This window comes from Dama dama, chromosome 12 (genome assembly GCF_033118175.1).
Source record: "Dama dama isolate Ldn47 chromosome 12, ASM3311817v1, whole genome shotgun sequence".
Lineage (NCBI taxonomy): Eukaryota > Metazoa > Chordata > Mammalia > Artiodactyla > Cervidae > Dama > Dama dama.
The window spans coordinates 65,839,976-65,898,130 of NC_083692.1; the positions used below are offsets into that span (position 1 = coordinate 65,839,976).

The 58,155-nt window shown below is 48.4% G+C and overlaps 2 protein-coding genes and 1 non-coding gene across 4 annotated transcripts; all 3 read right to left on the reverse strand.

Annotated features, from left to right (window-relative positions):
- Positions 1-17,136: 17,136 nt before the first annotated feature.
- Positions 17,137-28,991, reverse strand: IVD (isovaleryl-CoA dehydrogenase). 2 transcript variants are annotated; one of them, XM_061157582.1, is made up of 12 exons: positions 28,794-28,991; positions 27,157-27,246; positions 26,864-26,915; positions 25,381-25,550; positions 24,850-24,943; positions 23,712-23,848; positions 22,306-22,402; positions 21,189-21,282; positions 20,602-20,683; positions 19,876-19,980; positions 19,698-19,770; positions 17,137-19,034 (listed from the first exon to the last, which is right to left on the reverse strand). In XM_061157582.1, the coding sequence occupies exons 1-12, from the start codon at positions 28,944-28,946 to the stop codon at positions 18,901-18,903; spliced, it is 1,281 nt and encodes a 426-aa protein (XP_061013565.1). In that variant the 5' UTR covers positions 28,947-28,991; the 3' UTR covers positions 17,137-18,900. The 2 variants fall into 2 exon arrangements, with proteins under 2 accessions (XP_061013565.1, XP_061013566.1); XM_061157583.1 differs by lacking the exon at positions 19,698-19,770.
- Positions 28,992-45,669: 16,678 nt separating this feature from the next.
- On the reverse strand, positions 45,670-45,776 carry LOC133067478 (U6 spliceosomal RNA). The gene has a single exon (XR_009695270.1). It is a non-coding gene; the product is annotated as a U6 spliceosomal RNA (small nuclear RNA).
- Positions 45,777-48,742: 2,966 nt separating this feature from the next.
- KNSTRN (kinetochore localized astrin (SPAG5) binding protein) lies at positions 48,743-57,756 on the reverse strand. The gene is made up of 9 exons (XM_061157584.1): positions 57,548-57,756; positions 57,290-57,384; positions 54,105-54,234; positions 53,250-53,294; positions 52,304-52,409; positions 52,040-52,133; positions 51,030-51,085; positions 50,199-50,273; positions 48,743-49,503 (listed from the first exon to the last, which is right to left on the reverse strand). The coding sequence occupies exons 1-9, from the start codon at positions 57,754-57,756 to the stop codon at positions 49,372-49,374; spliced, it is 942 nt and encodes a 313-aa protein (XP_061013567.1). The 3' UTR covers positions 48,743-49,371.
- Positions 57,757-58,155: the final 399 nt, after the last annotated feature.

Below are 58,155 nucleotides of genomic sequence, written 5' to 3' on the forward strand. Positions count from 1 at the left end.
AACCAATCAGCAGCGCGCCCCTCTGCCAGCTCCGCCAATCAGCCGCCCCGCCCTGCGCTGGCCCCGCCAGCCAATCCGGCCCTCGGCTCCCCCTCCCGGTCTCCAACCAATCAGAACCGTGGGTCGGTCGTCCCAACGCAGGGGGCAGCACGAGGCGGCCGGGGGAGGCGGTGCGGGGAGTGGTGGGGCCTGGGGGGAGGGGTACGGTGCCAAGGGTGGTGGAGGAAGGTGGTTTTCTTTGCCGGCTTCTTGGATTTTCTCATCTCCGGAACATGAGCCAGTATCCCATGGTGACCCGACCCTGGAGCCCCAATCCCCTAGCTGATACCCCCCACCCCGAAATCTAATCTCACCCCCGCCCTGGCCGTCACCTCTCTACATCCCTCGTCCCCCTTCTCCTCTCCAACACCCTCTGGAGAAAACTGCGGGCCGAGGACCACCCCCACGCTCGCCAGCGGCTGCTGCCCCCAGGGCAAAGCTTCGGGAAGACCAGCTGAAAATCAAGCGAGGACAACCCCCCTTTCCTGCAGAAAGGGCCCCAGACTCCAACGAAAGGGCCCCGACTGCTGAGAAGCCCCTCCCGCCCTTGCCTCATCTTTCCGACTTCCCTGCCTGCCACGTCTCCTTTCCTTTCAAGCAAGGTCGGTCCTGGCTTGGTAACCCCTCACCCGCATCTCTTTTTCCTCTTTCTCCCCTTCACCTACCACCCCCCACTCCTAATTCACCCTCAGAAGCAGAGTGTGGAACCCTCATCCATTTGCAGCCGACAGCAGAGCCTGGTCTGTGAGTCCTTGACACCCACACACCCTCTTCCACCACCGCGGGGAACATCCGAGCTCTCCGGGGGAGGGAGGTGGGGGCGGGCAGCCTGACAGCCCAGGCTGGACTCCCTCCCTCGCGTCCCCAAGCGAGGATGGGACCAAGTGTGGACACTTACCTGGCTTCCCCTTCGTCACCGAATGCTGTGGCTCCGTCTCACACCCACAGACGTGCCTTTCCAAGCCCGAGCACGCTCCGCGGGGTCAGCGGGGTGGGTGGGCACAGCAGGCTGAGGTCACACGGAGGTGTGGGAGTCCCTGGGAGGTGCGGGAAGGGGCTGTGTCTTGGGCACCTTGTAGTGCCAAAGCCAGCAAAGGGCTTCACTTCAGCAAGCACTGGATGCGCACATAGTAGGTTCTTGAGAAATGCTGAGTCCACCCTAGAACAAAGCCTCATTCCCAATTCAGGCGGGGGAGGGGAGCTTTGGGAGGTGAAAGGAGGCGCAGCAAAAAGGGTAGTATCGAGTCAACAGAGGCTGGGAGTAGCCCAGGGAGAGACTGGGTGGAGGAACACCTCTGACAGAGAGAAGGACCCCAGTGCTGGGGCTCCTAGGCAAGAGAAGAAACCCAGCCTTGGCGTGTTTCTCCTCCTGCACCACACACTATGCCTAGCTTTCCTAGACCTTGAGACTCAGCTCTCTATGAAGATCAGGGCGGCCAGCCCCTATGGCTGGGAAATAGAACTCTAAAGACGGTTCGTTGTCTGCCTGTAGAGCTGTCAATGGGGCCCAGACTGTCTTTGCTGTGTTGGGGACAAGTTTAAAGGAGAAGGCCACTGAACAGGGTGTGAATGGAAGCTGAAAGCTAAGACAGTAGCACAACCTCTTCTCAAAGGGCCAGGTCCTTCTCAGACAACCGTCCCCTACTTCTCCTACCTCACACCCTTATGGAAAGCAATGTCTCTAAACCTATAAAAGTAGAACATCCCCTCTCTGAGCCTCCCAGGACAAAGATTCCTAGCGGTCCCCCCATTACCATCAGGCCAGCCCTACCCCCACATCACAAAATACATCCTCCCCCTTTCACAGTCTGTCCCTTAGGATGACACTCCCCCCACCCCTCATCAGAGCCCGATGGTAGAGGGTAACAGCAGAAGTGACCGCTGGAGCTAAGCCACGCCATTCTAGCAGCCTAGAGCCAAGGCAGAAGAGGGGAAGGGACCCCCGTCAGCAATTCAGCCTATGGTGACCTTGGCTTCATGCCCACTAATTGGCAGAGATCGAGGCCAAGAGGTTCAGAAAAATGTACCTAGTCACAGGGAAGGAGACCCAAGTGGCACGAAGCCCGAGCTCGGCCTAAGAAGTAGTTGCAGGGTGAAGATGGAGGACTGGACTTTCCCCCAGCATCTAGGAGTAAAGATCTAATGGCCCTGGGCTGGGGGAGTGGGGAAAGAGTTGTCTTTATTTGGGGCCCTGGTAGGAGGAATAAAAGGGACCACTGATTGGAGAGGAGGCAGAGTGGTCATGAGAGCCCATTCCAGCCTGCCCAGCCTGCCCAGCAGCTGGAGGAATTCTACTCTCAGAGCCTCCCCCATGTGGGTGGCTGTCTCCTTTGCCCCAGGAGGCTCTGAATGAGCTATGGTTTGGAGACAGGCTGGCAAAAGGCACTTGATGTTCTTCCTATGCCAGTCCCCCAATCTACCTCTGTTCTGCATCCCCTTTGTCAGCGCTGGTCAACAAGCCAGCCAAAAGGCCAGGGGCTGCACACCATGCCTGTTCCCCAAGGGAACTTTTGGTCTTCCTTCTTCACCCCACTTCCAGGGACCTCTTCACCTAGGCTTCCTTCCTTTCCAGTCCCAGGTGTGGAAGGGCTCCACCTCTTCCTCTAAACCTTTCCTGAATGAATGCTGCCCCCACCCCATTCCACCAAGGCTGTGCCTAGGCCAGGGGGACCCCTAACCTTTCCTCACCCTGGCACACCCAGCAGCCCAGGGGGTCCCCCACTGAAAAGGATTTGCTGCTTCATCTGGAGAGAGGACTGGATTCATCAGGTCTCTGGAGCCTGGAGCCTGGAGGCAGGGACTCTCCCTGCCCCTTCAGACCCATCACGAAGGGTTAACTGCCTCAGAACGGGAGAGCAGTGAGAGGGAGATGCGGAGAGGGAAAACATCCAGGGCTGAGAGAAAACACGCTGCACACCCCTCCCCCACCACGTACGACCAGACTGACAGCCGGGACAGACTGGCTGCTCCGTCATCTCTAGTCCAGCCGCCAGGCACCTCCCCCACTGCCCGCCGCAGTCCATGCAGACCGCCTGCCCTCGGTTCCAACCACCTGGCACCGGGCAAGGCACCCCACCGGGGCAGCGCAGTCTTTGCAGTGGTGGTGGTAACCACTTTCCCCCTCCATTCCACGCCCTGGTCCCATCTTTCCTGAGAGTGGGGCAGCAGCTCCCTTGCATCCCCCGCCCAAGAACGCCTGAACTCTTAGGAGTCAGGATCACTAACTGAGCTACCTAGTCCTTCAGCCCCATTGGACAAACTGGAGGTCAAGGTGCCTTAGGGCAGGGATACCAGCACACCATTTAAAAGCGGCCGCAGCACTTGCCCCCCTCCCCCATCTTGGGGGGGGGGGGTGTTGAGAAATAAAGGAAGCTGGACTTTTATAGTCCTTTTTATCTGACCCACTCCCTCTTAAAGGGATCGAAACCCCCTCCTTAAAGGGATCTCCAGAAATTATTTGCCCCCAGGCAAATCCACGTGCTGCCGTCTGTTTGGTCTTTACCTGCTGGGGCCCCTTCCCCTAGGGATAGGGGAGACTGTAGTGCTCTCCCTGTGACTCTGAGCTGGAGGGGCAAAGCCTCCCCAGCGCCGCCAAAGAGCCAGGTGTTGAGTGCCTAGCTAGGAAGAGGACCTCTGTCTCCTCTAATGGCACCCACTGCCACAGGATGAGGGGAAGGTCAAGGTGAGGCAGCGGCCCGTGTGGGCCAGTCTCTGCACAAGGAGCAAGGGGCGGGGGGTAGGGGGTGCTTCCTGCACCAGACCTTGGGGAACACGTCCATGGTGCGGTGTCCAAAACCCCCCTGTCCAGTGCTAGTCTCCAGATTGCTGGCCAGGGGAAGTCTTTGCAGGCTGCCCTCCCGCCCCCGAAAAAAAGCTGTTTCTTCATTCTCCTTCCTTCTCACAACTCCCGACTCCCACCCTCTTTAGGGCCCCAGTCCTTCCCCTTGGGGTGCCCTCTCTGCCCCTTATCGAAATTGCCTCCACCAAAGCCCCAACAGTTGCAGATCAAACCCCATTTCAGGTTCTTTCCTGTTCTTGTCGCCGAGTCCCAAGGGTTCGTGTCACCCCCGTGCGCCCTCCAACCCCCCTCCCAGCCAAGGGGGTGGGGGATGGGCAGATCGCGGCTCTTCGGAGCCCAGCCGTGCGGCATCCTCTCCCCGCCCTGCTTACTCGGCACCTAGTCCCACCCGGCCCTTGGGGTTCGAGAAGGGTGGATGTGAAGGGGGGAGGGGGTTCCGAGGGCACTCCAGACCGAGAGGGAGAGTCGGAAGCAGGCTCCCAATGTAGCCACCCTTCTGCCCCTCCTCCCTTCGCCCGCGGAGGGTCTAGGCTGCCGCCTGGGGGCTTCCCGGGCTCCTAGGACCCGCCTAGGCCCCCACCCGTGCCACTCCCGGGAGGAGAGGCTCCCCCAAGGACCGGAGCTGCGAGCCCTCCCCCCCGCACCTCCCGCAGCTGCTGCAGCCTCCGGCTGAGGTCAGGCTCCACCTCCTTTCTCCGGAGGGAGAGCGCGAGGGTTGTTTGTTGTTGGGGTGTGAGAGGGAGAAGGTTCGAGATCACCTGGCCCAGTGGGCACCGGCCCCGGGAGCGGGAGAGGGAGCGGGGCTGGGTGGGCTGGGTTCTGCGGGCGCAGACTGCAGAGGGTCAAGGACTCACCTCACCCACCCCCACCCCGCCGGTTCTGCAAAAGCGGCCCCATCCGTCGTTCTAGTTCTTCCATCTAGCCACCCACTCGCCCTCGCCTCCGCCCAGCCGTCCACCCCTTGAGGGATTCTCGAGGGGCCAGAATGCGCCCACCCAAAGGGCTAGCCCTTGGGTTACCACGAGGAGCTAGACCGATTTTTTTTTTTAATTTTTCTGCTCTCCAGAAGCTTCCAGTCGGGGGCTGAGATGTGTTCGCGGTAGAAGGACAAGTAGACAGAAAACAGCTTGACAGACAATTTCTTGACTGGAACACGCAGTGACTGCTGAGGAAGCCAAAGGAGGGGTGCCAAGGTCTCCCCTGGTGTGCAGCTGGGGTGAGGTGCGAGAACGTTCGAGAAGGGGCTAAGCCGTGAGCAACGTCTTAATGAAGGAGCAGGCATTCTCCACGCAGACCTGCCTTCTGTAGGGGCAAAGTTAAGGACGCCCCGGGCAGGGGTTCTGGCTTGAGCAAAGGCGCAGAGCTGTGAAGTAAGGGGTGAGTCGGAAGTTGAGGCCAGAGAAGCGGCAAGAGCCATGCGGGTTTGTAAGCCCTGCCAGTGGGCTTCCTCCCAAAGCATCGCGCACCGGAGGCTTTTAAAGGGAAGGAAGGTCCTGGTCAGATCTGGGTATGCCAGAGATCTGGGGTAGCAGAGCGGGGTGGGGGTGGGAGTGGGGGTGGTGGGATGTTGCCTCTCTGTGCACCACCCCCCCCCCCCCCCCCCCAGCGCTGGCTTCTCAGAGGGATGTTTTATCTCGGATCTCCCCGCTCCCTTCCAGAAGCACTGGGAGGAAAAGGTCTGCCCTTGGGGAAGAGTCCTCTCTCAACGCGGCTCCCACCGCCCAGCACGGGTTCTACCGTCGTTCCCCACTCCCGAAAGGGATGGGGAGTGTCCAATGCCTCCATCTCCTCCCTCACCCCTTCAAAGCAGTCCTGTCATTTCCTGGAGCAGCGGCAGGAGAGAAGCCGGCAAGCAGGAGGCTTTACCCTCCTGCTTGCCACTAGGGACTGGAACTCTCAGGCAGTGGACATTGATGATAAAAACCCTATTGAGCTGGTTTCATCCTCATCCCAATCCCAGGAGACAGGCATGATCACTGGCACCATTTCACAGATTAGAAAATGGAGGCTTAGAGCAGTTAATGCCTGTCTCAGGTGGCACAGGTGAGACTTATACCCCAGTTTGCCCTACTTTCAGGTCAGGGTTGGATCCCCTGGCAGCAGACCACAGCACTGCTTTCTGTGAGTCTGGACAGCCATGCTGGGCTGTGTGCCCCTTTGGACCAAGACCATTGCTGGTATTGCCAGATAGAGTAGGACAGGGTGGGAGGTATCAGTGAAGCTTCATACTATCGCCCTGCACTTTCTAGCCAGCCTTTCCCCATGACATCTGGAACCAAACTCTACAGGGCTTTTCTTTGGAGTCTCCAGAAAAGTTTGTTCCTAGACCTCCTCGGGCTCTCTGCCTCCGGAATCCTTATCCTCAGAGTCTCAAGCCTGACTTCCTGGGAGTATCTTCTGAAGCTCAGGTGAAGTTCTCCCAAAGCTTAAGAACACCTTACTCCTTAATATCCGGGACTCCCAGTGGCCCCACATTGCCTCCTGCTATGCCTTCCTGACCATATGCCTCTTTGCCTGAGTCTCAGTGTTGATACTGTAAGCCCCTGGAAGGCAGGACTGTGGCTTTGACTTCCTCTTTATGGTATCCTGTGTGGCTTGCACACCCATGGATTCAAAGAAGGATGGCATTATAGGTCCCTCAGAACCTAGCTCCAGTACAGCCCTTCTCCTCTCCCCTTGAACAGATCCACTCAGGGGCTCCAATTTGGCAACCTTTGGGCAGATTTTAGCAGGCAGGAAAGTTCCTTTTGACAAGCCTTTTCTTTCTCACAAGCCTTTTAAAAAAGATTAAAATTAGGAATCAATGCTGAAATGTTTGGAGATTTCAAATAAAAATACAGATTTACAGTTCCTCTTGGAAAATCAGAAGATCTGGCTACCTTTGGCCCCTATTTCCACTTGCAACAATAGGCTGGTGCCAATTAGCAAATGCCATCTTTACAGGGCAGGTGTGCTCCAGTGTGCCATGATTCCACCTTGCCCTCTTCTGGCATTTCTGTGTGGCTGATCCTTGAAAGTCTTCAGGTTGTGATCCTTGCATTGTGACTACAGAGACATAGGTGGGTGTCATGGTCCAGGCCTTTGGAGTGTCTGCCTTCCTGGGCCCTGCTGGGAAAGCCTCATTACAAACCGAAAGCCTGTTTCTCATAATACCTTTATTGTTGTTTACTGAGCACACTCTAAGACCCATGGACCCAGGCTGCAGATGAAAAGATAATTTCAATGTGGTCCAGAGTGTGTGGACTCCTCTGGTGACTACTTTGGAGAACATGGTGTCAGTTCAGTTTAGCCACTCAGTCGTGTCTGACTCTTTGCAACCCCATGAATTGCAGCATGCCAGGCCTCCCTGTCCATCACCAACTCCCGGAGTCTACTCAAACTCACGTCCATCGAGTTGGTGATGCCATCCAGCCATCTCATCCTCTGTCGTCCCCTTCTCCTGCCCCCAATCCCTCCCAGCATCAGGGTCTTTTCAAATGAGTCAACTCTTCGCATCAGGTGGCCAAAGTATTGGAGTTTCAGCGTCAGCATCAGTCCTTCCAATGAACACCCAGGACTTATCTCCTTTAGGATGGACTGGTTGGATCTCCTTGCAGTCCAAGGGACTCTCAAGAGTCTTCTCCAACACCACAGTTCAAAAGCATCAATTCTTCTGTGCTCAGCTTTCTTTATAGTCCAACTCTCACATCCATACATGACCGCTGGAAAAACCATAGCCTTGACTAGACGGACCTTTGTTGGCAAAGTGATATCTCTGCTTTTTAGTATGCTATCTAGGTTGGTCATAACTTTCTTTCCAAGGAGTAAGCGTCTTTTCATTTCATGGCTGCAATCACCATCTGCAGTGATTTTGGAGCCCAGAAAAATAAAGTCTGCCACTGTTTCCACTGTTTCCCTGTCTATTTCAAGAGTACATCATGAGAACATGGTGTAATGCTTGGCAAATATTAGGTGCCTAATAATGTTTGATGAGTTAGATAGTAAATGGCAACTGAGTAAATTAATGGAAAGGTTACAAAAAACATGAAATATCTGTGACGATCTGGGTGTGGGTCACTTGGGACCTCAGCTTCCTCGGGGTCACCGCTATCAGATCAGGACACTCATCCACTCAGATGTCAAATGGGAGTTTAAGAGGACCCCACTTATGAGGAACCGGAAGACCGTGAACTGGAAATCCAGGGGTGTACCCACTGTGATTCCTTGAACTCAGACCTGCAGACTCCTGGGACCATGAGAAAACACAGATCTGGAATGGACCATGTCCTCCAAAGCCAGGAGACTTACTGAAGGCGTGGGTAGACACTCTGCATGCATTTCTTTCTTTAACCTTTTTGATTAATATTATTCTCAAATTTACAAATGAATAAGGACACTGTGACCTGAAGAGTCTAAGGAACAGCTCAAGAGCACACAGACTTGGAGTGGTTCCAATCCTTTGCTTTTTTAAATATGGCACGTAGCATAAAGGGTTAACAGAGGTCTCACCCTTTGTGGGTCTAAAACCTTTGCTCTTTCCACATTTCACATAGTGTAGTGATTAAAGTATACAGACTTTTTTAGCCAGACTCCTTGAGTTGGAGTCCTGACTCTATAGTTTTTTAAAACATGAGAAGTGCTTAGAACAGTGCCTGACCCTCAGTGAATCCCCTCAAAGCACTAGCAGTTATGAATCGACTTCATCATTTCCCCATCCTGCCATGCTAGCCATCTGCCCCGTTTCTGTATTGGTATTGGAATGCAGTCCTGCAACCCCTGTTGGCCCCCCTGCCCACCCCCAGCCTCAGCCCCCTCACCGGTCCCACATGGGGAGCTCCTACTACATGGTGCCCATGGCTGTATTCTGTCCGCCCAACTGCAGCGTGTCCCACTCTGGCCTCAGGTGGCTGGGTGCCTCTCTGCTGCATCTGGGGGAGGAGCAAGCTGCTTTCCCCAGGGCTTTCCCACTTCACCCTCCCAACACCAGAGCAGTTTCCATGATTACAGCCATCTTCCTCTGCATTTGGAAAGATTTTCCATGGCATTGCTGATCACATCCCCCAAGTCTCCTTCTCCTATAGGCTCCTAGCCATAGCCATGGACCCCTCCCCGCCAGTCTTCTGAAACCTAGAGCAGAGGCAGAATCACTGGTGGCTAATTGCCATCTTCCTTTAACCTCAGTGAACGCACGGGAGCCCAGGATCAGCTCCTCCCAGCAGAGCCACCTCCTGGAGAGGTCCCCAAACTAAAGTCTGGGCCACAAGGGCAGTGCTGACCAACCACAGCACCACTGATACTTGGCATCAGTGGACCTGGAGCGTGATGGCAATTATATCGCGTCTGACTTGGACTGCTCCCCTCCACCCAGCAAAGAAGAGTCCCTCTGAAACTGAAGAATCCAGCTGAGGTACATGACCCAAGCAAGACTGAGCCAGACAGTAAATAGCAAGGCAGGTGACAGACTCAGGCATGAGGTTTGACAAGCACTTCCCCTGACTTGGGAATATTATCCTAATTTTTAAACATCTTATGAGGGGATTTGCAAAAATCATGATTGCTTATGTGGGCAACTCTTCTTTACTGAAATGCATATGGGGAAGTCAGCAACTTTCCTTTTCATTTGTTTCTCTCTGTTGGAGGGTGTTCTATAGTGATAGATAACATTTTCGGAGAGATTCCATGAGCTAAGTTCTTTATATACTCTCTTCCAATCTTCAGCCAGTCTTATGAAACGGGAAGGTATCATTCCCATTTTACTGATGAAGAAACTGAGGCAGAGAGGTTTGATAGCTTGCCCAGAGTCACACAGTTAATAAGTAGCAGAGTCAGGAGTCAAATCCCAGCCTTGTCACTTTTAATTGTTCCTTCATCTCTTGTTCCTCAAAGAGCTTTTCCAAACAATTCCTTATTCTTGTGTTTTCCAAATGTCTGTTAGCAACTAGTTTGAATTTTACACATGAAGCTGCTGTGAGCAACATTCATCTAACTATTAGACTGGGAGGCAAATATTGTGAGTGTATTATCATATTTCTTTATAAAAGGAATATTCCTTTTGCAAAGCCTTATCAAAAATACCCTTTCCTTGCCCTCTGCACTCATTTTGACACTGAAATAATGTAGTCTTTTAAGGACATCAGATACACCTTAACCAGCTTCCAACTACAGGCAAACCCAGCACTCTCTCAGTGTTTCAGGAACCTGCGAGTCATCATTGGCACCTCCCTCTCCCTCCTCAGCCACCATCCATATCTAATCCATCACCACAACCTGATTGTCATTTACCTCCACTCCTTGCACCTCCTCCCCACCCCAGCGACAGCAGCCATGGCATCTGCTCAGACCAACCCCATCCCCCCACCCAATCCCGCAGCCTGTTCTCCACGCAGCAGCTGGAGGGATCTTTCCAAACAGATCACATCGCCTCCTTTTCCTGCTTAAACCCTTCTATGGTTCCTGCTAGCTGTCAGGATAAAATCTGAATCTGGAACAGAAAAGTGAGGCTGCTCCAGCTGGGAAGCACTCATCCCTACTCCCATACCTCTTCCAACTGCACCCCTGAACCGGCAATGCTCCCTCCCCCGCAAGCCTTGCTGGGCCAACTGAGGGTAAGGCCTGGGGTGAAGACCATGCCTGCACTGGGTCTTACTGTTTCCCCACAGCTTGGCAGGGTACCTGCACACACTAGTTCTCAGGAGCAGTTACCGAATGATGAATGAATAAATGAATGACTGGCAGAAAAAGCAAGCCTTTGCCTGTGCTGCAGCAGCAGCTCTGCAGTCTGCCTGCTTTGCCAGGTCACAGTGCTGGACTTTGATATCAGCTTAGAAAACTCTCTCCTGTAGCCACACTGTGTGCCGGGCCCTGCTGCTGGCCTTACACTCTCTCCTCCCAGCCCGGTTTCCTGTATGCAGGAGTAATTGTGATGCTACCTTGGCCTCTAAGTTTCCAACGTATGTGGGTTTTGTGATTTGTGTATATTCTTCCTATAAAATTTTCTGATGATTAATTCAGTGCTCGGATTATAATACCTATGGGCTCCACAGCGAAGACTCTTTGAAATCTGGAGACAAAAACGTTACGGTGCCGGCTTTGGCAGTCCAGATGGCTTCGCAGAGAAGTTAGAATCTGTGGCCCCAGAATCCTGCTCTTTTAGCTGCTACTGAAAAGATTAGAGAACTCAGTTCAAGGCAAATCTTTGGGATTCCCCTGCCCTCTTCTGCCCCTCCCCCTGCAAGTCTGCTCTGGATATTTTAGTTAAATGTTACTTCATTTAAATGAGCTTGGTGGAGGTTGACAGGAAGAGAGGTGGTCCCCTCCTGCAGTCCCCCCAAGGAAGGCATTCATGATGCAAGTATTTAATGGTGGGTACCTCTGTTAAACCAGGCTGCTGGGGATTCAGCAGCAAACCAGATACGTAATATTTGGATGAGCAGTGCTTATGCTGGGTCTTAAGGAATGGATAACAGTAGAACTGATTGGGCGGACTTCCTGGTGGTCGAGTGGTTAAGAGTCCACCTGCCAGTCTGGGGGACACAGGTTTGACCCCTGGACTGGGACTACACTACGTGCTGTAAGCAACTAAACCAGTGTGCTGTAACTACTGAAGCCAGTGTGCCTAGAGCCTATGCTTTGCAATGAGAGATGCCACTGCAATGAGAAACCTGAGCAATGCAGCTAGGGAATAGCACCTGCTCGCCGTAACTGGAGAAAGCCCACAAGCAACAACGGAGAGTGCTGCCAAAAATAATAATAGTAAAAAAATAAAATATACTTTGAAAAAGAACTAATTGGGGTGATTAAGTGCTTATCAGTGTTTTCATATCTATCTCCCCAAGTAGACTGTAAACTCCTTTGGCCCCATAACTGTTCCTTGCCTTTGAATCCTGGCACCCCTAAATGAAGGTTGTTTTTCATTGACCTGGAGATTGGTGGGAATGGAGAGGTGGGTCACTCAAGTGTTCTGAGCCTGGGGTGCCAGGCTGAGGGGCAGGATGAGACTGGATAAGCTGGTCCATCCACCAACAGATGCTGGGACTGGATGGTGGACCCCAGGAAACCCTTGAAAGACTCTGAGGTGCAGAGTGGTGGAGTTTCCATGAGGCTGCAGGGAAATGAGTTGACTGACTTTTCCCGGTGATTGGGGCAGGCTGGGAGTGGTGGGAAGGGGCAGATCAGAGAATCTAGTGGAGAAGAAAAATGGCTGAGTCACTTGGGGCTCCCATCCTCAGAGCAGAGGGGAACGTGGAAGTTTAAGGAATGCAGAATATGGGATACTTTTTTTTAAAATATTTATTTATTTGGCTATGCCTAGTTGTAGTGCCAGCACATGGGATCTTTAGAGTTGTAGCGTGCAGACTCTTGGTTTGTGGGATCTAGTTCCCCGACCAGGGATTGAACTCAGGCCCTCTGCCTTGCGAGCACAGAGTCTTAGTCACTGAACTAGCAGGAAAGTCCCAAATATGGGATACTCTGAGGCACCTCCAGGGCATCTTCAGGGCTCAGGAGTCCAGGATATGTCTCTAGTCTGCTTGGAAGTTTGGATGATCAGGTGGGGAGGGCCAAAAAAATTGCAGCATGAAACTCTGAAAGGACCCTAGGAATCAGTGAATGGGGCTTAGGGGTATGTGTGGCAGGATTTCAAGCACCTGGGCATCCTGCATAGGAGAAGACAAGAGAGGTCCCAGTTGCTTTCCAGTGAGGACTTCATCTTTCTTCTCTCTGGAGCCAGGCAGCCTCCCAGGAAAGGAGGGTGTGCAGGCAGGTGGACCTTGCAGGACCTAACACAAGGTGTACTGTGCCCAGAGGCACCCAGGAGGTGGGGGCAGGGAGAGGTAGTGAGAGGGGCCAGCTCTTGCTGGATCTACATATCTAGGTGGTGATTCTTTACCTGAAACTGTTAACTGCTAGCTCTGGACCTTGGAAGTAGTCTCAGCATTGGAGAGCAGATCCCCACTCTCCCTGGCCCGTGCAGTCATACAAAATTCACATCACTGCAGTCTTCATGAACAACCTTGCAATGGTCCCAACCCCACCCTTCCACTCTGGGCCAACAGCAGGAGTCTGGAAAGAAAGGGCTGGGTAGGCTGCAGGCGAGTTAGGAAGGATGTAAGGTCTCACATCCGTAGCCTCTTCTGATTTCAGATTCCTCCTCCCCTGATTTTAGATCTTAATTCATTTTACAATACATTTAAGTAAAACATTTCACTTTAGCAAGTAAAAGGACCTACCGTATACCCAACTTTGCCCAACTTGGCAGTATCAGGCAAGGTACACAGGTATGGACAGAAACTTTGCTACTCTGTTCCCATAAATAGAACCAGCATTTGGGGTGGGTCCTGGGTTGCCCTGAAAATACTCAGCTTTGCAGAGGCTGCCTCCTGAAACCCAGGCAGATGCACCCCAGGGACTCTCAAAGCAGACCAGGCAGGTGGCCCCCATTGCAGGGCTTATCTCCCTTGGGCAGCTGCCAGCTCACGCTCCTTGCCTCCATTCCTGTGGCATGTCTAACAGCCTGTCTCTTGGTGAGTGCAGCCATGTGTGTGTCTGTATGTGTGCATGCGTGTTGCCCAGTGGGCAGAGGGCACGGGTGTGTTTGGATAGAGATGGGCCTATCTCTGGGGCTCCCTGCAAGGCCCTACTTTTCTCTCCTTTCGTCCCTTGGTCTATTGCTGGTGAGGGAAGCCCTCTGTACTTCCTTCATTGAGCCCCTGTCCTCTGCAGAGGGAAGATATTTCCCGTGCTGAGATATCCCTGGGCCCGGAATATCGTTCCTCTCTCCAAGCCAACTCCCACTTACCTGTTTAGCCTGTACTCATCCATGTCTTCCAGGGTAAAGCTGCATCAGGCTGCCTGGCAGAGTAAGTGGAAACAAAACTATCCCTCTCTAAGGCTGGTCTGTGCTAATTCAGTGCTGGTCCAGGGCATGGTTCTCAGCTTGTCCATAAAGGTTTGTTGACTATGGCTTATAGGCCTGGGCAGGAAAGCAGTGATGCACACTCTTCTGTTATCTGACTATTTCTTTTGCTGAAAAGAAGCTCATGGTATTGGCCATGGGGCTGGTGTGCCACCTCTACCTTGGGTCACTTCTGGTGGCATCACTGTAAAAAATATAGGCACACAACAGCTTTGGAAAACAATTTGGAATTACCTAATAAAGGTGATCACGTATACCTACAACATAGAAATCCCATTCCTGGGAATGTACCTGGAGACTCGCACACATAAACCGGGAGACACATACAGAATATTTTAGAATAGCCCCAAGCTGGAACCCACCCAAATGTCCATCAACACAAGAATGGATAATTAAATTGTAGTATTTTCACACAATGGAATATGATACAGGGCAAAAGTGACCAAATTAAAGCACCACTCATTAACAGGAATGAATCTTTAAAAGCTACACAATGATGAGCCAGAGGAGCAAGAGAGATGAATATATTTAGCATGAGTCCCATTGCACAAAGCTTAAACAGATGATCAAAATAATACTGTTAAGGGAGACACACAGAGGCAGGAAATCATAAAGAAAAGTGAGGAGAGGACTGTCACTAAATTCAGGATTGTGAGGCACACAGGCTCCTAAAATACTTGGAATGTTCTCTTCATTGGCCTGGGTGCTGGGTACAAAGGAGTTTATTGTTGTTTTTCACACTGCATACATACATGTTATATACTTTTCTGTATATATTCTTTACTATATGTTTTATTTAAGAAAAAAAATGGATGGTGTGTGTCCTGACTCTGCCCTCTTTTCATATCCAATCTCTACGCTTGTCTTCAGCTGGCAGAGAGGGGACCAGGGTCCCTCATCACAGTTCCTTTCTGTTTCTGAGGGTGTCAGAGGACTATGGGAGGTGAGGGCCTTCCCTCTGCAGCTGGGCTTTGCTATTCCAGAGTGGGAAGGCCTGGGGGAAGCAGGGCCAGGCGAGGCCGGCTGGCTCTGCTGTCTCTGCCAACTCTGGGGATTAGGCCAGAGCTCTGGCCCACCTGTTGTTTCACTCATTCAGCATGAACATAGCCACTGAGCACTTACTGTGAGTACTGGGTGCTGTTGGGAGGGTTCAGATAAGTGAGAAATGGTCTTTGACCTCAAAGATCTGTACCATATACAGAGGTAATCACATATACAAATAACTATGGTATCAATACAGGCAAAATGTGAGCTAAGTATCACATGACTTCTCATTTGCACTTTCAATAAATGTTTGTTGAACACCTATTTTGTGCCAGAAACTGTGCTGGATAGTGAATATAAAAAGGCAGTTCAATCACAACCCTGACCCTTAAGTTCTTAGTCTAATGCATGGGGACAGACACAGATGAGATAAATACGACTTTGGGGAAAGCCCCTGATGTAGAGATGCCCAGGAGAAGCAGGAAGAGGCCCCACTCAGGATGGGTGAGATGGGGACAGAGGACTGGGAAAGGTTAGAGAAGGGAGGCCTTCCTGAAGGAGGTAGTCCCTGAACTGAAGCTTCGGGGATGAGGAAACAAGACCAAGATGAAGGGCTAGGACATCCTCTGCAGAGGGATAAGCTGGAGCAAAGGTACAAGGTAAGAAGCTTCCTCAGGAGGACTGTTTCCAACCAGAATACAAGTACTCAGTGGGGATGGGAGAGGAGCAGCTGGAAGGGATGGCCAAGGCAGATCAGGGTTGCATTTGCCTTGCAAACCTTAGATCTTATAAGTGCTGGGAGCCACTGGCGGCTTTAGGGGGCCTTGATAGTTACCCTAGCTCAATACAGAGGAAGGGGTGAGGTGTGTGGATTGGAAGAAGACAGGCAAGTTGTCAGTTTGTTGTCGCAAAGAACTATTCTGACAGGCTAGCTGAGAGTGGGTGGTGGGTGCAGGAGAGGCCATTTTCAGGAACAGCTCCTTGCCAGAATGACCAGGTGCATCACACAGGGTTCCCCTCTGGAACTAGTGTGGGCAGAGGCAGGGACAGCCAGAAATGTGGATGGGGCTTTGAATCATCTGATCCCAGGGCCCCACACGCTGGCCTGTGGACATGAGGAATGTAGTGAACTTCTTATAAATCAAACGTGTGCACTTTAAAGATCTATCTGCAATTAAACCAGTAAAGTAGCCATATCGCTTAAAAGCATGAAGTGAATTACCAACCGAAAGCTCTTGAAGATTCAAAAGGAGTTTCACCGTGGAATCGGGTGGAGGGGAGGGTTTGCAGTTTTTGTTTCTTTAAATTATCATAGTTCAAAAACCATTCACATAAAACAAATAACCCCCACCCCCGCCCAAACCGGCCTTTGTTCTCAATTTATGTTCTTTTTAAATTTTAAATTGATAAAAAGTGGCCTTTCTTGTATGAAGCCATACAAGATAGAGAATAGCCGGCTGTCGTTGAGCCCTATGCATCTTGAAATACGAGGCTGGGAGCCGCCAGTCGCAAGCACCTTGCAGTTGTGGCGGGCGGCCGACAGGGGTCAGGAGAGCTCCACGCAGGGCTGGCGGAGCCGCGCCCGAGCCCGAGCTAGCGAGCCAGAGCCGAGCTCCGCGGTGCGCTCGACGCCTCGGGGGAGAAGGTCTGGCCGAGGGAGGGCTCTGGACCCTGGACCTGTCCTAGGCTGGGGTTGTCGACTGAGCGTCCCGGGTCTCGGTTCCGTCAGGCGGACGTGGACTGGGCGTCAGTCCCCAAATCAAAAAGAGGAGCTCCTTCTCAGTCCCCCACGCTTGGCTGACACTAGCCTTGGCTCCACGTCTGGGCGTGGCCGGTTCACCTACGGTTTTTTCGCCTACGGTGGGCAACTCACCCATCTTCCGGAAGCGGGCCCGGCGCCAGCTTTGTGTCTTGCACCGGGTTGTCATGATCAGGGAGTTCGTATGTCAAAATGAGACTTGAAATATTTAATTAGGTGAAGAAGTGTCATACCAGGTTATATGAGTTTGTTATCCAGGCCTCCGGAGGCGTGTCCTCTAGGCCCCAGCTCAGCTGTTCTAAAAGGTTGCCTGTACCTCCTCATTATCCCTGGAGGTGTGATTAGGTCTGGGGCCCATATAGGAATCCGTTTTTTTTTTTTTTTTACAGGTTGCCAAGTTCTGATAAAGGGTGTGCCCAGACCACACTTGGAAAACCATTCCCTTAGCTTCTGTTGCCGTCAGGACAGACAGGCAAGTAGGGGTCATCAGCAGGGGAATTGGGCTGATAGTGACCTGCCTAAAACTGGAGTGGAAGGAGGCGGCCCCAGGAAGGAGTGGTGCTGGCAGCTGGCACTGCAGAGTTGCACAATGCATGTAATCAACCCCACAATCCAAGAACCACATGGCCCCTGCTTTCCCATTGTTCACGACTCAGACTTCACTTTTTTGGCTTTAAAATATTTTTATTTCACATATAGCATCTGGAAAATCATTGCTCTCCCCACGCTGGAGGCAGAGCTACATTATCCTCACTGACAGGCTGAAATACCCCATTCTGATGTCTTTGGGCTTCCAGCTACACTTTATTATTTTTACAAATTTATTATTATTTATTTTTTGCCTGTACCATGCACCATGTGGGATCTTAATTCCCCAACCAGGGATCAAACCTGCACCCACTGCATTGCAAGAGCAGAGTCTTAACCGTTGGATTGCCAGGGAAGTCCCCAGTTACATTTTAAGCCCAGCAAGACCACCATTTTAGCCACATTCATCTCCAACACAGTAGGCAGCAGGATGGGAAAGTGAAGGGACAGGACCACAAGCCCCTCCGCGCAGGACTGGGCTGGGTTGGCAAGGAGCTGACAGCACCTGTCATGAGCATCAGGCTGGGAACAGCTCTTGGCTACAGGCCAGGACCGAAAGTCAGAACAGGCGCTCCTGAGCTGCGGACCAAGAAAACCAGGTCTCTTTTAGGGACCTTAGATGGGGTGGGACAACCCAAAACTGTCACACCCTGACTGTGCTCCATCCAAGCGGCCATGCACTGGGGCTCCAGGCTGGCATTCTCAGAACCCCTATTTCTGCTGATCTGGATTCTAGCTCCAGTTCTGATTTGGGGAAAACCAAATTGTCTTAATCTTTAAAAAAAAAAAAAAAACATGGGGATGGTTTCCAGCAATTTATAAGTTTCCTCTGGCTCCAAGACTCTTTCCACTCTGGGCTCCCTCCTTTCTTTAAAAATCACTGCAAGATCTGGAAAAGGGGGACTGAGCACTCCTCTCTCCTGTGGGTTGACTCCACCCCTGCTTTTCCCATCAGCAGTGAGCAGGCTGGAAACAGGGCCTGGATCAGCCGCACTCCAAGGACATAGGGCTGGAGCCAGACAGAAGGCAGGGAAAAGTAGACTGCTTCTCCCCCAGCACACCAGTTTAGAAGCAGATGGGTTTGTTTCATGATATGTTTAATACAAAATGGCAGCAGCCACTGTGGACTGGTAACAAAATTAGCCATAGGGTGTCCAGAGAAATGTGCGCAGGCAGCCTCGGCTGGAGTCGAGCCAGCCAACCCAGGCCTGCTGCCCAGTCAGCTGGGGGCTGTCACATGGCCAGGAATGGACAGTGGCACTGGCAGGGTAGTGCTGGAGGCATCGAGCCCGGCCTTCACAAGCATGCGGACCTCTGCCCAGTGTGGACTCTGGGTGGCACAGGTGTTCTGCAATGCCTGTTCCTAGAGCTCTGCCCCAGAGTGGTGGAATTCTAGCTCTAAAAAATGAGGGACCGAGGAGGCTGCAGTGGGAGTGCCCACTCACACACTGCTGAAAGCTAATGCCCCATAGAAACTGGCAGAAACAAAGGCTAGGTTTTGTGGGTATTTTTCCCCATAAAGAAAAGAGACTACCAAGTTCAAATTAATGAACTTGGTAATACTTCTGGTGTACTTGAGCAGAGGGTTCCCTGGCACAGGCTCATCCGAGGAAAAGGTGCTCCTCCTGGGAGGGGGAACACCAGGCTCGGAAGTCAGAGAGCAAGGGCACAGTCACTAAAGCCCCGGAGAAGCCAGCCTGTTTCTTGAGGTGTCCATGTTAAGTCACTGCACACTTCTCCTGGGCCGGTGGGTGGGGCCTGCTGGGAGGAGAGCTGTGGCAGCTGTCCTTCCAGAGAAAGGCCTCAAGGTGCTGGGAAGCAGGGTGAAAGGTCTCGGGGTTAGTGGAAGTCTGCATTGAAAGCTCTGCCGATGACAAGACGCCTCACTTCGCTGGTCCCAGCCCCGATCTCATACAGCTTGGCATCTCTCAGAAAGCGGCCCATGGGAAAGTCGTTGATGTAGCCATTGCCACCTGCAACCATGGATGGGGCAGAGAAGAAGGACAATGGGAAAAGTGATAGGCAGTGGGCAAAGCAAGGGATGCAAACAAGATCAAGCATCTAGAAATGGGCCAGGAGGAGAGACTGATTGAAGAGGAGCAGCAAAAGGTGGTGAGAGGGAGGGTGGATGGGGGTGGGGGTGGGGGTGGCTGGAAGGCCACTCAGAGTGCTGAGGATGCCAGGCAGAGGCAGGGGAACCACTGGCAGACAGGGAGAAGGGGGGGTGGGCAGGAAACTACTGCATAGTACTTATTGGGTGCCAGGCCCAAAGAGGGGAAGTAACTTGCACAAGTCACAAAGCCAGTCAGTGGTAGAGCCAGGATTTGAATCCAGCCATCTGGCCCAAGCCTGCACTCTTAACCACTGTGCGGCAGTGAACTGAGGCTGTTCCACCTCTGAAGTGTCTCCTTTCCCCCATTTCCCAGTGACAGGACCAGGCTGGGGAGATGAGAGGAGGGCACTGCTGAAGACAGTAGCAATTTGTGGCCTCTGGTGGTTTCCCATTTGCTTTTCCATGTCCTCCCCGTAACTGTACTAAAAGTACAGTTCAGCTGCAGCACAGGGTGAGGAGTGGAGGGGAGCCTCTGCCTGGAGGTGGCCACAGGCTCTGGCAGGGGGGAGCAGGGGGCACTCACCCAAACACTGGATGCCGTCCAGGGCTACCTGTGTGGCACACTCAGCCGAGTAAAGAATCACCCCCGCACAGTCCTGTGGGCGGAGGCTCCGGGGTAGCAGGGTCAGCCAGGACCGCGTGGAGGGGACCCAACTCCGCCCCTGCCCTGGTGTGTGCCATCCCCTGGGGCCGGCCCTCACCTTGGCAGTGCAGTGGCCCTCATCACAGGCCTTGGCAACATTGTAGACGTACTGACGACAAGCCATGAGGCGGGTGTACATATCTGCCATCTTCCCCTGCATCAACTGTGCACAAAAGGTCACAGGTCAGTGTGCTGGAGACACACTCCTCTCAGAATTGTTCCCTTGCCCGCAGTAGCAACCTGACAGCCAGGACTGGGGGCTCTTGGGCTCAGAGAGGTGATGGGACTTGCCTAGGAGGGCAGACACGGCAGCAGGCCTGGAGTTCAGGCCAGAGAGCTGCCGCTGAATCGCAGACCTGGTTGTCTGCCTACAGACCAGAAAGCGTGCCTTGAAATGTTACTCCCTCCCCACAACCAACTGGGCTTCACCCTCCAACCCTCCTAGGTTATTCACCTCAAACAAGCAGGGAGGTGACAGGAGATGGATTGCCTGACAGCTTCCAAGGCAGGCTGAGGAAACCAGCGCTGCAAGTATTCAAACTCATTTTTTTTTTTGCCACACCTCAAGGCTTGGCGGATCTTGCCGAGCTTTGCCAGATCTCAGTTCCCTGATCAGGGATTGAACCTAGGTCCCCTGCAGTACAGTGCAGAGGACTCAGGGAATTCCCTCAAGCTCATTTTTGGATGAAGAAGAGTAAATGCCCACAGCACATGCCCCATTTGCTCATTTGTTAAAACTTGAAACCAGAGAATGAATACATCTTCACAAAACCATCCCACTCACCTGGAAGTGGCCGATCTTCTGGCCAAAGGCCTCCCTCATGTGCAGGTAGGGAATAGTGTGGTCGAGGACAGCCTGCATGATCCTGCAAGAAGGAGAGAAACTCTGAGGAGGGGCTTCGCTGTCATCCCACTGCCGGTTGTGTGTGTGTGTGTGGGGGCATGCTAGTGTGGAAATGCCTGAGGTGGGGGGGCAGCCAGGTGAGACAAGGAGCTGGCATCTGAGGCAGGAGTCAGGAGCCTGAGGACGCTTGTCACCCCTGCCCAGTCACCACACTGACTGCCCAGCACTTGTGTCCCTTCCCCTGAGAGCAGGTGGAGTGGTGGGACCCTGCAGAGACGTAACCCAGGCATCCTGCTTCAAGTTCTGAGCAACTAGTCAGGCTGGCTCCTCAGGTTTTTTGTCTGTCACCTAATGATAGTTGCCTTCAGTGCAAAGAAAGCACAAGTGACAGGAAAGGTAACTTTTTTGCCTCCAGGAGAGGATGTGCAGCAGCCGGGAGGTGGCTCCCGTGGGCCCCCAAGGGGAAGCAGCAGTGGGGCCACCTGCCAAAGAACTGTGACAACCCCCCCCCCATCCCTTGCACTCACCCAAGGGGCCCACCGGCCAGCACCAGCCGCTCCAGGTCCAGCCCACTCATCAGCACGTAGACGCCCTTACCTAGGTGGCCCAGGACGTTGGCAGCTACGGGGAAAAGTACCGGTCAGAGGGGAGTGAGCAGTCCACAGCCTCTTCATTTTTAGAAAAGCTGCTGGGTTTAGTAATAGGGCTCTCTCACAAGCCAGTAGAAAAATTTGCCCCAGGTTATGTTGAGATGGTTCTGGTCAATACAACCCTCCTCCCTCCCCAGTGAGGTCCATGGATGAAGCTGTCCAGGAGATGGGCAATTTGGAGCTGGTGATGGAAACTGCTGAGCACATCTCCACTCTGGAAGCGAGGACCATGGGTGGCCTGGGGGGAGCTGTGGGCAGGAAGCTGAGTGCAAAGGGTTGACACCCCTGACCCATCTTTAACGTTAGTGGAGTTTTTTCTTGCTGACAGAGGAGAGTCTGCACTGATCACCCCTCCCTAGATGCACTTTATAACCAAAGTGCCTTCTCTCAGATGGTGGATCGCAGCAGGGAAGGGATGGTTTCTGGCTGAGGCACAAAGCCAGCCTAACTGATCAAGTCTGTGCCGTCCGTCTCCTCAGAGTATCACGGGGCTGCTGGCTCTCCCACAGCATGGCACATTTTCACTTCAGAGCAGAAATACTCATAGACTGAACTGTCTTTCCTTCACTGAGTCTAGTTCCACCCATCTATTCAGACGGCTTTTCAGCGTCGTTAATGATTACCTCACACTGGCTCCACAGGCAAGTGTACGTATGAGGCAGTCCGAAGGATGCGAGTGGGGGAGGGCAGGGCTTACCTTTCTACCCCAGAGACTGCAATGCCAGCCCCAGGCACGGTGTGTGTCCACACAGGAAACCACCCATCCCTGCAGCCACAGTCGGGCATGCAGCTGCAGGGGCTCTGGCTGGGAAGGACAACTGTCCAGCCTGAGACCCACACCTCTGGGCTTGTGGGCCAGGGCACAGTGGCAGGCCTACTGTCTGGCCACATGCGGGTGGTGAGCTAACACTGGTGAGGCTCTCTGACTAAGAGTCAGGCTTTCTCAGCATGTGACGGGGTCAGGACAGGGACTCCCTCATTTTCACAGACTCACCAGGAACCTTGCAGTCTTCGAAGACCAGCTCACAGGTGTTGGAGCCCCTCATCCCTAGCTTGTCCAGCTTCTTGGAGGTGCTGAAGCCCGGCATCCCCTTTATGGGAATAAAAGGAGGTCCTAATTACAGAGCACCCCGCCCCCCGCAACCAGGAGGCCAAGGAAAAGGAAGACCCCTGGGAAGTGTCCATCTTTCCATCCAGTCCCCATCCTTGCCTGACACACCAGCGTTCTACTCACCAGGCCCCTACTCTGTATGTGACTGCCCCATTCCTGGAGAAGCCAGCCCTAACACCTTACCCCAGCCTCCCTGCTGTTGGCTGCATTTCCCCCAGTTCTCACAGGAGCAGTTTTTCTCCCAGTTAACTACCTGATCCCCAGGGCCCTTCTGACTCTTTCTGGTTGTGGTTCCTTTCCTCTGGGGAAGTCACTTCTAAGACACTGCCCCGGCCCACTCAGTTCCTTTGCCCCCTTGTCCCTCTGCCACTTGCACCTCATGGAGTCCCACTGCGATCAACTCGATCCAGTGTGCTTTGCACGCATCAGATGCAGAACGGCCAGGCAGGTGCCCAGCAGGGGCATCTGCATCTGCCCTCCAGGAGGGCACATCACTTTCCTCTAGGAGACATGAGCACCTCGGCCCAGCCAGGAGAGTTCTCGTCTCGGCTGTGTCCTTTGGGCTACTCACTTTTCTTGTTCTCCAGTCCCTGTTGGACAATCTCCACCCTCTCCCCATGCACGATACTGGAAACCTTTACAACACTCATTCTTGAAACTGTCCACTCCCCTGTCCACCCTCCCCGGGGCCCTGGCCTCCTCCTTAGGAACCATTAGGCAGCTGGTTCCTCCACTAACACTGGCCCCCCACCCCACCCTGCTTCCTCTCCCTCAGTTCACCATTGTGCTTTGCTTACTCACTCTCACACAACTCACTTTCTCTCTCTCCTATTTTGTTTTTCTCTTTACCAAAAACAAAAAAAGGTTCAGTTCTCTCCCATTCCTAAAAGCCAACTGAAACTGCCAACTTTTCACTCTAACTCCTGCCGTCTCCCCGGTGCCTCTACTGACAAGACTTGGAAGGTGCAGTCTCTGGTCCCCACCAGCATCCTCCAAACTCACCCCGCGGGCGGCTCGCTCCAGGTCCACCCTGACACCCCGATGGCCCTCATCTTTCAGGACGTCCAGACAGCCTGGCTTTGTGGATAGTTCCACTGTCCTCGGATTTGACCCCTCCTCCCCGGACTCCAGTTTTTGGCTACCCTCCCCTCAGTCTCCTCTCTTGCCCCATTCCCGTCCCAGGAGGGAGGCTTGGCAGAGCGCACCACACTGATGGTCTGTGCGATCACTTGAAGGAGGTCATCTCTGGTGCCATTCTCAACCTCCCACCATAACTCCCCCACATTCACCTTCTCCACAACGAAGGCTGTGATACCCCGAGAAGCTGGCACAACAGTCACATCAGTCTTGGCGTAGACAACAAGGACATCTGCATCAGGACCATTGGTGATCCAGAACTTGTTGCCATTCAGGACATAGTGATCTCCTAAGGAGATTGCCGGGAGAAATATCAATAACCACAGATATGCAAAGACACCATCCTTATAGCAGAAAGCAAAGAACTGAAGAGCCTCTTGATGAAAGTGAAAGAAGAGAGTGAAAAAATTAGCTTAAAACTCAGCATTCAAAAAACTAAGATCATGACATCGGGTCCCATCACTTCATGGCAAATAGGTGGGGAAACAAATGGAAACAGTGAGAGACTTGATTTTTTTGGGTTCCAAAATCACTGCAAATGGTGACTGCAGCCATGAAATTAAGGGACGCTTGCTCCTTGGAAGAAAAGCTATGATCAACTTAGCATATTAAAAAGCAGAGACATTACTTTGCCAACAAAGGTCCGTCTAGTCAAAGCTATGGTTTTTCCAGCAGTCATGTATGGATGTGAGAATTGGACTGTAAAGACAGTTGACCACCAAAGAGTTGATGCTTTTGAACTGTGGTGTTGGAGAAGACTCTTGAGAGTCCCTTGGACAGCAAGGAGATCAAACCAGTCAATCCTAAAGGAAATTAGTCCTGAGTATTCATTGGAAGGACTGATGCTGAAGCTGAAACTCCAATACTTCGGCCACCTGATGCAAAGAACTGACTCATTGGCAAAGACCCTGATGCTGGGAAAGAGTGAAGGCAGGAGGAGACGAGGATAACAGAGGATGAGATGGTTGGATGGCATCACCAACTCGATGGACATGAATTTAAGCAAGCTCTAGGCGTTGGTGATGAACAGGGAAGCATGGCGTGCAGCAGTCCATAGGGTCGCAAAGAGTCAGACATGACTGAGCAACTGAACTGAACTGAAGGAGAGGAAGTTGGCTACTTGCACAAGCGGTGTGGGCCTGTCTTAGCCAGTCAGTCCACCACCACTTCTATTCACAAAAAAACTGTCCAGCTGTCAAACGCTTCTGGAAACCCAGCAGAGGCACCTCCAGTCAACCCACTGGTCTGTCCCTCTGCCCATTTCAGCTCCCAAATCAAGAGCAGCCTCACCTTTCTTATCTGCTTTCAGCTTCATGGAGACAACATCAGAGCCAGCATTGGGCTCACTCATGGCCAGGGCTCCGATGTATTCACCACTTATCAGCTGCAAGAAAAACCCCAAAGGGTCTCATTATGACCTGAAGTACCCAGTAGGGGCTCACTGGGACCACGTCTTGCCTGGTCATGTGACACCCCTCCAATTCCTCTCAGATCCGGGTACAGGAAAATTCCTAAAAGAGAAGCCCTGTATCCACAAGGCTGAAGCTCTCTCTCCTTTTCCCATCATTCCCTTTGCAAGGGAAGCTAGTCTGAGGCTTCTGTTTCTTGAAGTGCTCAAGTAAACATTGTTCAGTGACGACTTGGGTGTTCTGGTCCTGTTTAATTTATTTTTTTTGACTGAAGCATTTTAAAGCAAATCTCTGACCCCTTCCAAGGCCTAGCAGATTCAGGGCAGCCCGCTACAGAAAGCAAGTCTGACCATCCCTCCCCAGTGGGAGAGGAGCTTCATGCTGGTGTGTTCCTCCACCCCCATTTCCTCACCTTGGGGAGGTACTTCTCCTTCTGGGTCTCGTTTCCATTCCGCACAATTTGGTTGATACAGAGGTTGGAGTGGGCTCCATAACTGAGCCCCACTGCTCCAGACACTCGGGATATCTCCTCCATCACCAGCACGTGTTCCAGGAAGCCCAGGCCAGAACCACCATACTGAACTGGGGGTGGGAAGTGGGGGGTGCAGGGGAGTGGAAAAGGCAGACCAGGTTAAATGAAGATACTGTCTTACACGCTGTAGAGGAATACTGTGACAGCACCTATTCCAAGTTCCCTTTAGCGAAGTCAATAGGCTGATGGCTTTGAACCCTGCTTGCAAGCTCACAGGACTAGTTTTAGTTTTTTCTGCTGCCTCTGGTCAACTAAGGTGTGGTTCAGAAAACAGTCATTGCAACTCCTGCTTTATCCCAAACGGAGCTGTTTTTAAAAATTATTTTATTTATTTATTTGGCCACACCATGCAGTTGTTGGGATCTTAATTCCCCAACCAGGGATTGAACCTGGGCCCTTGGCAGTAAAAGCGCGGAGTCCTAACCAGTGGATCACTGGGGAATTCCCTATCTCAGACAGACCTCTTAATGAGGAGAAGAAGACCTGAGCATTCACTACTCAGAGAGCTTAAGAAGTGCGTAAGTCTAAATTAATTTTTAAGTGGTTACATCATTACTCATGATGTAAAATTTCTACAATCAGCTTAAAATCCCAAGAATTGTCTCCAAGTCGTGAGGGGAGGGTGTAAGGAGAATATTGTGGTCCACCTTTACTCTAATGCCCAGTGAACACAGGCCAGAGCAGGGTGGGCCATCCAGGTTTTGGCTGGCGAAGCTGCAGGCTCATCTCTTTACTGGGCACTGTAAGCCAGGCCAGCCTTTGCATCAGAGGCTAACATCTGAAACAAAGCCCACCAGCTCCTTGCCCTCATCTCCTGAAAACAAGTAGTAAGGCCTATAGGGGACTCTGGATAGGCCGAGGGATAGTCTCTTAAATACACCATCTGGCCACCTCACATGGAGGCTCAGATGGGTGTCCCTCTCCCCAACCACCCCCCAGTCTGCTTCCAAATGAGCTCTTGGGCAGAGGACACACAGGCATCCCCTACAGGGACACACTGCCCTGAGTGGTTCTGCCTTCACACTACTGGTAGGGCAGAACTTAGGGACTAGGGGAGGCAGTAAGCCTGAGGTATTAAGATCACTGCTTGATCTGGAGTTTTCTAAGCTCCCCAGGTCATCTGGGGAAACTTCTTAAGTGTGCAGAGTTCAAGAGTCTGGGTGAACCACACTGATCTTTATCTTCTTAACATCACTGCCTAAAGAAACAGAAGTTTGTTCTTCTCTGGGTAGTTTCTCAGGTCCAAGAGGAGGAGACTCTGGGTTATTTTGAGTAAGAACTTTCCTCTCCTTTCCTTCTTCTTTGGGAAATGTGTTAAAGGACATGCAAAAAAAAGCTCTATAGGGAAAGAAACCACACTCACCAGGGGCTGTGATGCCCAAAACTCCCAGGTTCCCCAGCTGCTTCCAAAACTCCTGCCAACAGAACCGAGACGCACAGTGGGTTGTGAGAAGGCAGCCAGTCACAGGTGCCAGGCACCTCTGGAACAATGAGACGCAAGGGCTTCCCAGAAAAGGGCTGCATTCTTAGGGGGCTTTTATCCACCAGAAGACTCTGTGAGTCTTGCCAGGCAACAGTGCAATTCCCGGCCCAGTCCAGTCCAGCTCCCAGACTGCCCCCACCCCCATCCCTCTCAGTCTGGGCCTCACGACTTACTCGCAGGTTCTTGAACTCATTACTTTGGTCGATCTCCTGGGCTTGGGGGGCTAGATGCTCCTGAAGGAACTTAGCCATGGTCTGACGAAGCTAGAGGGAGAGAGGTGGATGGATGTTGCTGAAACAATACATAATTGCCGCTGAGGACAGTGTCTCCACTACTGAGGACAGCTTCAGAGAAACAGGACACAAATAGCCTTACCAAACAGCATCAAACTGAGAGGCCCCACTAGTTTATGCTTCCTTAGAGGTGATCCTCACCTCTCTTTTTAAAGATTATTTTTTAAATGTCACTCCCCTACGTAGATCATTCCATGGGCTCCCATTGTCTTTAAAAGACAACTTCTTATACATGTATATGTATAACTGAATCACTTTGCTATACACCTGAAACTAGCATAACATCATAAATTAACTATACTTCAATTTTTAATTGTTAAAAAAAAAAAAAAAAAGACAAACTCCTTACCCAGGACCCGAAGGCCCTGTGAGGTAAGCCCTGCAGCTCTTCCAGCCTTCCCCAGTACCCTTCTCATCTCCAGACATGCTCCCTTCAGTTCTTGGCGTGTGTCAGGTTTTTTTTTTGCCCATTAACCTTTGGCTAAAAGAGATAATTCAAAAAGAGATAAGAGCTTGTTCCTTGGAAGGAAAGCTATGACAAACCTAGATAGCAAATGTTCATTGGAAGGACTGATGCTGAAGCTGAAGCTCCAATACTTTGGCCAACTGATGCAAGGAACTGACTCATTGGAAAAGACCCTGATGCTGGGAAAGATTGAAGGCGAGAGGAGAAGGGGATGACAGAGGATGAGATGGTTGAATGGCATCACCAATTCAATGGACATGAGTTTCAGCAAACTCCAGGAGATATTGAAGGACAGGGATAACAACAACAAGAGATTAGGAACTCCTCTGGCAGGAGACTCCTTCTGGCAGGAAATCTTGCGAACTGGGATTGAGCACTTCCTGCCTGAGATAATTCGAAGCTCGGTCTGCTGCCTAACGCAACTGGATTTTTGGAGTTCTCGGCAAGCTCAGGCACTTGCTGAGGACCACAGGAGAATCGCATTTCTCGGGAGTTCAAGCCAGTGTCCAAGTGAACAGTCTCCTTTCACCAGGAATAACTCTGGTTCTGCTTCATTTGTAACAACCTCTTTCAAGTTTTTTTTCAGCTTTGTGCTTGACCCCATAGGTTGAAGAATTATAGCCAGCCTCCCCTGTGCATTTCAACTCCACCCCCAACCCCAAGATGTGTATTTGAAAAAGATTTAATGGTGATGAGTAACCAGGTTTGAGAACCACAGCCTTAGGCAGTTTTGAGGTGTAAGAGGCCTTCAAAGAGATTGAGGGCCCTATTGGCAAACGAGGGTAATCCTCTGCAGATTCACCAAAACATCCCCTCATGCTCCCCCCACTCCTGTCTCCCAGGAGCGTTCCTGTCCTCGACTCCTCGCCTAACTTCCGCAATCAGGCCTTGATGCCTCCACAGACCGGAGGCTCGGGCCCGTAGCCGCCCCCGCCCTGGCGCGCTCAGAGTCCCCAGATCAGTCATCGCTACTGGGTGAGTGCCAGGCAGAAGAGCGTCCGGGTGACCACCGACCACGGACAAGGGGCAGAAGGAGGGTGAGCCTCCCTACCTGCTTCTGCTCCTCGTTTAGCCCATTGATTGCATCGTCCACGGGCAACAGCGAGTTGGCCCGCTGGGTAATCCGGCCAGCAAGCGAATGCAGCGGCAGTCGCGTCCTCCAGCTCGCCACGCGCCGACCCAGTAACCAAGCTGCAGTCGCCATCTCTGCCTTGCCCCTGGAGCGGGAGCACAAGCAGCTGAGAGCCAGCCCTGCGAGCTCCACCAATCCCCGGCTTCGCTGCCGCCACCCAATCGGTGAGGGGGTGGGTCTCCAGCAGCCAATCATCCTCAGCTGCCCGCCAAAGGACAGGCTTTCAGGCACCAGCCAATCACGCACAAACCCGGCGAGGTGGGTGTGCTTGGTGGAGAAGCTGAATCTGCCAGCGACTTGTCCGGGTTGCGTGTTTTTGGTTTTTTTTTTTTAAAAGTGGAAGAGCAGAAAGAGTCTTTTTGAGTAGAGGATGTAGTATCCCCGGTGCGTTAAAAATAGCAGTACCTAACTGCAGACATCTGCCGGAAAGCAACTGTTAAAACCATAATCAGGAAATTCGCTGAACGTCCCTCAAGGCTTCCACTCACCGAGGAAGGTTCGATTCCTGGTGGGAGAAATAGGATCTCGCCCGCCAGAGATCCGGGTTTGATCCCTGGAGAAGGGAATGGCAACCCACTCCAGTATACTTGCCTGGAGAATTCCACGGGCAGAAGAGCCTGGAGGGCTACAGTTCATAGCGTCGCAAAGAGTCGGAGAAGACTGATCGACTAACACTTTTTCACTTTCGCCGCTGGCAGGGCCAAAACAGTTTAAAACCACAGTTCAGTTCAGTTCAGTCCCTCAGTCGCGTCCGACTCTTTGCGACCCCATGAACCGCAGCACGCCAGGCCTCCCTGTCCATCACTAGTTCCCGGAGTCCACCCAAACCCATGTCCATTGAGTTGGTGATGCCATCCAACCATCTCATCCTCTGTCGTCCCCTTCTCCTCCTGCCCTCAATCTTTCCCAGCATCAGGGCCTTTTCAAATGAGTCAGCTCTCCGCATCAGGTGGCCAAAGTATTGGAGCTTCAGCCTCAGCATCAGTCCTTCCGATGAACACCCAGGACTGATCTCCTTTAGGATGGACTGATTGGATCTCCTTGCAGGCCAAGGGACTCTCAAGAGTCTTCTCCAACACCACAGTTCAAAAGCATCAATTCTTCTGTGCTCAGCTTTCTTTGTAGTCCAACGCTCACATGACCACTGGAAAAACCATAGCCTTGACTAGACAGACCTTTGTTGACAAAGTAATGTCTCTGCTTTTTTTTTTCATATATTTCTATTAGTTGGAAGTTGATTACTTCACAACATTTCAGTGGGTTTTGTCATACATTGACATGAATCAGCCATGGAGTTACATGTATTCCCCATCCCGATCCCCCCTCCCACCTCTCTCTCCATCCCATCCCTCTGGGTCTTCCCAGTGCACCAGGCCCGAGCACTTGTCTCATGCATCCCACCTGGGCTGGTGATCTGTTTCACTATAGATATGTCTCTGCTTTTTAATATGCTGTCTAGGTTGGTCATAACTTTCCTTCCAAAGAGTAAACGTCTTTTAATTTCATGGCTGCAGTCACCATCTGCAGTGATTTTGGAGCCCAGAAAAATTAAGTCAGCCACTGTTTCCACTGTTTCCCCATCTATTTGCCATCAAATGATAGGACCGGATGCCATGATCTTAGTTTTCTGAATGTTGAGCTTTAAGCCAACTTTTTCACTCCCCTCTTTCACTTTCATCAAGAGGATCTTTAGTTCTTCTTCACTTTCTGCCTTAACAACCACAACAAAACTGCAAACAGAAAAACACCGAATGCCCCATGCTTGCCAATACATTGTCAGAGCATATCTAGGAGAAGAACACTTGCTCTAGGGTGCATGCTGGTTATAACTCAGGAAAATTTGCTTTATTATGTAGCAGAATTTTACTTTGACAGAATTTTATGGGAAAGGGGTTGTTAAGGAGTTGCTGTCTTCCAAATTAATATACCTAAGAACAGAAGTCAGGGCTTATTTTTAACAGGGGTGGGGTAGGGGTGGACTCAACTCAGGTTGGGCTGCTCCCCACTGGAAAGACTTGTGTTGGTTGAAAAGAAAGGATTGTTTTATTTAGAGGGCAACCTGGGTTGAAGGCAGACTCTTGTCCAAGAACCAACTCTGTGAAGATTCTTCACTAACTGAACGTTTTTAAAGGGAGAGAGTGGGGAAGCTAACTGCAGTTAACCATTTGGGGCGGTATGTAAGGAGGTGGGGATCAGAGTCTTCCTAATCTTCCACTATGTGCAGACTTTCTTCTCAATGGTTGGTGGTGAGGTAACAGGGTTATTCCAGAAATCTGGTGCTCAACCTAAACTTACTATTCTCCACAGGGGTGGCCTTAGTTCCAGCAGAAGAACTCAAAGATATTGTTAGGTATATTCCTTGAGGAGGAACCAGTCCCCTGCTTTGTTATTGTACTATAATTTCTTGATTGCGCCTTTGTTTCTGCCGTCCCTCATTTTTCTGTTTAGCAACTGTTTAAACCTGCACTTTGGCACTCAGGGAAGGTCTAGGAGGCTGAAGTCTCTTTACAACAAACAAAAAACAGGGACACAGAAAGGATTTGTACCCATCACAGGGTTCTAATCTTGGCTCCCTGTCCACCAATGCCAAATAGATATATGGAGACAAAGTTTGGAGGAAACAGAAAAGAGTGGCTTTATTATTTTTGCCAGGCAAAAGGGAAACACAGCAGACTAGTGCCTCAAGAACTGTGCTCCCCTTTCTTGGGAATAGGGAGAGGTTTTATATCCTCTTGGAGGTCTTGCTTTTTTTTTTTCTCTTGCAGAGTTTCAAAATGGCCACAGCTGGCATCAGACAACTTAGAAACCAGTCTTGTTTCCCTGAGGTTATCAGCCTATGACCTTCTTTCTGAAATGCAAAATGCTATAAGAGAGTGTAGGGGGAAAAGAATGCCAAGTCCAGAGGGCAATCTATACAGAGTCAGAGTCATTAGCTTTGTGAAGTACAAGTCCAGCTACAAGTTTTTGCTAGTAGTAACAGATAAAGAATAATGGAGATTGTTTAACTCTTGTAGGCCTGTTTGGCTGGTGTGTGCCAAAGGCTGTTCACTCACCTCTGTTTTTGCTGCAACACCACTCCATGTCAGGGAGGCAGAAGGGAAGAATCAAGTATGAGGGGAAAGAGGAGAGCAGATAGAATTCAGCTTCTGTCCCTTTCCCTCCTTTGCAGTTTTCCACTTCTGTGTGTGTGTGTGTGTGTTTAGGGGTGGGGGAGGGTGTCAATGCTCTTGAACAATTCATCTCAGGTAGTTTAGTGCCCTGAGTCCAGGAACAGTGTTGCAATCCTGCTACCTGGATATGGAAATTTAGACAAGTTTCTTGGATCTTGTCAGACTTTATTTCATTATGTTTTTTGTTTTTTTTGGGGTTTTTTTGGCTGTGCCAAATGGCTTGTGGAATCTTAGTTCACAGTTCAGGGGTTGAACCTGTGCCCTTGCCAGTGAGAGTGCAGAATCCTAACCACTGGACTGCCAGGGAATTCCCTTTCATTGTCTTTATTTTTAAAATTTATTTATTTTCTATTTATTCCCTATTTTTTGGCTGCAATGCAGCATGCAAGTTTTAGTTCCCCATCCAGGGAAGGAAGCTGTGCCCCCTGCAGTGAAAGCCCAATATGTTAACCACTGGACTGCCAGGCAAGTCTCTCCTTTCATAATTTTTAAATGAAAATAATACCACCCATTGCAAAGAGGGATAAAGGAAATTACATATTTAATAACAATGCTTTTTGATTCTTCTTACAGTATCCCAAGGTTACTACAGTAACCAAGTAGTCCAAGGTTTCGAACACAGCTAAGACAAAAGCCAGGTTCTGTCAGCTTATCCATACCAAAATGCTTTCTTCAGCTCACTGCCTTTCACGTCAAGCCCCACCCCCAACCCACAGGTGGGGAAGATTTTCAGAATAACCTGATACCGATTGTGGTCAAGTTCTCTACATTTCCTGTGATCTGCAGACTCATGATTGTGAAAATCTTCCATGGGTGCCTTCCAGTTTATCTCTTGGAGCCATTCCGTTGCTTTACTTGCACTTTCAAGGACTGGTAAATGTACAAGCTGGTGTAAGTTTGAATATCCAGGCTTGTAAATTCTTACTATTCGATGAAAGTAAGTTTAGCAAAACCCAAGGGATCCTGTGAACAATCTGGAAATTCCTTAGTTAAGGTCTTAAATTCTGTCCTAGTCCAAGGATGTAAAGGTAAAAGCAGGTTCCCCTCTACTTGTAGGTTTCTCCTTAAAGGGGGTGACTATTACCTTAGGGGTGTCTGTCCTTTCCCTTAGATTCCACAAGTTCTTCCTTTTGTATCCTTTGATACAAAAGAGCCAAAGAAGGAGAAGAGAAAGGAGGAGAAGCAGTGATGACTTATGGGGTCTTTTCTAATCTAGTCACTGTTTCTAATAATTTCTGATTTGTCTCTTGCAATGAAGCCATTTTATCATTCCCTTACTTTGAGGCTTCCAGGTGCCAATTAAAATGTCTCCATTCTAGCTGTTTGATCGTAAGCCTGCTTTTTCTAATTTAGTGTGCAAATAAACCAACTTAGGTAAATCAAAAGTGCCCCATTTTAGCCATCTCAGGAACAAATGATTTTTGGTGAGACCTTGCCATTAAGTTACATACTTGCAAGTGTCAGTTTCTTAGGTGTTATATATAAACCCAGCTGAAGTTCCTAGGTGGCTGCTCATCCAAGAGTTGCTGGGCCCTTGAGGCACAGGTTCCCATTATTGATTTGGTAGTCTGGGTCAGGCGTGAGATACCATCTGAACAATTTTCTGAGGACAGTGTGGTGGACTGGATGGGCACTAGCTTCCCCAGGAGTTACCCTTGGGTCAGTGCATCTCTGTCACATGTCTGTTTCTCCCGGTGACAGTCTTTAGACTGTCATGCATGGTTGGAGCACTAAGCTATTAGCCTCTGTGGTGTGCCCCAGAGGAGCAGTATCTACTTAATGGTCATAGTGGGTTCCTAGCAGGTTCCCTTGAGGACCACTGCACATGGTGAGGATTGACACATCTGAGGGTAGCCTGTGGCCGATAGGAGCAAAATATCCCTTTGTGCTTCAGAGCTGAAGAACTCTGTCTCATTTCACTAACAAAAAATTTTGTTCAGACCATGTATCAATATACCCCTTTTTTTCTTTAGTTTAAGTCTAACTTAACAAAAATCAGCCACACATGTTTTCCCTGGACTTTCTCTGCAGATCCCCCTGGGACCCTGCCTAGGAAATGCATGGGTGCCCCTTAAGATGAATAAAAACTAGTCCAGATCAAACTTTCAGGATCATCATGATACATACATAAGCTCTGGATGTATCAAGAGAACGCACCAGTGAGAGATGAGAACCAGTGAGAACCTGGTGAGAGATGCTGAGAAGCTAGTGAGGATCAAAATACCCATGCTGGTACTGAGTGCCAATCTGAGGTGTCTTCCAGGTATCTTCTGGTGGGTGTCTCTGGTATCCTGCCCACTACACCAAGTGTATATCAATGAAAAATTAATCAAGAGTCAATCTATGAAAGAAATTTGAGCCAAATTTGAGGACTGTAACCCTCAAATTTGGGTTCTGAGAACTGTTCTGCCTGTGAGAAGTCAGTTACATAAACTTTTTGAGACAGAGGGCCATACATTAGATCTGGGGTTCCCAACCTCCAGGATCTAATGCCTGATGATCTGAGGTGGAGTTGATGTAATTACAATAGAAATAAAGTGTATGATAAATGTAATGCACTTGAATCATCCCAAAACCACACCCACCCTGCCCTGACTGTGAAAAATTGTCTTCCACAAAACTGGTCCCTGGTGCCAAAAACTTTGGGGACCATATCATTAGATGATGTGTTTACACAATCCAGTTTATGCAGTTTATACAATCCAGATCAGTCCATTGTCATAGGCCATTGTGACACTCTTACAAGATCAAGAAGCAATGTTATTTTAAGGAATTGTCTTATCGATGCTGCAATACTGCTCTTTGTGGTTGAGCAGGTATTCCTGCCAATGGGGAAGGTTTTGCTGATGCAAAATGCAGATACACAATGCACAGTAGAGGGGAGAGAGGAAGCTAAAGGGCAGAGAACATTTTTTTAACATTCAATTTATTCTTATCTTGGGGCTTCTGTGGCAGTCCAGTGGTTGACTCTGAGCTTCCAGTGTAGGGGACACAGGTTCCCCTGGCCCAGGGGAACTAAGATCCCACAAGCTATGTGATTCAGCCAAATATACAATTTTTCTTGTCTTGTTATAAAATTTTCTTTCATACAACCTTATAAAAAACTGCTTTGGTAGAGTAATGAGTCAGGGAGCCAGATTACTCATAGATGAAAGATGAAATCACAATGGAAATTAGAACATGCTTTTAAAGGAAAGACAAATAATGAAAATAGGACTTAGCAAAACTTGTGAGATTCAACTACCTGGCCCTTAGAGGGAAGTTTATAGTTGTCAATGCATATACTGGAGAAGGTAAAAGTTGAAATGCATTTATCTATCCTTCTATTTTAAGAACCTAGAAAAAGAACAGTAAATTATAATCCCAAATGATAGATGGAAATGAATGATTATTAAAGAGGATAACCGAGAAAATCAACATAAAAATTATAAACCCTAACAAGACTGATCAAGAAAAAAGATAAATTGCAATTTACTAATGTTGAGAATAAAAGGGCAGACTTCAGATCCTTTATAGATTCAAAAAACGATATTTTGAGCAATTCGTTCCGTTCTATTTAACAGTGATGAAATGGACATGTCAATTTATGTGAAGTTCGAGAAGAGACAGTACTCATAGAGGGTGATTTCCTGTCAGGATAGTGCTCATCTCTGGAGGGGGCAGTAATTTATTGACCTGTATGCTTAAAGGTGGTACACTTTGTTAAGCCTCATTACATTTTATTTTAAAATTCTAGTGGTGGTGGTTCTTAGTCACTCAGTCATGTCTGACTCTTTGGGACTCTGGCTGGTGGGATTCTCCAGGCAAGAATACTGGAGTGGGTAGCCATTCCCTTCTCCTGAGGATCTTCCTGATCCAGGGATCAAACCTGGGTCATCTGCACTGCAGGCAGATTCTGTACCATCTGAGCCACCAGGGTAAACTATACATAAAATTTGCCATATTTAAGTGTATGGTTCAGGGGCATTAAGTACATTCACAATATAGTGCAGCCATCATTACTATCCATTTCCATTAGTATCCATTCCAATTTTGTGAACTTTTTAATCATGCTAAACAAAAACTGTATATGTTAAAAATAACTCCCCTTTCACTTTTCCTCCCTGTCCCTGGTAACCTGTATACTTTCTGTCCCTCTGAATTTGCCAACTCTAGGTACCTTACAAAATTGTTTTTGCCTTTAAGCCAAATTGTAAGGCAAGAGAACAATGAGTTCGTGAGATTTTGTTTGTTTGTTTTTGGCTGGGTGGCACAGCTTGTGGAATCCTAGTTCCCTGATGAGGGATGGAACCTGGGCCTCCTGCAGTGGAAGAGCAGAGTCTTAAACACTGGACTGCCAGGGAATTCCATTTATTTTTAATGTGGATTTTTCTTTTGAAGTCTTTATTGAAATTGTTATAATACTTTTTCTGTTTTCTGCTTAGGTTTTCTTGGCCTTGAAGCGTGTGGGATGGAACCCGAATCCACTGCACTGGAAGGCAAAGTCTTGGAATGATAAAAAAAATTTTATTTAATTAAAAAATATTCATTTATTTATTTTGAGAATTTTGACTGTTAATCGAAGGTAGGTATTAACTTGGAGGGAATGGAACTGGGTGCTTTGTTTTTTAAGGTGGTTGTAATTTGAACCCCAGTTAAAGTTGAGAGTTCCCAATTGAGAGGGAAATTGAGTATTGGAGGCTTGCCAATCAAACCCATCTTTGCATGAAATGTTCCCTTGGTATCTCTAATTTTCTTGAGATCTCTAGTCTTTCCCATTCTGTTGTTTTCCTCTATTTCTTTGCATTGACTGCTGAGGAAGGCTTTCTTATCTCTCCTGGCTATTCTTTGGAACTCTGCATTCAGATGGGAATATCTTTCCTTTTCTCCTTTGCTTTCTGCTTCTCTTCTTTTCACAGCTATTTGTAAGGCCTCCTCAGACAACCATTTTGCCTTTTTGCATTTCTTTTCCATGGGGATGGTCTTGATACCTGTCTCCTGTACAATGTCATGAACCTTCATCCATAGTTCATCAAGCACTCTGTCTATCAGATCTAGTCCCTTAAATCTATTTCTCACTTCCACTGTAAAATCATAAGGGATTTGATTTAGGTCATACCTGAATGGTCTAGTGGTTTTCCCTACCTTCTTCAAGTCTGAATTTGGCAATAAGGAGTTCATGATCTGAGCCACAGTCAGCTCCTGGTCTTGTTTTTGCTGAGTGTATAGAGCTTCTCCATCTTTGGCTGCAAAGAATATAATCAATCTGATTTTGGTGTTGACCATCTGGTGATGTCCATGTGTAGGCATTAGCCAATTCTAAATTCACATCACCAGGATGGCTTAAGTCTCTCCTTGTTCAGGGATCAGAAGATTTATTTCCTGCCTATTTTGGAGTACAATCTCTGCCAAGCTGTGTTGTCTCTTTAGAGCTATCCTGAGAAATCTTATCCCCAGAAACCAGATTTTGGGGGTGTTCATTAGAGTGGCACTCATTCATAGTTCTGAATAGGTATCTGAGATCTCCGAGGGGCTCACAGGTGTATTGAGTGTCCTCTTCTGTTTTCTTTCATGGCTTGACTCGTGAGTAGTGAATCCAAGAGTCACGTCCTGATACCTTGACTGCTGTGGGGGTAGAAAGTATTACAGGGTAGGGGCCCTTCCATGTGAGCTGGAGTTGAGCCTTTGGGGACCCATCTTTCCAGACTTTAATTAGGACTTGAGTCCCTGGAGCATATAGTGGTGACTCCTTAGAGTCTTTTGGGTCCTGGTTCATACCCCACAAGCGTATATCCTGTTGGAATTGCCCAATGGCCATGGAAGACTGGAGAGTCTGAACCTCAGGATCTAGGAAGAGGTCATTGACATAAACAAAAGGTCTCCCATATAGCACCTCATAGGGACTAAGACCAACCTATTCCTTAGGGGCAATAAGGGTGCAGCAGAGGGCTATTGGTAAAGCCTCCTTCCATCCCAGGGAGGTCTCCTGGGTTATCTCTTTTATCGCTGATTTTAAGAATTGGTTTGCTCTTTCTACTTTTCCTGAAGACTGAGGCCTCCAGGTACAATGGAGATAATAAGTAATGCCCAGTGCTTTAGAGACTCCTCGGGTGACCTTAGAAGTAAATGATGTCCCATTGTCATTTTGTAATGACCTGGGCAGACCAAATCTTGGAATGATTTCATGGAGCAGTTTTTTTTACCACCTCCTCAGTCTTCTCAATCCAAGTGGGAAAGCCTTCAATCCATCCTGTGAATATGTCTATCATGACTAATAGGTATTTATACCCTTGAGAAACTTGCCTCTGGGTGAAGTCCATCTGCCAGTCCTCTCCTGGATAGGTCCCACATCATTGGGCGGGCTAGGCCAGCTGGGGTCTTCGAGCTCCTTGGGGGTTGTTTCATTGGCAAGTGGGACAAGAGGAGACCATTTGCCTTATAATTGTTTGGAGGCCTGTTCCTCTGAGGGACCTTTCTAGTAATTTTTGAAGGGCCTTTCCCCCTAAATGTGTGGTGGCATGTAAGGAGTTAACCAACTTCCATTGGAGATTTCCAGGCAGAAAAGAGGGTCCCTCCCTTTGGAACCACTCCATATGATCTTCTTGAAAGCCCTCACTCTTAGCTTTAAGAGTCTCACCTTCAGTATATGAAGGAGTTTCTGGCAAATTAGTCTGTGGAACTAGGGTGGCAACCCCTATTAGGTCATGGTTCTGTAATGCTGCTCTCTTAGCTGCCTGATGAGCTCCTTGGTTCCCTGATGCCACTTCCATGCTCCGTTTTTGGTGTCCTTTACAGTGGGAGACTGAAACCTCAGTGGGCAGATGGACTGCTTCCAAGAGTCTAAGGATTTGATCACCATATTTGATTGGGGACCCTCAGCTGGTCAAGTGACCTCTTTCTTTCCAAATAGCTGCATGTTCATGTAGCACCAATAAGGCATACTTGGAGTCAGTGTAAATGGCTATTCTTTTTCCTTTTCCCAGTTCTAGAGCTTGAGTCAGGGCTATGAGCTGATCTAGTTGGGCTAAAGTACCTGGTGGCAGAGGCTTAGCCTCTATGATCTCAAAATTGGAGACTACTGCATATCCGGCTCTTCTTTTTCCATCCAAGACAAAGCTGCTTTCATCAGTGTACCAGATTTCCTCAGGATTGGTCAGAGGATCTTCTGACAATCCCTCTTGGGGTTTGTCCAGTGGTCCAAGGTTTCTAGACAAGAGTGAAAGGGGAGAGAGTCCTCGGGGGTAGGCAGGCGGGTGGCTGGGTTAAGAACTTCACAAGGGGATATAGTGAGGCCTAGATTTTCCATCCGCATTACTTGATATCTGAGGATTCTTTGATCAGACATCCATAAATGGCCTTTCCCATTTAGGAGTTGTTTTACTTGGTGGCTGGTAAAAATATTTTGCCCCCAAAGGAGAGTTTTAAAGCACCTTCTATCATGATTGCAATAGCTGCAAGATTTCGAAGGGAGGGGGTCCAGCCTTGGGTGTTTGGATCAAGTCTCTTGAATAAGTAAGCTACAGGCTGGGGCTCAGATCCCAACCTTTGAGTTAACACTCCCAAGGCTATTCCCTCTCTTTCACGGACATAAAGTTGGAATGTTTTTTCTGGGTCTGGCAACCTCAAGGCAGGTGCCTGAATTAAGGTCTGTTTTAGTGTAGACTCTGCCTTCTTTTGAGGAGTTCCCCACATCAGTGGGATTGAATCATCTCGTCCCTTTAAGCTTTCATATAAGGGCTGGGCAATTAGACCGTAGTTGGGTATCCAGATTCTACAATTCCCAGTTAGCTCCAGGAAAGCTCGCAATTGTTTTTGAGTCGTGGGGGAGGGCAACTGGACTATTCCTTGTACCCGATCAGAGGACAGCCTCCTAGACCCATGTGTAATCTGAACTCCCAGGTAAGTGACCTTTGTCTCAACCATCTGTGCCTTAGCATGGGAGACTGTATATCCCCTTTCTACCAAAAAGTTTAGAACCTGAATTGCATGTTGTTGGGCATTTTTCTCATCTGGAGAGTAGATTAGTAGGTCATCTACGTATTGTAATATTTTCCCATTAGGTCCCAGGTCCAGATTTAGGAGATCCCAGCTAAGGGCCTGTCCACACAAGTGGGGGCTATCTCTGAACCCCTGAGGTAATACTGTCCAAGTCATCTGTTGGTGTTTTTCTCCAGGGGCCTCCCACTCAAACGCAAAAAGATACTGGGATTCTTGAGCCAGTGGTATGCAAAAAAAATGTATCTTTGAGATCCAAGACTGTAAACCACTTGGCACTCGGTGAGATTTCTCCCAAGATTACATAGGGATTGGGTACTGTGGGATGGAGGTGGACTACAGCTTCATTTATGATCCGGAGATCTTGAACCATTCACCAGGTTCCATCCTTTTTCTTTACTGAGAGGATTGGGGTATTACATGGCGAACTGGTGGGGACCAATAGCCCACAAGCAAGGAATTTATTTATTAAAGGCTGTAGTCCCTCCTGAGCCTCTCTTTTGAGGGGATATTATTTTCGGTTAGGAAACCGAGTGGGATTTCTGAGGACAATGATGATCGGTTCAGCTTGGTGGGCTCGTCCAGGAATCTCCTAGTCCCACACCTGGGGGTTAATTTTGTCCTCCCATAGTTTTTGGTCCCTCTCTATTGGAGAAGGTGTAATGGGTTCTTCAGTAGTAACCAGGAGCTGTAGAGCTCTAGGGGTTGAAAAACTTCCCCTCACAAGGGTGGTCCCCAATTTAGTGAGTATATCTCTTCCCAATAAGGGAGTAGGACACTCAGGGACCACCAGCAACTGGTGAGAAAATATTTGTCCATCCCAGCAACAAAGAAGTCCTTAGGTGAATCTTTTAGTAGTTGTTTTTCCTGTAGCACCCAAAATGGTACAGGTTTGGAAGGAAAAGGCTCCGGAGTAGGAGATCAATACAGAGTAGGTAGCCCCTGTGTCAACCAAGAAATTCTCGGACCTACCTGCCACATCCAGTTGCACCCTTGGCTCCAGCCTCGTGATGGTTATCTGTGACAGGCAGGCTGGCTAGAGCGGGCAGCTTCAGTCTTCTTGAACCATTGTGAGGGAAGGCTTGGCACTTGACCTTGACGCTCTTGGGTCCTGAGGCCAGAGTGCCGCCCAATGTCCCAGTTGATGGCATTTGTAGCAAGCTGTTTTAGGAGACTTGTCACGGTTTGGACACTCTTGCATCTGGGCATGCCTTGTCTCTTTCCTTCTCTCCCTCTCCTGGGCCTTGGCCTCCTTCTCCTGTTCTCTGTTATAAAAGGTATTGGTGGCTGTTTGGACCATCTCATCTAAAGCAGCAGCAGAGTCCTGCTGCTGTAGCTGTTGTAACTTAATTCTGATATCTGTTGCACATTGGGACAGGAATTTGTCCTTTAAAATCACCTGTCTCTCGTAAGAGTCTAAGTCCAGATTGATAAACTTTTGGAGGGCCTCTTTTAGCCTTTTCAGAAAGGCAATGGGGTTCTCATTGGGCTCCTGAGTTATTATTGAGACTGGGCACATTCCCACAAATAATAGGCTTCCTTCTGTTTCCATGGGTGGACTTCCTTAGGGGTGAGTCTTTCTGAAGCTTACCCTACCCAGAACTGTTGCAACCTGAGAGCCAGGCGTCCCCGGGTCAGGGTGCAGATCCCCAGGCAGGCTGAGGCGTGACAGCCTCCTAGAGATCGAATTCCTGTGCAGATCGAGGTGTGACGACCTCCTGAGAATTGGGCCCCTGGGGAGGTTGAGGTGTGACGACCTCCTGGGATCCCTGAGGCTGGCGGATCCCCGAGCAGGTTGAGGCATGACAACCTTTCGAGGACCAGATCCCTAGGCAGGTCAAGGCAGGTTGACCTCCTGGGACCCCCACACTGGAGTTGGGCATCCCCAAGATCTCCAGCATGACCAGTGCTGGGTAGGATTAAGGGGTTGTAATCTTAACTCATTGCTGGTTTGCCCACCGTAGATGGGAATAGATATCATGATGTAAGCTCATCCTACCTAGTACTGTTGCAACCTGAGAGCAAGGCGTCCCTGGGTGAGGGTGCAGATCCCCAGGCAGGCTGAAGCGTGACAGCCTCCTAGAGATCAAATCCCCAGGCAGGTTGAGATGTGATGGCCACCCAAGAATTGGGCCCCTGGGCAGATCGAGGTGTGACGACCTCCTGGGACCCCTGGGACTGGCGGATCCCCGAGCAGGTTGAGGCGTGACAACCTTTCAAGGACCAGATCCCTAGGCAGGTCAAGGCAGGTTGATCTCCTGGGACCCCCGGCCTGGAGTTGGGCATCCCCAAGATCTCCAGCATGACCAGTGCTGGGTAGGATTAAGGGGTTGGATATTATACAGTATTTCCCTCCCAAGGCCAGCTATTTTCTGGTTGTCCCTCCAGAAGATTGTAGAGGCAACATTGTGGGCCTGGATGGGGCTGAGGAATGGAGCATGAAACAGGAGGGAAAGAGGCAGAGCACAACCTTTGAAAGAATGACATAGCACAAGGGCATAACGTAAACCAATTAAAATCAATTGGGTCCAACATGACCAGTCAAATTCAAGTAAACCTTAATCCCCAGTCTGTAAGCCAAAAGACACACCCAGCGGTGACAGAAAGCTGTAAGGCACTTGTCAAGAGAGGGAGGAGTGGGTGGTTTCCCAATGGCTGGGATGATCGTCCCACTCAGTAGCATATGAATTCAGCTCACTGGCAAAAATCTAGCCCGAGACCTTGCCCACAGCAATGGCCCACACCCTGAAGAGTGGGCTTCTTTCTGAATCCTAACAAATCTACCTCTTACTTATTGTCTCTCAATGAATTTTTGCAATGAGACATCAGAGCCTGAGCTTCATTAGGTCCTGAAGCCAGGAATCCTGGGTTTTGGCCGGGCTCGAGTACCAGGAGTGAGCTGAAGGACAGGAGGAAAAAGCAGTGGGAAAAACATGCCAAGGGATCCCCTTCATAGCCTGCTGGAAAATCTGCTAAGTGCCTGACCTGTGCTCACAGTTTTCATTGGCCTGATTCTTGGCACAGAGAAGAGTAAGGACAGAAGAACCCCCAACAGCTTGGGTAACAGCTACTGGGGCCCAGGAGATAGTGCCTTTGGGACATACCAAAGAGTAGCCTCTCCAGAGTCCCTCAGTTGCGCCCACTGCTGCCTGCCTGTTGGTGGGGGGTTCAAGGAAACAAGAAACGAGAAATTATAAAGGAATTAAGATTTCGTTAGGCATGTCCCTCCAGCCATAGGAGCGAGGCCCTCCTACCTTAACCGGAGGTCTTCTGTAATCTGAGACTGAGCCAGGTGAGCTTTCTGCTGAGTTCGTTTTTCGCTGTCCTGGTTTCCAGCACAACGGGCCTTCCCCTGCGCTGGGTTTTCTTCACGTTCTGCTTCTACCGTGGGAGTTTCGCTGACTTGGGCTCCTGCTGCGCTTGGCCTCTTCCATGCGGACGTTGTTTCAGCCAGGTTAAAGCCGAGTCATGGCACCATAGATGTCAGGCGAGTGTATGCTCCTCGGTTCTTTGTCTCGTCACAACAAAGATTTGGAGTGATGGACATTAAAGCCCCCCTCGGCGTGTCACAGCTGTTGGGTCTTGGACAGACCATGTTATAGCCCTTAGACAAATCAGTGTTACAGCTCTATTTTATTTAGAAGTTAGCAGGAGAATACATCCTTGAAGCGTGAGGGCATGTCAACCCAAAGACGCAAAGAGAAGAGCGCACCAGCAGGAGGGAGAGAGAGAGAGAGAAAGAGCGGGCACAAACACGTGGGGGGGGGGGGTGGTGGTGGAGAGAGAAAGCGCTTTGGCTCCTCCTTTTATGTTTTTTCCTCCCCCTGGGCTTGCCCTATGCAAATTGGGCTGAGCCAGGGCTGCTGTTTGTTCTACCTGAGGTCTTCACTCCAGTCCTCAGACCTTCCTTTGTTCTATTTTTGAGGGCTTTTCCCTTCCTTGTCTTTTAGCCACCACCATTTTGGACTCCTGTTTTCTATTCTAACTACCTAACACCTGTCTCCTGTACAATGTCATGCACCTCCATCCATAGTTCATCAGGCACTCTGTCTATCAGATCTAGTCCCTTAAATCTATTTCTCACTTCCACTGTATAATCATAAGGGATTTGATTTAGGTCATACCTGAATGGTCTAGCGGTTTTCCCTACTTTCTTCAATTTAAGTCTGAATTTGGCAATAAGGAGTTAATGATCTGAGCCACAGTCAGCTCCCGGTCTTGTTTTTGCTGAGTGTATAGAGCTTCTCCATCTTTGGCTGCAAAGAATATAATCAATCTGATTTTGGTGTTGACCATCTGGTGATATCCATGTGTAGAGTCTTCTCTTGTGTTGTTGGAAGAGGGTGTTTGCTACGACCAGTGTGTTCTCTTGGCAAAACTCTATTAGCCTTTGCCCTGCTTCATTCCGTACTTCAAGGCCAAATTTGCTTGTTAACTCCAGGTGTTTCTTGACTTCCTACTTTTGCATTCCAGTCCCCTATAATAAAAAGGACATCTTTTTCGGGTGTTAGTTCTAAAAGGTCTTGTAGGTCTTCATAGAACCGTTCAACTTCAGCTTCTTCAGCATTACTGGTTGGGGCATAGGCTTGGATTACCATGATGTTGAATGGTTTGCCTTGGAAACAAACAGAGATCATTCTGTTGTTTTTGAGATTGCATCCAAGTACTGCATTTCAGACTCTTTTGTTGACCATGATGACTACTCCATTTCTTCTAAGGGATTCCTGACCACAGTAGTAGATATAATGGTCATCTGAGTTAAATTCACCCATTCCAGTCCGTCTTAGTTCGCTGATTCCTAGATTGTTGACATTCACTCTTGCCATCTCGTGTTTGACCACTTCCAATTTGCTTTGATTCATGGACCTAACATTCCAGGTTCCTATGCAATATTGCTCTTTACAGCATTGGACCTTGCTTCTATCACCAGTCCCATCCACAGCTGGGTATTGATTTTGCTTTGGCTCCATCCCTTCATTCTTTCTGGAGTTATTTCTCCACTGATCTCCAGTAGCATATTGGGCTACTGAGATACCAATTAGAGATATCAAGGGAACATTTGATGCAAAGATGGGTTCCATAAAGGACAGAAATGGTATGGACCTAACAGAAGTAGAAGATATTAAGAAGGGGTGGCAAGAATACACAGAAGACCTGTACAAAAAGGATCCTCACGACCCAGATAATCATGATGGTGTGATCACTCACTTAGAGCCAGACATCCTGGAATGTGAAGTCAAGTGGGCCTTAGAAAGTATCACGACGAACAAAGCTAGTGGAGGTGATGGAATTCCAGTTGAGCTATTTCAAATCCTGAAAGATGATGCTGTGAAAGTGCTGCACTCAATATGTCAGCAAATTTGGAAAACTCAGCAGTGGCCACAGGACTGGAAAAGGTCAGTTTTCATTCCAATCCCAAAGAAAGGCAATGCCAAAGAATGCTCAAACAACTGTGCAATTGCAGTCATCTCACATGCTAGCAAAGTAATGCTCAAAATTCTCCAAGCCAGGCTTCAGCAATACATGAACAGTGAACTTCCAGATGTTCAAGCTGGATTTAGAAAAGGCAGAGGAACCAGAGACCAAATTGCCAACATCTGTTGGATCATCAAAAAAGCAAGAGAGTTCCAGGAAAACATCTTTAAAAAAAAAAAAAAATGGAATGCTTCATGAATTTGCGTGTCATCCTTGCTCAGGGGCCATGCTAATCTTCTCTGTATCGTTCCAATTTTAGTATATGTGCTGCTGAAGTGAACACCAGGAAAACATCTATTTCTGCTTTATTGACTGTGCCAAAGCCTTTGACTGTGTGGATCACAATAAACTGTGGAAAATTCTGAAACAGATGGGAATACCACACCACCTGACCTGCCTCTTGAGAAATCTGTATACAGGTCAGGAAGCAACAGTTAGAACTGGACATGGAACAACAGACTGATTCCAAATTGGAAAAGGAGTACATGAAGGCTGTATATTGTCACCCCGCTTATTTAACTTATATGCAGAGTACATCATGAGAAATGCTGGGCTGGAAGAAGCACAAGCTGGAATCAAGATTGCTGGGAGAAATATCAATAACCTCAGATATGCAGATGACACGACCCTTATGGCAGAAAGTGAAGAGGAACTAAAAAGCCTCTTGATGAAAGTGAAAGAGGAGAGTGAAAAAGTTGGCTTAAAGCTCAACATTCAGAAAACTAAGATCATGGCATCTGGTCCCATCACTTCATGGGAAATAGATGGGGAAACAGTGGAAACAGTGGCAGACTTTATTTTTTGGGGCTCCAAAATCACTGCAGATGGTGATTGCAACCATGAAATTAAAAGACACTTACTCCTTGCAAGGAAAGTTATGACCAACCTAGATAGCATATTAAAAAGCAGAGACATTACTTTGCCAACAAAGGTTCGTCTAGTCAAGGCTACGGTTTTTCCAGTGGTCATGTATGGATGTGAGAGTTAGACTGTGAAGAAAGCTGAGCGCTGAAAAATAGATGCTTTTGAACTGTGGTGTTGGAGAAGACTCTTGAGAGTCCCTTGGACTGCAAGGAGATCCAATCAGTCCATCCTGAAGGAGATCAGTGCTGGGCGTTCATTGGTAGGACTGATGCTGAAGCTGAATTTATTCAGGTTCCAGACCAGAATAAACACCCACACACCTCCACATGTAGAAAAGGGCAATGGAATAGAGGTCAGAAGGCACAGGAGAAAAGGCAAAAGTGCACAAATGCTGATTGCTGGTGCAAAGCAGAACTGTGGGCAAAGACCCCCTGAGGCCAGGCCTCGAGCTAACAGAGTCTGTACATTGGGAAAGATGAGTCAGGGAGGGGCTGAGATAGGTTCATTCTTAGGCATTAACTAGGGAGGCAGGACAAGGAGGTGAGGATCTCACAGCTACGTTTCCCACCCCTTCTCTCAAGAACTTTTGAATCAGTTCTAATGAGATGGATGAAACTGGAGCCCATTATACAGAGTGAAGTAAGCCAGAAAGATAAAGAACATTACAGCATACTAACACATATATATGGAATTTAGAAAGATGGTAACGATAACCCTATATGCAAAACAGAAAAAGAGACACAGAAGTACAGAACAGACTTTTGAACTCTGTGGGAGAAGGTGAGGGTGGGATGTTTCGAAAGAACAGCATGTATATTATCTTTGGTGAAACAGATCACCAGCCCAAGTGGGATGCATGAGACAAGTGCTCGGGCCTGGTGCACTGGGAAGACCCAGAGGAATCGGGTGGAGAGGGAGGTGGGAGGGGGGATCGGGATGGGGAATACGTGTAACTCTATGGCTGATTCATATCAATGTATGACAAAACCCACTGAAATGTTGTGAAGTAATTAGCCTCCAACTAATAAAAAAAAAAAAGAAAAGAACTTTTAAGGGGACCAGAAATGCCAATTACAGATTCACTTGGATAAATAACCTTTTGGGGCTTCCCTGATGGCTCAGATGGTAAAGAATCTACCTGCAATGCAGGAGACCTGGGTTTGATTCCCGGGTCAGGAAGGTTCCCGGGAGAAGGGAATGGCCCACCCACTCCAGTACGCTTGACTGGAGAATTCCATGGACAGATGAACCTGGGGCTACAGCCCATGGTGTCACTAAGAGTTGGACACAACTGAGCGACTAACACTTTTTTTTCTTTCTCAAATAACCTTTTAAACTATAAATATCCTGAAAATGGTTAGAATATCCAGCTCTTCTCACTGTGCATTATTTAACTGGGTTTCCCCCTCAAAATATTTGAGACATAATCAACTGTGTGACTGCTATATGGGCATGAAGGCAAAGAATTTTAGCTCTATAAATTAGGGTGGGATGTTACTTGACTTGATTGGGTGCCTCTGGACAGTCCCAGAATGGGGGGAGTTGGTGAAGAAATTGGGAGGTGCAGGGAAAAATGGGAGATGGCTAAAGCCAAAGTCTGCCTAGTTTGACTAAGAAATGAAATATGGGGAATTCCTGGGAGGTCCAGTGGTTAGGGGCTTCCCTGGTAGCTCAGACGTTAAGAATCTGTCTGCAATGTGGGAGACCTGGGTTCAATCCCTGGGTTGGGAAGGTCTCCTGGAGGAGGGCATGGTAACCCACTCCAGCTTTCTTGACTGGAGAATCCCATGGACAGAGGAGCCTGCAGGCTATAGTCCATGGGGTCACAAAGAGTTGGACACGACTGAATGACCAAGCACACCAGTGGTCAGGGCTCCACACTTTCACTGCCAAGGGCCCGGGTTCAATCCCTGGTTGGGGAACTGGGATCCAGTAAGGAAAAAAAAAGAAAATAAATTATGGCTGCGCCTTTGGTGAACCATGGGGGGAGGAGGGGGAGGGAAGGCCTGCTGTGGACTTCATTTGACTAACGATCCAGTGGGCCAGGTCCAGGATTAGCCACGCAAGGCAACAGCAGAGATTAATCATATTTAGGAATACAGGCAGCTAGTGACACAAACCTGGTGGAAGGAGTCTGGCACACACTGCTGCAAATAGGCAACACCCGCAGAAGACTAACTAATGCTCATAGAAGAGGGGGTGGGGAGGGGGGCCAGTTACAGAGCACTTAAAAATGAGTAGAAGAAAAATACTCTGGGTTAAATAGAAGAAAAACATTCTGGGTGAAATTGTAACTTTGAACTTGTTAACAGATTAGTTCAGGAGTATTCAGTGGCCATATTTAGATTAAAAAGCTAGTTTCACTTGTCAATATTGCAGTCTGAATAGTTACAGAAATATTTATTTAAAAGTAACACTTTATAAAAAAAAAACACAGAAATGATTTAGATTAAAAGCTCCAAGTTATATTGTTTCATACGTGTTATTGCTATCTATACCTTCACCCCATTATGAAGCCATTTCAAGTAACTTTCAGTTCATAAATTTACAGTGAGGTTACAGAGCCCAGCCAGGATGGGACAGAATGTGTTCCAAGTTAGGAAGGGATGTGACTCCTCAGTGATGTCTCCCATGGAGCATGTATGCTTCACTGTTTCTTTCTGCACATCTTCTGGCTTCTCTGGTTGTGGCTGGTTTAGAGTCTCCTGATGCTAATGATGTGCTGCTTTTTGATCCTAGGAGGCTGATCCAAGCTTTCAGGCCCCCTCTCCTGTAGGCCCTAATTATGAACTGTGAGGTTCAGGAGAGCTGGACAATCTGAAGGCTGGGAACGAATGCTTGCTTAAGGGAGGAATTGCCATTCCAACATCAATTGTCTTTAATCCTACTGCAGAAACTGTTTTCACTCTGGGGATGGTGAATCCTAGAAGATCATGGCCAAGAAGTAGATGTCCTAAGTAGCTTCCTCTGAGAGTCTGTCCCCAAGAGAGAGCCATGTGGCCACCTGCTTTTTATCATATTTCTAATAGCTGTTCCATTTCCTCAAGGGCTGTTGTGAAATCATTTACTTGACTGCTACATAAGGTCTGTTGTTCAAGGAACTGGGCTCTCTCTTCTTCTTTCATCTTCAACTTTACCTTTAAGGCCTGCACAGAAAGACATTAAAAAACAAGAAAACCCACAAAACATTGATTCAGAAAAGACAATACAATAACCAGAACATTCTGTTCCATTGAGGAAGACCACTGGAATACTGACACACCCTGTCTCTTTTTAGATTTATCTGTGTTGGCTTTAAGAACTGTCTACTACAGAATCTGTTATCTCAGCTGGAGCACTGAAATCCTCTAGGATTCCATGTAGTATCCCATGGTTCATCCAAGCAATTCAAAGTCCAGCCCCAAGAATCTGGGTTTCCTATTACAGGTTCCCCTGAGATATCAAGTTTCCACAGCATAGACTTCGCACAGGTGTCAACTCTCACCTGGAGGAATCTAGCATGTTGCACACTGTTTCGTGCCCTGTGGATGTGAACATTTCTAAGCATCTTTAGAACAAAAAATTAGTTGAAAAAAAAGGTGAAATCAAAGCCTTGGAATTTAGTTAATAGTAATGCATCAATATTTGTTTCTTAGTCCTGACAAATATACCATGACAATGTAAGATGTTAATATTAGGGGAATTGAATTCTCTATTATTTTTGCAACTTTGTCACAATCTAAAATTGTTGCAAAATAGTTTATTAAAAATGAATAAACAGATAAATAAAAGAGTCCTCCACAGACCCTCCTATTGTAGTAAGAAATGGTAATTTTGCCTTGGGGTGATGTCTGCCTCTCACCTGTAACTCTTCCATCTGCTTTTTGGCTGTTTCGTTAAAAAGCTTCAGTTCATCTTGCAAAGTTTGTAACAGCAGCTAAGAGAAAAGCAGAAGCAAATATAGTAACAGATCTTTATTGAAAGGTGAGAACTTTTCTTCAAATAAATTCATCTCCTCACAGGAGTTGAATTAGATGATCACTAATATCCTTTGCATTCGGTCATTTACTGAGTGTCCACACATGTGCCAGGCTCCTCTGAGAAACGGAGTCCACAGGAGGGACAGAGGACTACACCTCCACATGCTCCGTGCTACACAGGCCAATATGAACGAAAGGCAGTAGCCACTGAAGGGTTGACTAAGTTGCCTTGGGGAGCTGAGGAAGGTATCCATGCTTAGTATTCTAAGATGACAACCTATCTTTCTGGGGAAGAGATCATAGAAGCCCAAAAGGCTTTAATCCCAAACAAATTACCTTCCTACTTCCGGGAAGGAACCAAAGAGAGGACAAATTTAATTCAGGTTGGACCTTTGTAAGACACAGTTCTTAGCAAAGGAATAAGGGGGAAAATTTGATAAAGCGTAGAACAGAGAAACCAGAAAGCTGTCTCCACTAGTCCACCCTACTATGGGTTTTAATGTAGTACATTTTCAACCTAGACTCACTCTTATTTGTAAGCACAAAATCACCCTTAAGGAAAATATGCTACTTTGAGTACACATCCAACCACCCTCTTCCTGGATAACCAAAGGCTGCTTCATGGGCTTTGCCAAGCATATGGCAGAGACCCGCTTAGATCTGCAAGGCCCCACTCTCACTGGCCCCTCGCCCCCTCACACCTGCCCCCTCACCATGGAGTCCATGTGATCTTCGGTGGAGTCCTGCTGTGATGCCAGGGTCTCACTGCCTAAAACCAGTAGAAACAACAGAGTCAGCCCTGCCTAGGGAATTGCAATTTAAAAGAAAATAAAAAGCCCTCCACAGGAGTATTCATGAGGGAAACTTCTCTGAGGGCCTGGGCCTGGACTCTCTCCCTTGAGCTTTCACCTCGGCAGGGTCCCCCATGCCTGCTCTCCAGAGCTGGATTTTACTTCCCCTTCCTCTCCAGGTATGGATATGGCCAAAACTTTCTCCTCAGCTCAGCAGAAAATTTGTCCAAAAGAAATGTATAGGTTTTGGGTCTGTTTACAGTACATAAAACTATTTCTAAAATCTTTATAGGCCTTCAACATTTTTATTGTAAAAACAATGCATGTATATAGGCAATCAAAATCATGCAAAAACGTATATGGTAACTATAATGAATACATCCTAAAATGCACTATTTTAATGGCAGTATTCAAAATCAGTACTCTAAGAAGCCTGGGCTCCTTCCCTGGGCATTCTTAAATTCCTCAACTCAGGCTCTCTGAAAGTCTCTGGGTAATCCCTTCCGCTGTTTCCTCTTTGTTATAGACTGCCCTCTAGGGACAGGGTAAGAACAAGAATCACATTTTAACCAACATGACTTAGATTATTAGCCAGCTTCAGTATCATCTCTCTCTCCCCACCCATGAAGATTCCTTGTGTGCCATATCCCTTGAAAGAAAGAAGATATTTCTGACCTATTTGCAAGATCATACCTGTCAGCATCAAAAGAATGGCATAAAGTGTTCAGGTAAGAAAGAGATAACCCTCTCTACCCAACATGTGAAACGCTCTTGGGCAGGCAGAGTCAACATCACCAGAGACTAGAGAGGAGCTCCCTGAAACCTTCAGGGCTTTGCTAGGCAACCCCTGCCCTGACCAGGTCAGCTGACACACAGCCCAGAATCGCTCAGGAAAGGGCGCATGCACCGACTCCTCTGATGGCAGTTCTTACCTGGGGTGAGGCCTTTGCTTTCTAAAATTGCCAAACAGTTGTCCTGAAACTTCTCCAGCAACTCTACTTTTTGAGTCAGGTCCTTCAGCTCTCCCTGTTGGGGTGAACATGCAGACTGGCCAGGCCCATCCCATTCCTCGGGAACAGTCACAGCACAAGCCCAGTGTCTTTTCTGCCTGCCCTCAGGACCACCTGGTGTGGTCCCTCAGGTGTCCACACGCATCACCAGGGCAGCTGATGCCAGAGGTCTGGTGGGTCTCTTACCTGAGTTTCAATCAATTTCTGGTGCAACTGCTTGTTGACAGCCTCTAAGAGCTGGTTCTTATCCTTGAGCTCTTCTTCTGATTTCTGTTTACTCAATGGTTTGTAGCTGTAATGATAATTGTACTTAGATGAAGAGGTGGAGGGGTTAAGAGTATGAGCTATGGAGTTACACAAACTGGCTGGTTGAAATCGTGGCCTCACCACATAGTGGAATATGACCTTCAGGGAGCTCTGTAACCTCTCAGGTTGTTTCCTTATTTGTAGAATTAATACCCTCATCTCATATTATTATTATTGTGAAGGATAAAGGAGAATACACGTGCAATTCGTGGCACAGTTACTGACCCATAGTAAACTTTAATCAGTAATAGCCATTATCATCATCAACACTGAATCTTTTTAAAGTTCTTTGACTCTGTCTTAATAGTATTTTGTCTTTAGAACTTTTAAGACATGCTCAAATAATAGATGTGGAATTACAACCTATTTCTACAAACTTTCCAGCTTATATTATTTCTGCCTTCGGGACTGTAATGGCCAAGCAAGCCTCAAGTACAGAAAGATGCAGCCTTCTCCAAGATTTTACCACCAGCAGTAGAACACCCATTTTGAAATCACTAACACATGCAGCTTCTCCCATCCTGAGGGCTTCCTGCTCTTGTTAATGGGCCATCACTGGGTTTAAGCAGTGGTCCTGGCATGGAGCCCCCAAACTCCTGTCTGTTACTCAAGACTGTCACATCACCGACTCTTGTCCTGACATTGGGTCTTAAGCCTGGCTGTGTCTCACCCCTGAAAATTCCATTCCAATTTCTGGGGTGGCACCAGACTCCAACATGGTAAAACAAGTCACATGAGTGATTCTGAGGTACAACCAGAGCCCCACTCTGTATTAAGCCCCAATACCCTAACGTGGTGGCCAAGTTTCGTTTACCCTGATGCTCACCTCTTCCTCAGGTTCCTTCTGGAGGTATCTGTAGCCTTCACCTGCCTGGAGAAGCAAAAACAAATCAGGATGTTAACTAGCCTTACTGTGGTGATCATTTCACAGTATTTACAAATATCAAATCACTATGTTGCATACCTGAAACTAACACAATGTTATATGTCAACTATACCTCAATTAAATAATAATAACAAAGGAATCAATCACAGAGAATCATGGTACTGTTGTTACATATGTTGTGAAAAGGCAGAACAAAAAGAACTTGATTTTCTAAGGCAAGAACCAGAGGTTACATACAGTGCAGACAGTACAAGCTTGAGAAGCTCTGAGGCACCACGCACTTTTGTTTCCGCCCAGACTATTGAAAAAGGCTTATGAATAGGGAATGGGCTCCCTTCCTGACCATGCTGACAGCCTGACAGACCTGCTCCTGCTCAGAATGATATGGCTACCTCATGTCAACCTGACTCAGTGGGAGCTGAGCACTGGGGGAGGGATATACAGACACACTACACCTGGCTGACCTGTGCTCACACTAGCAACCTAGGCTCACAACTAGCACCCCCCTGCCACGACTACCACTTAGGGCCGGTGTTTGGCTGCAGTGCTGCTATTTGTACATGCAGAGCAAATGCTGAGAGAGGAAAAAAATATCTATTATAACCCTGGCTGCACCTCTTCTGAGCTGATCAACACCGAGGGTTCTGAAAAACAGCTCAGCAATGCTGTGATGCTTTGGGCCACTTGACTACAGGCCAATCCATCAGACACCCTGTGCTCTCAAAACCCTAATTCTTGGTACTGAACAATTTCTAACCAGAAGTTCTATTTGGATACCGATGTTCTGACTCTCACCCATTCTCTCGTCTCGGTTTGATGATTTTTGTAACATCATTCTCTGAAGCTCCCGAATGAGGTCTGGAAACATCAACTTCTTTGGACTTAACAGGTAACTGGCTCTTAAAAGTGGCTCGAGTTTGTGCATCTGCAAAGGAAAACAAGAGGGTGAAACCTCACACATCATGAACAACAGCTACCAACTCTATAAATCCTGAAGAATAAAACTGATGGACCAATTGGGAATAGAAACCAAAATTCTTTAAATGTGATAGTGCAGTGTGTTTGAGGGTGGACAGAAGCTTGACGATACAGCAAACCAAATGGCCAGAGAGTGTAGATGTGAAGGTGGAGCTTCATATAAGCGAAGAACACAAGAGGCAGTGTGGCTGCCAGCAAGGCAAAACACAGCTGGACCCTGCCTCACACAGCAGTTCAATGGGACTATCTCATTCTGCTCTTAAGCACCCTGCCTGCTCCCCTAAGCTACATGCAAGCTGTTTCAAGCTTCAGCTGTTGCTTAGTTGTTTTGACCAGACTGGCTCACTAACTAGTTCTCTGAGACAGTGGTCCCCAAACTTTTTGGCACTAGGGACCAGTTTCCTGAAAGACAATTTTTCCTCAGACCAGGGGTGGGGTGGGGATGGTTTCAGAATGCTTCAAGTGCATTACATTTATTGTGCATTTTATTTCTATGATTATATTATCAGCTCCACCTCAGATCATCAGGCATTAGATTCTGGAGGCTGGGGCCCCCTGCTTTGCAGATGTCTTTGTACCTCAGCATCTAGGAGAGTATCTGGCATATTAGCAAAAATTCAAAACCTGCTTACTGAGTAAACGGAACACGTCACAGTTTCACAGACCATCTCTAAACTAGCTCCTTTCGTCATCTTCTCTTCCATGCTGGCCTTTACCATACATTTTTGTTTATACATCTTTAAGTTTAGAGTTTCACATAGGTTCCTTATTTGGCATTCTGTTCTGATCCTGGTAGGCTATTGCCAGATAACCAGAGAAATGGCCCTGACATGACACTCTTCTTCCCTAGAAGAGGGCATCTGCCTCCTAGCCCTTATGCCACCCTCCACCACACACCTTTTTTTTTTTTTTCCACACACACCTCTTTCTACCGCCTTCATTCCATAGCAAATCCAAGTAACTTGTTCTGGAGTTAAGTACTCACCCGACTCCATCTAATACATGCAAAGGATTCTTCTACTTTATACCAACTTTCACTTTGTTTATTGTAAAATGGCTCCTTTAAAAACCTGTGTCCATACCCTGGTTTCTGAGAAGATTTCACATGCCCCGAGGCAACTACGCCTATATGCCACAATCACTGAGCCTGCCTAGAGCCTGTGCTCTGCAACAGGAAAAGCCACCACAGTAAGAATCTCCCGCTCTCCAAAACTACAGAAAGACTGCGCAACCAAAAATAGAGTTTGACCTATCTTAAGTTGAAGAAATCAACAATTAAATCAAAATGAAGAAATGAGGTACAAAGCACTGAACTGCAGGCATTAGGAAACTTTGTGTTTGATAAAGATTTATTTTGATGACTTTGGCTGCACAACAGTTTGGAATAAATATGATGTCTCAGGCTAACAAATTATTTCATTTATAGGTACACTCAATGGGCACTGACATCCTATTTTCCACACTCTTTCACACAAAGCAAGTATTAAAAAGGTTCTTTCTGATACCTGTCCGAAGTAAAAGGTAACCTTGGGTGAATGAATTTACCTTCTCCTCTCTCAGGTTATTAATAAGTCACACATGATAAGAAATATCTCATGTAAAAAGGTATCAACAGCAAACTGATCAAAATTAACACTCTTCATTGACTAGAATTGGTTCCAATAACCCATATTTGTTAGAACCTAAGGATGGTATTGTAGGAAAAATTTAGCAAGGTTTAACAAAGACTATCTTCTTAAAATGAGAGATGCTAAGGCGGGAACTGGATGGCTAGTGCCAAGGATGGAAAGACTAATTTTTCACTGTATATCATTTCCAAACTTTGGATTTTTTTTAACATGTGTATATGTTATCTGTTAAAAAAAAAACTAAAAAACAACCAACCCTTGCCTAACATCAAAAAACCTGGAAGGCAGCCTAAAAATGTTAAAATATTGAGGTTACATATGACCGTAAAGCTGGGACAGGGAAAGAAGCAAAAAGATGAAAACTTCCAGTTTGGGTGGGGAGATGCCAGTCACTCCCCACTGCACTAAAGACGCCGCTTTCTAAGGGAAAGGCAGTGTAAGACTGAGTCCAGTTCCTCCATCAACTCCTAAGCCCTGCTGATGACAGGATTGCCATTCAGGTGATCTGAAGCAATATAAGACAAACAGAATCCTGTAAGACCTTTGGAGAAAAGCCTATTTACTTCATAGGTCAATCCTACTACTCTCATCAATCAGTTGCATGGAGTCACCTGGGAAAGGATCCTAAATAGCTGCTTCAAAACCTTCCACCACCACCCGGTTCTCATGTTTGAAGCCAATTCTCTGCTATAATCTCTAGATTAGACAACTTGACAATTGCAGAATTTAGAAGATGATTTCAACTCCAAGCTGAGTAACACAAAGCAAAATAGCAATGCAATCAAACATTGCTTTTAATCATGCCTCTTCTCCCAAAGTTCTGGAGTATTAGTTAGGCCTGATCCCTCTCTCTCACTTTACTCAACAAATGTTTGCTGAGAATGTACTATATAAAGGGCACTGTGCAGTTACAAATGGGAACCAGACAGGGTGTGAACCCTAGTGCTTCTCCCTAATTATCCTGCTTTTTAAATGACTCTCTTCTCTCCTCCCTGACAACAAACCCAGTCCCTCCAGACAGCCCAAGTCTGGAAATAAAACTGATAGGTATAAAATGGATCCCTAGCTTACTGCGAATAATATTGTAGAATAGTCAGCAACTTGAATCTAATTGGTGAATGCAGCAGTTTGGTTTGAAGAAGCAGGGGGGTGGGGCAAGTCTAAATTTCTACCTTACTGCCCTTCCCCTAACTCCCATCATAAACTAGACAGCCCGGTTCCTAGAGAGTTAGTAGGCTGTCAAAGCCGGTAGAATGCCCTCCCTTGCCGGTGCCACCCATTCCCAACAACAGATTTGACGCCCCCAGACTCCTGGCCTGACCAACCCAGGGCCGGTTCGCAGTGCCAGGGTGCAAGGGCCCCGTGGACACCCACCTGCGGGCAGGCCGCTGCTCAGCACACAGGAGGGTTGCAGGGTGTACACTGTCTTAACCACGCTGGTCATCGTAACAAGGCGGCACGGCTGGGGCCTAGAAATTACAAGGTGAATGGTTACCCAGGGCTGGGCCAAGGAGACCAAGCAGGCGGAGGCCCCAGGAGAGCGCGACTCAGGAGAGCGAAAATCCTCCATTCCCAGCCCATCCCATCGACTTCCCACATCCAGCCCAGTTTCCTGCCCCGTGAGAGCCGAACCCAGGTGCCTGCTCCTGCTGCCCGCACGCCTCGTCGCTCTGGTTCAAAAGATGCTCGGCAATAACTGCCGTACCACAGACCGCGTCTGCCGCCTGGGTTTCAAAGGGAAACTTCCGGCGACCGGGCGGAAGGGGGTGTGGTGCGCTCTCTGTAGGCGGCCATGTTGTACGGTAGCCACTGGCTTGGGCGACGCCTTCGGCGGCTGCCATGCTGTACGGAAGATCTCAGTCGAGGCCAGAGTTTGAGCTTCCTCGCGTTGGGTATAGGAGTCCCCAGGTCTGGGCGGGGGAAGGGAAGTGGTGCACTTTGCTGTCTTGAATGGAGCTATGAGCCACTGGCGTCATATTCTGGCCTTGGGACGGAAACGCAGTCACGTTTAGGGTCCTTGTCACAATCCTTCTCTTTATTTGGTCTGTGATTGTTAGGGACGGTGCACGATGCCGGAAAGCCAGGAGCACAGAGAGAGGTTGGTAGAAAAAAAAAACTACACGGTGGAGAGTGGCAAGTGAGATTTGGAGAGGGTTTGTGAGCTGAAATACATGAGACACGTATCCTCAGTCCTAACTTTTAAAACACTTATCCAGAATTTAAGCTGAGATTCCAAGCTA

What these genes read in the sequence shown, in the direction of transcription:
- IVD (XM_061157582.1), bottom strand. Translation starts at nt 28,946, where the DNA reads ATGGCGACTGCAGCTTGGTTACTGGGTCGGCGCGTGGCGAGCTGGAGG. An exon ending in ATGAGTTCAAGAACCTGCGA is followed by an intron (nt 26,916 to 27,156) that starts GTAAGTCGTGAG and finishes TTCTGTTGGCAG; the next exon opens with GAGTTTTGGAAGCAGCTGGG. An exon ending in CGAAGACTGCAAGGTTCCTG is followed by an intron (nt 21,283 to 22,305) that starts GTGAGTCTGTGA and finishes TTTTCCCCGTAG; the next exon opens with CTGCCAACGTCCTGGGCCAC.
- KNSTRN (XM_061157584.1), bottom strand. Translation starts at nt 57,756, where the DNA reads ATGGCAGCCGCCGAAGGCGTCGCCCAAGCCAGTGGCTACCGTACAACA. An exon ending in AAACCGAGACGAGAGAATGG is followed by an intron (nt 53,295 to 54,104) that starts GTGAGAGTCAGA and finishes TTGCTTCTCCAG; the next exon opens with GCAGGTGAAGGCTACAGATA. An exon ending in AGAAATTGATTGAAACTCAG is followed by an intron (nt 52,134 to 52,303) that starts GTAAGAGACCCA and finishes TCACCCCAACAG; the next exon opens with GGAGAGCTGAAGGACCTGAC.